Source organism: Dermacentor silvarum, chromosome 2, assembly GCF_013339745.2.
Source record: "Dermacentor silvarum isolate Dsil-2018 chromosome 2, BIME_Dsil_1.4, whole genome shotgun sequence".
Classification (NCBI taxonomy): Eukaryota; Metazoa; Arthropoda; class Arachnida; order Ixodida; family Ixodidae; genus Dermacentor; species Dermacentor silvarum.
The window spans coordinates 123,026,974-123,099,062 of NC_051155.1; the positions used below are offsets into that span (position 1 = coordinate 123,026,974).

At 47.3% G+C, this 72,089-nt stretch overlaps 2 protein-coding genes across 2 annotated transcripts; both read right to left on the reverse strand.

Moving 5' to 3' along the window:
• Nucleotides 1–3,556: 3,556 nt before the first annotated feature.
• LOC125943518 (uncharacterized) lies at nucleotides 3,557–49,540 on the reverse strand. The gene is made up of 3 exons (XM_049662873.1): nucleotides 49,139–49,540; nucleotides 45,888–46,004; nucleotides 3,557–3,619 (listed from the first exon to the last, which is right to left on the reverse strand). Exons 1-3 carry the CDS (start codon nucleotides 49,532–49,534, stop codon nucleotides 3,557–3,559), a joined length of 576 nt encoding a protein of 191 aa, XP_049518830.1. The 5' UTR covers nucleotides 49,535–49,540.
• Nucleotides 49,541–56,489: 6,949 nt separating this feature from the next.
• LOC125943519 (uncharacterized) lies at nucleotides 56,490–57,758 on the reverse strand. The gene has a single exon (XM_049662874.1). The coding sequence runs from the start codon at nucleotides 57,732–57,734 to the stop codon at nucleotides 56,490–56,492; it is 1,245 nt and encodes a 414-aa protein (XP_049518831.1). The 5' UTR covers nucleotides 57,735–57,758.
• Nucleotides 57,759–72,089: the final 14,331 nt, after the last annotated feature.

Sequence of the window (72,089 nt, forward strand, 5' to 3'; positions counted from 1 at the left end):
CGCTGGCTAACACTCGCAGGGTTAGTTCTAGCTGTAAAACATAAATACCACAGAAAGTGGATGGGGAAAACGGCTCCGCGGTAGCTCACTGATGAGAGCATCGCACGCGTAATGCGAAGACGTGGGTTCGTTCCCCACCTGCGGACAGTTGTTTTTTCATCCATTTTCATTTCCATTAAATTATCATTGCTTTAATTCAATTAGCAAGTAGAAGCAATTTCCCCTATGTTGTCTTTGGTGTCATTGTTTGTTGGCTTCTTATGATATATATATATATATATATATATATATATATATATATATATATATGCCAGCGTGCGCATACTGCGCCCCCCCCCTCCCCTTCCCCCTCCTCCCTCTGCGAAGGCGCTGACTGCACTGATCCACTGCCAGTCGGTGCGGTGACTTCGGTCTCCAATTCTTTGCCTCAATATATGAAATTATATGAAATGAAAAGACGTATACAGCTGCGCTCAAATTTCGCTTTATGGAGTATCGTAATTGTCGGACATTTTTTTATCTATGCGCAATTAACTGCGCACCCAGATTAGCAGCTTTGCTCCGATTTTAACACGATAGCGTTGAGGGCCCCGTGTCGCAGAAAATCCGGTGTCTGCGTCGGCGGTGCTGTCCGTTACAGAAAATTATATACTAGGTGTATGTATATTCCACGTCTTAATATAGACCGGTGTGTCGCGGGCGTCGCCATTTTGGCAATGACAGCGCCGTCTATCGTCTGGCACATTAGACCGCCATGCTGGTATGTGGGATCAAGCTGGAAGGTGTATAGCGGACGTGCGTTCACGACGAGTTGCAAGTTTTCGCGTTTACCTGAGAGGTCTCAACAAGTTTTTGTGATTGGGAACGTCTTTAGCGTGTCGTTACTAAGCGTTGAGCTTCGATATAGCCTCAATACCAAACGGCGCCAGGTTCTACCCGCGATCGAAATAGGAGGCGAGTCAAGTCTGAACTATGTCGACACGTAACATACGAGCAACGTGTTATCACTGTATGTCTAGCCTTGACCTTCTTTTGAGGTCAAGGCTGGACTTACAGGTGACAGGTTTATCAGGTGACAACAATCAGAGGTGTTTCCGCGTGCCGTGCCGTGAGCCGCACCAGCGTGATTCCCAATGCAGGTAACTAGCGAAGCACCGAAGAAACAAGTTTTAGTAGCTTCCCTGCATCCTAAAATTTTTGTGGTACAATGTGTTACATCTTATTTATCTGGCACCCGGCCGGGTACACGAAATAAAGAGCTGTAATATAACTCGACGGGGAGGGCCGTTAACACGGAGTACTCGATAAAACGACCAGGCGACAGTAGCCGCGAATATGCCCAGATCAACCAGGCGCACGCGACGCGTTGAAAGAATATACGCACTGGTAAGGAAGAGCGGTGCCCGGGCAAGGGCACCTCGCCTACTCCGGAGAGCTGAAAAACGAACAAACTACTCTCTGCAACAGCAATTTTATTCTCTGAAGTAATACGGCGCACGATGTGCGATGTCGTCAGAAAGCTTTCCGGCGAGATTCGGAAGCACGGGAGAGCGATGTGAACTTGTGACGGCCGGCACACGGTATACGAAGGGATTTGGTTACTAAACGAAAAAGAACACACCTTCATTTTCTTCGTCAGCACGTAGTGTTTTCGTAATACGTACCCGGCCAACTTCCACCACAACTTTGGTTGCCAAGCATGATAATCTTAGAACACAATTGAACAGATAAATTTTAACGTGCATGCACGAAGAAATAGTTGGCTTCGTACATTCGACTAGTTGACCGACTCGAATACGCACCTTCCGTTCATATGCGAGTTTTATCATGGGTTTCGACTTCGTCGCCGTGCGCTCACTGGAAACAAAATATCCAGTACATACACGCGATGACGCTGATGGCGTGAAGTCCTTTCTGTTTATGCTGGTAATCCAAAGCGGACGCTTGTCTGCAACCGCAGCGGCGGAGTCCACGAAATCGCCACGGCCGAAGATGCACTTCACGTTCCGAAAGTTATGTTTGCAGCCGAATACAGCACAGTAGTAGCCCGTTAACCCTGAATCATCAGACATCGCAACAATCACAGACGGAGCACGTTAAAATCGCACTAATTCTTAATGACACCATTCCAAGCTACCGCTGGGAAAACCGGCGATCTGCACATACCGTGTGCGAGGAGGAGATCGGGGCGGCGCGCTGGTTCCAGGTTACGTTTCTCCTCGCCGAGAAAATAGTCTATATGAGATGCGCTATATGCAGGTCATATTGCCACAACATTCTGTCACTAAAGTTGCCCATTCCATGTCTTACATTCTTGACAAAGTTATTTCCCGGAATTTTGAGAATGACAGCCCAGAAACATATGTCATGAAACAAAACCCAGACAGCGCATGCCTTTTATGTAAAATCTTCTCTGACAGAAATATTAAAAGTGCGAAAGAATAACAGAAAACTGAAAATGATGTAATTGTTTGGGGCGCGGTTGGGCACTAACTCCGCGATCGGCCCATGCAAGAGGCCGCGTTTCTACCAGAAAGCTCGCCTTCGTGCATAGCGTTCGCCGCCAGCGTTTCCCAGTTAACATTAGGGTTACATAAGCTGCAGTTGCCGGGAAACGTGAGAAGCAGTCAGTGACCTTTGAATGCTATCGCGTTCCACTCTTAAAGGCGATGCTTGAGTGTCCTCCAAGTTTTTTTTTTCGCCATTGGACATGTTATACCTTTCAAACACATGTTCTATTTGGATTTTGTTTTTCTCTTTCGTGACATCACCCTTTAGTGGGGAAGCGGTTTCATTATTTTCAATAGAGGTTCCTTGCGGGATGACCATGTTTCTTATGATGGGAAAGGGCGGCTATTGGCATTTGACTGTGTACTATCTTCATTTAGGTTACGCATTTTGTGCATCTATGGGCCAACGCAAGTACACACTGGACGTTTATTCCCTAGACGGTCGTCACGTGGTGCTTGGGGGGAATTTTAAGTGTTTTAGACACGCGGAAACGCGACATCATGTGCAAGACCCGGACTTGGGTCGACCTGAATGGAACACACGGGAGTTGAGTTGTATTAGTCCGAACACTTTTCGTATCGACTCTTACATGGATCTTCGTTTGTCTGGACGCGGTTAGATCGCGCCTATGTGCCAAGCAGTTTAGCTGCGTATGTCTCCTAATCTGATGTGATAACTTTACCTTCATCTCCTGCTTATATTTCCAATAATAGACCAGTTATGCTTGAAGTTTGCTTCCCTCCTTCCCCTACAGTAAAACCTTGGCGCCTCGACATCCATGTTCTGCATGACTCGCGCTCGCGCTCTTGTTTGTCAAGAGTCTTGCGCACCTCTCTTTCTGGAACTGACCCCGAGTCGTGGAACGCGCTCAAGGTGCAGTGGTGCCTATATTGTTCAGTTGAAGGACGTGCCCTGAGACGACGTATGTCAGAAGAACTAGGGGATACTGCCTCGAAGCTCCGTATTGCCCTTTGAGCCAATCGACTGAATCCGCTGATGTGGTCATGGCAGCGTAAGCTATATATACGGAGACATTTCCAACGCCTCATCGCAGCGTCGTCTTTATCAGCTGCTGCTTGGTGACGCAGACGTAATCCGTGTGCACGCCCTGGAGTCGGGCGTTTTACACGAAACCTGATTTTTAGACAGCCGAATCCATTATATTCTGAAGCCACAAAAGCACTTCCTGTTATGTCGCCTCCCGCAGCGTGATTCTTCACTATTTGTGACGCACTTTGGAAACATGAGGCGTACGACTATATATATATATATATATATATATATATATATATGCAAATGGGTCATGGTACTCAAGGATCTCATACAATGCTTAGCTGGCTGCCTCAGGTTCCACCTGAGGTGGCTGACTGTCTTTGTGCATGGCCGTCAGCTGATAGGTGAAGGCTGTATTGTCTTCCATGAAGCGTGGCTCGGCCCCAGGGCTGGACAGGTTGCCCGTTGAGGTTTATTTAACCTTCTGGGAAGATGTTGGTACCACTTTCGCTACTGTTATTTGACGCTGCTTTGAGAACTTTAAATTCTCGGTTCTCGCGACGGTAGCCTTGTGCTGATACCTAAGCACGATACATCATCAGTTCGTCCAGACGAATGGAGACAAGTAACGCTTCTCAACGTTGACTACAAAACATTCACAGCTGTCGTTACTCGACGCTTGAGAATCCTCATGCCTTCCTTAATAGGATATCATCAGGTAAGCTTGGTCCCTGGCAGAGAGATACATACGTCTCTCGTTCGTTACGGGTGAAATAATGACGTACACGCTGACCAGATCAGCACGTGGCATCTTGGTTTCAGTAGATCAAGAAAAAGCATTCAATCACCTTGAATATAGCGAACATAGTGTACTGTCCTCATTTCGCTTTTTCTTCAAATTTTTTTTCAACTTATTAGGAATGCCTATTTAGATATCCGAAGTACAACGTTTCTTGATGGACGTGAAAGTGCACCATTTCTGGTCACTCGTGGTGCTCGTCAAGGGTGCCCTCTATCCCCAGTACTCTTTGGGCTAAGCCTTGAGCCATTTCCGCGCTTGGTACTGAGAGACCCTTACGTGCGTGGTCTCCCACTGTCTGGCAGCGGTGTTGTGAAGGTGACAGACTTCGCCGATGACATCACATTGTATCTCGGGAATGAAGACAGCTTATCCCGTAGCCTTCGAATTTCGACTGAGTACGAAATACCTCAGGTGTTGTTTTTCAATTTTTCAAAATCTCGCTATTTGTACATTGGTTCCCCACAGGCAGCGCCTAATTCCCTTTTAAGCATGAAATGCTTTTAGCTCCCGTTGTCAGCGTCCTTCAAGAGATCTTGAGCCAAAATTCAGATCCGTTATCCGGGCACGCAAGACGATAATGGGTCGAGAATGAAACGAAAACATCCGGGCATCGTTGCGATAGCAAAACGAGATCATCCGGACAATCAGTCAAAATTAAGAAAATGCGGTCTCTGGCCCCCAAAATCTTGTACAGGACCGCATTACATACGCTAGTTACTGCCCAAAAAAGCTACAAGAGAAATATCCCTTCCGATTTCTTCCCAATGTTTGTTCACAATATCACTCAAGCTGTAACTTCTAGTACGCTGAAGTTGCATTTGTCATTTCCAATAGTGACGTTCAAAAGGCAGATACAATGCACCATACGCTTGATTGTCATCTTTTGGCGCTCAGACAGGGTTGCCTGTGCTCTTTTCAACGCCAGCGGTCCGTGAGTTTCGCGGCGCGGGTTTTGCGGGTGAGCCAGCATTCCTTCCGTCTTCAAAATATGTAAGGCTTTCATTTCTTGAAGATGTAAGGCGAAATATTCCGAATGCTCAAGGGTATCATTTACCCTTTTCGAAAGAAGGTACAGTCTGTATTTTGCAGCAATATGTGTTCAAGAAGGTCAATCAGAAAATTGTAGAGCAACATACACACACGCACTCCCCCCCCCCCCCCCCCCCCCACACACACACACACACATGTATTGGGGACGTGCGGGCAGTTGGTAGATAGATGATGCGCTGGTTTGCGGAACGAAGTGCCTTCAAGTCACCGGACGCGGAAAGAAAAACTGAAAAAAAAAAACGAACTGCAGAGAGAGAACCACGCTGATTTCTATTTTTAGCACCAGTGAATACACACACGCACGTCGGCACGCGAGCACGCGGTTCCGTTTCGGCTGTTTCATGACCCCCCGAAGTTAAAGGAGGCAAACTGAACAAGCGTGTCGCTCGCGTGCAAACGACGCGTAGAAGACAACTGCACAGAGAAAAACAAATATAAGAAACACCAGAGGTGGGAAGGAAACAAGGCCATCGTTGAAGGCGGGCTTGTCCGTCATTCTCTGATTCCACTGGCAGCTGCAAGCGCGTTGTTTAGTTTTTCGCTCAGGTAAAGTACAAGAGAATATAGGAAAGCGTTTTGAATTTTTTGCTTTCTCCATAAAGCTATCAATCACTCACTTTGTTTAGTACTCTACACGGGCTAGCATGAAGCTGCAACTGTTTGAAACATTTTCTCGCTCAAACTAGATTGACTTTTATTCGTTTGCAAATGTAAATATCTAAAGAAGTTTTGAAACAAACACATCTCCTAATTAGACATCAGAAGAGGCTACAGCGACAAGATAAATCAATACTCACGATGTGACAGCGAGTATTCACGAAAGACGGCTTCTTCAGAGTTGTCCATGACTCACCCCGTGCAGCTGGCAATACGTTGGCACGTTTTGTGGAATAACTGGCAACAAGATTTCCCACAAAGCCAGCTCGCTCCGCCTACCAAGTCCAGCATGTGTCCGAACCAGTCAAGGCCTTATGCATTGCGCCAACTTGATTAGGTTAGAATCTGGGGTTTTAGTTGCCAAAACCACGATCTGATTATGAGGCGCACCGTAGTGGGGGACTCTGTATTAACATTTACAACCTGGGGTTCTCTTACCTGTACCCAATGCACGGTACACGTGTAATTTTGCATTTCGCCTACATCAAAATGAGGCTGCCGCGACTTCGTGCTTAGCAGTGTAACGACGCCAAAGCCACTAAGCAGCCACGGCGGATTGAGGCAACTTTGACTAATTGCTCATAGTAATACATTAGAACAGTGGAATACAGCGGAATTTGTCCATTATTGTCTGCGCTATCGCCCCATTGAGGAACACTATCGCACGCTCACTATGCAACAGTGGGACGAACTTTGTAATTCGGTCGATGGGCAAATGCGCACGGGAGGCAAGTGGAACCTCCTGAAGCAGCTCCTATAGACGAATCGGCCTCCAAGGCCAACCAGAGACTAACTAATGGGCAGGATTTTGCACGAAGCCAAGCGGGAAAGCTCCACCGTGCAGGACATTATCCAGTCGTTGGCCGACAGATACCTACCCACAGGCCCCTCGGGTGACGCGGACTATCCCCGCTACCGGGGTCTCCAGCGGGAGGACCTGGACGCTCATTTCTCTAAAAACGAGGTCAGGGAAGCGCTTTTTACCCTGAATGGCTGATCGTCCCCGGGGCCGGACGGAATTTCGAACAGGATTCTTCGCAATCTGGACGAAAAGGCCATCTCCACGTTAACAGACGAGATCAATCGCGTGTGGGACTCGGGTGACGTCAAGGAGGATTAGAAGGTCGCGTCGGTAGTTCTCATTCCAAAACCAGGTGGGACTCCCGGACTAAACAACCTGCGACCAATCTCGCTCACTTCGTGCGTGGGAAAGATCACACAACACGCCCTTCACAACTGGATATCTAGGTAAATTAAGAAACGCGAACTCTTCCCCTACAACATAGTGGGCTTTCGTCCGTCCCTGTCATCTCAGGACGTCATGAAACTCATTAAACACCAAATCATCGATAGGGGCACCAGAGACGTCAGGGGTATCCTAGTGCTGGATCTTGAAAAGGCCTTCGATAAAATTTCCCATAGGCACATCCTCGATTCCGTTACGGACATGGACCTTGGATCCAAGTTTCACGGTTCGTCAGTTCGTTCCTTCGGGGCAGGCGCGCCACTCTCAAGGTGGGCGAGGTAAAGTCTGATCCCTTCGAGCTGGGGGCAAGGGGAACCCCTCAGGGATCGGTTATCTCGCCACTTCCCTTCAACATCGCCATGCGAGGTCACTCCACTAGTCTATCCGAGGTGGACGGCATTAATCACGCTCTTTACGCCGACAACATCACTGTGTGGTGCGATGGCGGCAGTGAAGGCAGAGTCGAGAAATCCCTAAAGGCGGCCCTGAGCTCCACGGAGGATTTCTTGGCGGGCATGGGGCGCCGGCTCTCCCCGCCTAAAGGCCGTTTCACATGGTGCGATTTTGCACTGCGATTATCGCACCGGAAGTGCGATTTCCGTCGCATGCGACGAAAATCGCAGTCGCAGGGCCGATTCTGCGATTTTCGGCTGCGACCAACCGGTTGGTCGCAGCGTCGCAACGTCGCAGCAATCGCTGCGATTTTTCCGTCGAAATTGCGCCGAGAGGTATTTCGCGGTCTGTTTTGAAAAATGGCGGCGGTCGCTCAACGCAACGTTTATAGATACTTTTTTGTCTATAAATATTAGATCAACGAGCCTCGAACAGTGCAACTAATTGAGTGGAGCCTTGGATTGCGCAATCGGTACGTAACATCAGCACCGACACGCGAACAGTGCAGATAAAAACTCGGTCAGATTTGGTTCTGTGATTTCTACGAGTTTGTTGACACGCTACGTTGCTAATCTGGCGACGCTGTTTTTTAGGTTGGCTTCGGGTGCTGATAGTACGTACTTTTGCGTGATTTTCCGTTATTCACACGCGCTGCGAGTTGGTAAATACTACGAGGTGTCTCTCACGGGAAGGCATGGCCTTCGGATGTCGTCCCAATTTTCTGGTTCTGGAGACAACTCGCGATATACGAAAACGCCACAGTTTTATCGCCGTATGCTTTTACGGACGGAACAATTTAAAGAATATGCAACTACGGACAAATGCTGTGGTCGCGCGTATAGCGTGACCAAATGCTTGGTCACGCTATACGCGCGACCATTTAGTTGCAGTTGGTTGGTTAGGGCTTTCATGCGCATTTTCCCCAATGAATTATCTCATTTCAAGGTTCTGTTACTTCCGCTGCGAGACGCAAAGCGAACGTTCAAACTGGATATCGTAATGAATGTTCTACAATAGCATATTTCATGCTTTGACTGCGAATAAGCAGTATTGCCAATTTATTTTCGAAGCAATATTTAAACAGTTTTTTTTCTAATTTTTCTGATGCATCATTTTTCTCCTGAATAAAAAAACCAATAAACCTTCAGTGTGTTGCAGACTTTGTATCCTTACTGCATCTGTATTAACCGTCACATTAAAAGGTAATTGCACATTTCGCTTACTTCAGTGCATCGAATTACTTTTGTTTATGCTGGTTGTAACATATCGCAGTACTCTAAGAAACTACTTAGCCATAAACATCCTTGCCTTCTCTTGCTTCTCTGTCTCTACTTCCTGTAAAACACATGCAATAATGCGAAAAGCAGGCGAACACCTTGTTTTTATAAGCAGTAGATAACTCATTAAACAAAAGCAGATCAAAATTGTGCAGTGAAGTCAGCCGGTTGCATTCCTTCATATGAATGATAGTATCTTTTCAAGTGTGGGTGCGTCTTGCATGTCCACAGCTCATAAAGTGTGCAGACTCATCACGAGGCGTAGGTATAGCCCATCAAGATGGAGGCAATGTTGCTAATGAGTCTGCACTTACATGTATTACAGCATAAACTCGTATAACCATAAGCCATCATTACTCAATCGAGCTTGCTCAGTCATATTCACCAAAATTCTACTTATCCGAGCTTGCTCCGACTCATATTCACCAAAATTGTACTTGGCCGAGCTTGATCTGACTAATATTCACAAAGATTCTACTCAGGCAAGCTTGCACCGAGTCATATTCACCAAATATCTACTTAGCCAAGCTTGCTCCGACTTATATTCATCAAAATTCTACTCAGGTGAGCTTGCACTGAGTCATATTCACCAAAAATCTACTTGCCGAGCTTGCTTTGACTCATATTCACTAAAATTATACTTGGATCAGCTTTCCCCGACTACCACATGACAATATTCACTGAAAGTTTACTCAACTGAGCTTGCTCTTACTCGTATTCACCAAAATTCGACTCAGTCAGGCTGAAACGAACTCAGACTCACGGTTAGTTCGAAGTCTTAGTGAGCCGACGTTTGAGTGAGTTCACCGTGCTATGTATACATTACATTATGTGACCTGTGCGGTGAATAAGCAAACAATGTCTATGAGTACGTGTTGCATCGGGTGAAATAAGGACAACTGTAAACACTGCAGTTAGTTTTCTAGAGTTCAACTGACCGTTGCGTGAAAGCTTCGCCTCATGTCGATTCAAGCAAGTGCATTGGATCTGCATCATATTTTTTGCCAATCCTGCTGTCTGTCCTAACCATTACTGGGTGACCACATTTTGTACATTTCAACACACAGTTTAAGAAATGACTGTAGTGCAATATATTAAAAAAAGATTCTTGCATCACTGCACGTATAACAATCAGAACATGACACAAACACATGCACATCTTCTTCTTCTTCTTTCTGGGGTTTTACGTGCCAAAACCAGTTCTGATTATGAGGCACGCCGTAGTGGAGGGCTCCGGATTAATTTTGACCACCTGGGGTTCTTTAACGTGCACTACAACGCAAGCACACGGGCGTTTTTGCATTTCGCCTCCATCGAAATGCGGCCGCCGCGGCCGGGATTCGATCCCGCGATCTCGAGCTCAGCAGCGCAACGCCTTAGCTGACTGAGCTACCCCGGCGGGTACACATGCACATAAGATGCACACAAATGATAAATACATAAACAGATGGAATCAGCTAGCCACCACCTATTGAAAAAAAAAGAAAAAGCACAGGACTACGCATAACCATTCCCCTTGCCAGGTACATGGGCTATAGGAGAAACACACGTGCAACCTAGCAGTTACCTCGTGGTAGCAGCTATGGATGCTTTTGCATTCGCAGCTGGCCACTCAACCACTCAAGTGTGCACTTGTACTTAGGCACACTTTTTATTGTCTGTATCTCAAAAATTTAATGTGGCTCCTTAAAATTTTGAGAATGTTTGGATTCTGAGGCTTGCAAAGGTAAATATTTTTATTCCATTTTCGTTCAAGGTGAAGGCTCATACAAAGATTAGAGATATTGTCAGTGCCCCTCACTTTCTCTCAGAACATAAGTGGTCTGTTATTGAGATACTAGCAGCTTTTCAACAGCACGAAAGGGAATCAGCTTCCCCTGTTTTCAGCACTTTCCTTGCACTTTCTTATTTTGGTCAAATAACCCAGTTTGAAATGGCTCCAGTTAGCATGCTCTAACATTGGTCTAATATAGGTTAAGTACATGACTAGCTTAACAGACTGGGATGCTGGCTTTCATTTCCAGGAAAGGAATCATAGCACCTGCTCCAGTTGCATGTTTTTGGTTATCAGGAATATTCAGCTTCACTTTTAAGATAACGTGCTGAAGCAGGTAGAAGCACACGCATGCCATTAGCGGATAGTTTCGATAGCTTCTTACCTTACACTTGCCACCATGAATACAAAATTTTAGCGTTCTATTTTGTTATTAAACAAACAAACGTACTCCTAACAAGGTATTTTAATGTTAGCCGTGTGGCTACGCCGCTGCGCTACGTACTGCAGCATATTAACTTAAGCTTCTTGATACAGATTCACAGCACACTAACAGCGCAAGAAACAGGACGAGAAAATAGACGATGCCCATGTCTGCCAGCATGATACGATACTACGTACACAAGTGACTGCAGCTCCTAAAAAAAAAAAATGTGGTGTCGGCTTTTACTCCTTTCGAAATATTCAGAGAGCACTTGTATGAATAATTACAGCACAGGCGCCGAGACGGACGAGCCAGGCTAGCGCTAAGATAAACGTTCACAACACAAATTCCATTGCACGTTCAGTAATTACACACAGATCATTTGCGGCTTTGTTCAGAGGCAGACGTGAGCTTTTGGGTTGGTGCTTGCTGCTAAGTTTTGTGCAAGAATATTGCTAGGAGCAGGAACCACTAATGCGCAATCACGAGCAATACACACACACATCCGTTTTTCAGAAGCTGACGTTAATCACAGGTAGCGCGCGGGTCTCTGCGTTGACATGACGACTCCGCCGAATCCCGAATACTGCGTATGCGATGACAACAGCTATAGGGGCTTGTTGATAGGTCCTCTTGTAATTATTTAACCGCAGGTAGAACGACGCAGGCATAAAACACACACGAGACAGCACACAACGCTGAACGACGACCTGCGAACAGCTGTTTACGTCCGCCATTTCTCCTCGTATTGAACTTCACAAACCGCTGTTGCGCACTCCAAAACAAACTAAACTTTGAAGCGTTTTTAAACTACAAAACGCACGTATTATTTGATCCTAATAAAGAGAGGTCAATTATATTATAACGCGCACGTCTTTTTCAGTACATTAAACAAATTTATTCGGCGTGTGCGACAAAATCTGGCAGCAAGCAACCCTGGGCGTCGCATAATCGCATTGTTGACATCGCACCATGTGAAATGGCCGTTGCGAATTTGGCATCTGCGAAAATCGCAGTACAAAATCGCACCATGTGAAACAGCCTTAAGTCCGAACTCCTTTTGTATCGACCGACCAGGAGGGGGTACATCCCCAAGAGTCAGGTGCCTCTCGAAAAGACCGACATTTCTATTCTCACGGCTATCGGGCAGGTCATTCCCAAGGTGGAGGTCATCCGCGTACTCGGTATGCTCATCGAGGCAAATGGTTGTAATGGACAGACGATCACCCGTATCGCCACCAAAACGGACAACATGGTCAGGCTCATCACTAGGGTCTCCAGCAGTCGCGAAGGGCTAGGGGAGGACAACCTCCTCAGGTTGTACCACGCCTTCCTAATGAGCCACATCACGTACGTGGTCACCGCGCATCACTGGCACGGATACGAGAGGGCAAAGCTCGAAGCGCTGATGCGCAAGAGCATCAAAAAGGTGCTCGGCATCCCCATGGCCGCCAGCACGGAGAAGCTCATGCAGCTGGGAGTCCACAACACTCTCGACGAGGCTGTCGAGGCACAGCAAACGGCCCAGGTCGTCTGGCTCTCTTCCTCGCCTGCGGGGAGGCGGATCTTGGAGCCGCTGGGCTGCAATCTTACTGCCGTCAGGGAGAGGTGGTGCGCGCTCGATGCGGAGACGCGGGAGGCCGTCACGGTCTCGCCGTTCCCGCGCAACGTGCACCCGCAACACAATGTAGGCAGACGCAGGGCCCGGGTGGCCGCACTTCTCAGATCCGTCGCTGGCGATCCGCGATCGGTAGCGTTCGTCGACGCCACCCAATACGGTTCATCCGACCGATTCGTGGCGGCCGTGGTAGATCACAGGGGCAACCTCCTCAACGCCGCGTCGGTGCAGGGCTCGTCTCCGGCACTGGCGGAGCAGGTCGCGTTGGCCCTCGCCCTCCGGGATGCGAGCAGGCCACAGATTTACACGGATTCCCGGGAGGCGGTCAGGGCCTTCACCACGGGTTTGGTCTCGAGGAAAGCGGCCTCCCTGCTTTGCGACAGGAACGTCTCTACCCACGTCATCACTTGTTTCCCGGCGCACATGGGGCCTCAGGTCTCCCCCGTCGTTCCCAACGCCAACGAGCTGGCCCATGCCCGCGAGCGCGAAATCACCCACCGCACCGGGGAAACGCCGCTCGAGGGCGCGGACGCGGGGCTCCACAAGGACTTGCTCTACATGTTTAACGAGATTTCAAAGCACTATCAGCTCAGCAGGAGGGTCTATCCCCCGCCACACGCCAAGCTCTCCAGGCCTCAGTCTTCCACCCTTCGCATGCTGCAGACCGGGTCCTATCCCAGCCTAGCCAGGGTCAGCAGGTACGCGGACTTGTTCGAGCCCGATTGTCCGGATTGCGCCGATCCCTTCTGCACTTCAGAAAACATGCTCTGGTGGTGTCCCTCGTTACGGGACCACGATAATCTCACCACGGAAGAAGAGTGGGCGAAGGCGCTCAAGAGCTCCGACCTCGCCGCTCCGCTACGGGCTGTCCAGAGCACCCGCGACGCGGCGGTCAGGCACGGCCTGCCCGTCCCGACGGGGGAGCGGCCCGCGGTGGCTCCTCCCCCGTAAGGCATTCACGGAGTCGCTCCTCAGGACCTAAAATAAAGTTCATTGCCTGCCTGCCGGCCTGTCTGCGCTACCTCCACCCAATTAGGATCACAAACTGAGCAAGTTGGCAACGATTCATTGCGAGCGGTACTGCTTAGGACAAGGACAGAAAGAGGTGAATCACAGGCCCACATACGCGAGGTTGCTTTGAATAAGGATTCCAGCAGCTAGTCGGTCGTGTCGCCTCACCTCCTTTCTGTCCTGTTCGTATAGTCTTATAGTATAGTTGGTGCGCTATTGTAATTATGTATCAGCTAGGTCGGATGAAATTGCTGTTGACCTTGTACTTCTCGTGTTTCGGGCTCTTGGTGAAGCAAACTTCGTGAAATGTTGCGTGTGTACTGTAAAATAAGAAGCAGTAGGGCTGTGGCTATGAGAGAGAGAACGATGACGAGAGAGATAAACCTTGTTTGGGTACTCGATCGGCTTTGCTACCTCTCGCTGCTCTATCGTTCTGGTCGCGAACGCTTACTTCCCAAAGTGCTTGGCGACATTTGGTGGAGGTGCTGGTCCTTTTCCAAACCCGGAACTCCGAAGCCGGACGATCCCGGTCGCATCTACCATGCCTGAGGAGATTAGTTCTACCGATCCACCCCAGGCCCCGCCTCCGGTCGTCTGTCCTGGTGCGCCACGCCAACGGGATCCTCCCATATTCATTGGCACTGACGGTCATGACGTAGAGGAGTGGCTGTCATCGTACAACCGAGTGAGTGCCCACAACAAATCGACTGAAGCTGACAAGCTTGGTTACGTACAATTCTACCTTTCTGGAGTCGCCCATCTTTGGTTCAGAAACCATGAGGCTGCCTTTTCACCTGGACAGCATTCCGAACGACACTTCAAGAAGTCTTCGGTCGCCTTGCTGTGCGCAAACTTCGGGCTGAACAACAGCTTCGCTGTCGTGCCCAACAAAAGGGCGAAACCTTTAGCAGCTACATTGAAGATGTAGTTGACATTTGCCGGCGTATCAACTTAGATATGACCGAAGATGACAAGATCAAGAGCATCTTGAAAGGCACAGAAGATGACGCCTTCCAAATGCTCTTGGCAAAGAATCCTCAGACGGTCAACGACCTCATAACGCTTTGCCAGAGCTATGAAGAGCTACGCAAACAACGGCTTTCTACGCACCAAGCTCTCACTCCGGACGTCGCGCTTTCAGCTCTGAGTGACGGTGCCGGTGCTACTCCTTGCAGTTCAGCAATCTTCAACCAAATCAAGCAATTTGTACACGAAGAAGTGGCACGCCAACTCTCTTCTGCCAGCCAGTCAAGCGTCAGAGTCGCCCTTGTCTCCAGATCTCCGTCAGGTGGTACAAGAACAAGTCGCTAACGCCGTACTACTTGCTCATCAAACGCCTCCTACGCCTGTTCCACTTACGTACGCTGCGGTTGTCGCGAATCCAAGGCCTCCATCTGCAGCTATTCAATCCAGACTTGCCAGAACCTTTCCCTCACCTCCGCAAGCAGCTGCAACATATGCATCTACAAGCAGCTCCTGGCCGCCGCAGCAGCCCGTGCGCCCAGCCTCGCCAATATTTTCATCAGTCTCCGCCCGCTGTTCTCAATTCATGGCGCATCCCGTGACAACCGGCCTATCTGTTAATCGTGCGGCCTACCTGGGCATGTAGCACGGCTTTGCCGCCGGCGCGGATGGTATCCTTCGTATTCTCCGAGGGCACAAAGTAACAGTTTCGACTCTCCGTTCCGTTCCTCTACTGCCGCTCAGCCCTTCGAAGCCTCGCCTCCTGCTTCCCGAACCTTCAATACCCGTCGGTCTCCGTCTCCCCGTCGGCGTTCTTTGTTACCGCTTATCCGTCGCCCTGAAGTTATCCGAGAAGAAAACTAAGGACCTCAGTTCCGGAGGCAAGAACAGCGATCTCAACGAACTCCTCAAGACCGCATTTATTTCCTGCGAACGTCCTTGAAGTTTATGCAGAAGACATTGCCGTTCATGCGCTTGTAGACACGGGAGCAGCAATATCAGTGATTTCGGACCAGCTTCGTCTTAAACTTAGAAAAGTCGTGACGCCACATTCTACCACGCTTACTTCCCAAAGTGCTTCGCGACACATGACATTCCTAATTTAGTTTTAATAACAAACAACGCTTATAGTAAATTGATTCCACCCGCCAACAGTCCAAGAACGATTTTGGTTTCAGAGACTACCAATGTAACTAGTTTCTCGAACAAAAGACTTTGGTACGTTTTCTTGTGACGCGCCTCGAATACCGTACGATTGCGCCAGTTGCGGCCTTTGTATTCAATGTATGCTTGCGTGCGGTTCACATCTGAGCACGTTTCACTTTAATCACATTCATCCACAGACGGCTAGACCATTCATTCCTGTTCAGCGCTAACATGAAAATTGCACTTTTAAGATACTTAAATGGCGAGAGGCATGAACGCACGCTGTGTCGGCTGAACAAAGTTGTGAACGCAGCTTAGGAATGCGCGCAGTCGCCGGATAATGAAACGTGATCGTCAAAACAAGAACGTGAACAAACAAATGGGAGGGTGTATCTGACATTGGATACGCGTTATGTCAACTTCACTGACACAGAGCAGTCATCACACTTCGTACATTCAAGCGTGCTCTGTAGTCCGTGGCTTACACGAGCAAAATGTTTTACTTCTGGTTCGTGTTGACGGGCCTTGCTGCCTCATTTGCCTGCGTGAAGATCCGGCTGCCTGGTTGACGCGAGAACAGAGGGAGAAAGCAGCAGGGAAAGGGTTTCGGGGTGTAGCGCTGGTAGTTCCCTCTGGTAGCCCAGCAGGCATAAGTTCAATAACGGTTTTCTACAAAGCCGCATCAGTGGACTGCAGTACAATGTCTGCGATGACACAAGTGTGGTAAATTTCACCGCAGCACGGCAGCCAACGACAGTGTCGTTTACCGCGTGTGCGGATGAAAAAGACGAATAGAAATAAGCAGACTTAAGCCATTCCTTCGACGTTAATCTCATTTGCTGCGACAGCAGAAGTCTCTCGCCGCTGTACAAGAGTGCGACGGTTGGTCTAGTTGGTGGAGCATAATTCCAAGAAAAACAGCGGAGCAACAGGACCGAAAGAAAGACAAAACAACACAAGCAGCCTGTTTTGCCTTTCGTCGGTTCGGGTTCTTTTTTTTTTTTTTTTTTTGGAACGACTCTCACAGCGGACACCGAGATCTTCTGAAGAGAACCTTTGGGATTAACACAACATCGCCATCCTCTACAGCAATATTGTATGTGGCGGCCTTTAAAATACAAGCCTAGGCACCCCTTCTTTGAGTCTGTGTGCAAGATCCTATTGCCCAGGGCCAAGTCGGCGCGTACCGCGATGGTTAACGCGTCGCGCTTGTCAGTGCACCGTACCGCAGGGTCCCGAGTTCGAACCCCACTGGAGGTGGTGCACAAAATTTCTTTAATGAGTGCAAGTATTTATTTGGCTACCCTCCACACGTTGTTTGAACGACTCGGCGAAATACTGCGGATAACCACAGTATGACACCATCAAACACTTCATTAAAAATTTCTTTTTGCAAAGGCAGTGTTTGATCTACGCGCATTTAACTGGGCAAAGAAGAAAGAAAGGAAGAGCGGAGCACTTTCATACGTAATTAATTGCGAAAGCTGCAATAAAACCACGGATTTTTATTCAACACTTTGCCCATAGCATGTCCCTTACTTTCACCAAACATACAAGGCGTCTAGTTATATTCGCCAAGGACATCAATGAAACTAACCACGAACCCCTTATGACGCATAAGAATGGGAAAAGGCGAGGGTTCAGTAATTATTTGCAGCGACTCTAATTAGGGCCCTAACGTGAAAGTTTCGCTACACATTAAACTTAACATTTCCCTTATTGTCACTGAATTTGAAATTGGTGTCTTTCACAGCTGTTTCAGGACTCTGGGAAACATGGCGGTTACCGGCTGGTATGACACTATTGGACACATGAATAAGTAACTCTATACAAAGGCTGTAATTAATCTACTCAGCTTAAACATTTAACATTCATCACTCACAACATGCTTCCTTCTTTAACGAAATGTAAACTCCCTGCTTCTCATATTTTACGGAAGAACCCGAGAAAAAGCAACTACATATATCGTATGGAGCATAACAATCGCATAAAGTGCTGTATTCAGTAACTATAATTATAGTACATTTTTAAGTTACGCACTTCAAACTTTCAATATAAGTCGAATATAGAGTAGCACCTAATTACTACAAATGTGAAATTTTGCCGTTTATAGTCCTCCCAGGAATATGAGGTAACTTTTTAAAAAGCGTTTCTTATGACGCCTGTAAACGAGCTAAAAACGATAGTCTAGTAATTTTCATTTAACCCATAATTAACATACACTCTTGAAAATTTGCCTGCATATTGTCCATAATATTCGCCATATTTTCTTGAAATATAAACTTCGTGATTAATATAGTTTTTTTACATAACCATGAAAACTGGTATATACCGTTTGCGGACGATTCAACTCACATAAACAGATTCGCTGTAAAGAAGAGAGAGAGAGAGAGCAAGAAGAGGAAAGACAGGCAGGTCAACCAGACGAGTGTCCGGTTTGCTGCCCTACACTGGCGGTAAGGGAAAGGGGGAGTAGAAAGAGGAAAAGAGGGAGAGAGTGAGTACTGAGTACACGTGGGACGATGTGCAGGGACACTATAAGCAGTCTCTTAAACCGGTGCACTCGAAGTAGTGTACTAGTTCACGAATCGCTTTTTGTGCCAGTGACGGGTGTAGCTATGGTCCGAGTATATTTGACTCAGAGAATGGTCTCGATTCCACTCGGTTTAAAGTTGTCCTGAGATAGAGGCATTGTACAGGGTCGACCACATCTAAGGTGAATGGTTGACCCTTGCTTATGCTCAATCTTGTCCCCTGTGCCTGCGCAGTTGTGTATGAATTTCCTTTTTCTTGTGGGTGTGTATACATCGGCCAGACGGCTAGATGTATTAACGTTCGGCTGAAAGAACATAAAACAAACAGCACCTCAGATGGTTATTCCCACGTGGCTAAGCATTGTAATGACTGTAAAAAACTAAACAAGGAAACTTGCCTCCCACTTCTTAAACAAACTAGAATTTTGTACCGTCATAGGGACCGTAGTACTAGGGAAATGTTTGAGGCATTTAAGATAAAAACTACACGTGGGTGTGTTAGCGAACCTTCGGTGTCACTAGCTGATTGCGAGATGGCGTTTTTAGATGCTACTGTGTGACGTCAACGTATCCATGGTTGGATTGCCAATCAGATGTGTTCATTTTTCTCTGTATATATGTCATTTTCACCCATTAAACATTCAGTTGCGAGTCTGCGCACGTCTTGTCTGCCTCGTCCTTGTCAGTGTGCAAGACATCATAGAAGCTATGTTCAATATATGATTGGAAAAATCATTATTGTGTTTATCGACACCATGATTACACATCGTATAACGAACATTTCACTCGTGAAGTAGAATAAACGCTGTAGTTTTACAGGCTTGAATACTAATGAGGTGTTCACCTTAGAGGTGGTCGACCCTGTACGTCGTAGCGAGGACAGGTACACAATAGGTGCTCGACGGTTTCCTCGCACCTACAGGAGTCGCACATCGGGCTCTCGGCCATTCCCATACGATAGGAGTAAGCGTTCGCGAACGCCACTCCCAGCCACAAGCGGCACAGCAAGGTTGTTTCACCTGCGGGAAAGGTTGTATAAATGGCAGTTGTAGCCGTAGCAAGGGGACAAGCTTATGCAATCGGCAATTGAAGGCACTTGAACTCCAGAAAGTTTGTCACTTTTTGCGTGCAAGCAGACGAAGTTCCCTGGCAGTGTCCGTCCTCGCCAAAGGTATTGGAGGCGTCTGGGTGTCTTCGTGAGCAAACCGGGCAGCACTGTCAGCAAATTCGTTGCCGACGATGCCACAGTGAGCAGGAATCCACCGAAAGATTATGTTGATAGTGCAACCACAACCGAAGTTGATTGTCAGAGTAAGTGAATAGCTGCCTAGTAAGTGCATACACGTCGATAAAGGTGTTCATGTGAGGCCGCTGCGAATTATCGGCGACATCTTTTGGTAGACGGCACGACAACGTGACGACAGGGGAATCTCTATAACGTGATGACGACGGCCAGACGATGGCGACATGTGGTCAAAGGAATGACGACAACGTGACAAGGGAAGCGCACCTGAGCTTCCTTCTACGCTCGTTTACTCTGACTAAGGCCGGCGGTTTCCCGTCAGTCTCATCTCGCGCACCATCCAAGTGCGACTCCGGTGGGACTCATCAAGCCAGCATTATGAGAAGGCTGGTAGTTGCCAGGGCACTGTTTCTGCTACCCTGAAGGAGTTGCCTTGAGTACTGCGTCCCACCAGCAAGTCGAAGCCGCGCATAATCAGAACCCCGTCCGATGAGTAGAACTTGTCCGATGAGTCTAAGCGCAGCGCTAAACTTTCGCGGTCAATGCTTCGCCCTTAGGGCGAAACTGTTCGATTCTTTTATGACGTCCCATGCTAATGTCTAAAGGGTGTATACTCCAAACACGACAGTGTCCCGTGGCCTTATCAAGGTCATGCACAGAGTCCGGTAACTGCTTCCACGGGCTAATCTTTTTGTACAGGCACCGTACATATATTTTGGTCAACCCTCATAGATATTTAATCTCTTCTTCCTAGTTAGTTTTCGTGGAGTAGTAGAGTTGAGTTTTTATGTCAGCCCAACCTCTTCACTTTTTCTTAAACAAGCTTTCTCTCTTGGCTGGCATTGGTGAGGCCCCATCAAGGGGATAATGCTAGTGCAGAGCTAAAGAACGAATAAATGGGGGCGGTAGGGTTGAGGCGAAACAACTTAACCGTGGTGAGTAGACCTAACGCGCGCTGAAGCAATTTAATTGTCGCCCTTTTGTCCGGGAACCTTGATTTGTCCCCGAATGTACGTGACAGAACAGTGCCGCACACACATGTCTCTTCTGCCCTCCGGAAATGTAGAATTTGCAGCGCTATGAGTTTTCGAGTCACCGTTCGTCAGGTTATCGCCGGCAGGCACTTCGACCCTCAATGCTGTACCGTGTTTGCGGCCACTCCGCAACGCCTGCTTGGCGCGGCGTGTCGTTGGCGTCACCATCGCGACCAGCTCCTATCGCGACCAGAGAATCAGGGTCAAGTGCGCGGCCGGCGCCTAGGCGCGGCAATCCGACGGCTCGGCCGCTGCCCGCACGTCCCGTCGCGGAACCTCCGCGGATGCTCGCCTCTCGCGCTTCTCAGGGGGAGGGGGGGACGGCTCCCCTCTGAGGGGCCTGCGCGGACGTGGACTTCTCTTTCTCCATGTCCTTGCTTCTTCTCTCCTCCCTGGCGAGTCGGCAGCGCGATTTGCATTGCGGGGTCAGGGCGCGTCTTTCACGGGCAAGTGCAACGTCGGCGGTGACGCAGCCATGCTGTGAGGCGCTCGCTTCGTCAATTAGCGGCGGGAGCAGAGCTGAGACGCACTTTTGAAGCATGTCGCGCACCGCGGATGCGGCGGCGCCGCGCTTGGCCTCTGATGTACACTGAAGTGCCCTGAAAGTGCGTACGTGCACAATTCATGTATAGTTCAGCGTACGGCATTCTGTACAGATTGGACCCGCCCTTACGTTTGCCGATTAGTATCAGTGACCGTGACACGAAGCGTTTGTGTAACGTTTTATGGTTCACAAACATGCAGCTTTCTTTATCGTATAGCGCGGCCTGAGAAATAACATCTTGTCGGAGGATGCAATCTTCGAACGCTGGCCCAGATCGTCTTCAACGCCTTGCTCCGCTTCTTGAGTGTAAAAGTTGTCACGCTCTACGTCACGTTTGCGTGCACAGTTTTCCCCCTCTCTTTTTATGTCGTGATAATCTCGTCTCCTTTTCTGTCATCTTTAATTACATTACCCCCTTACACCAGCGTATAGGGTAGCTAGCCGGTGTTCAGCCTGGCTAACCATCCTGTGTTTCACTTTCTTATGCGAAGCATTTCTTGGCGAACATTTGCCACTTTGAGAGTATCTATCTATCTATCTATCTATCTATCTATCTATCTATCTATCTATCTATCTATCTATCTATCTATCTATCTATCTATCTATCTATCTATCTATCTATCTATCTATCTATCTATCTATCTATCTATCTATCTATCTATCTATCTATCTATCTATCTATCTATCTATCTATCTATCTATCTATCTATCTATCTATCTATCCTATCTATCTATCTATCTATCTATCTATCTATCTATCTAGCCGCCTACGTCTTGGTGCTCTCAGGGTGTTTTTTAACTTGGTAGGTACCAATTGGCATAGTATGGCAAGAGTGTATGACGAACATAAATGCTAGGTCATGAAATGAATGTTAGAACATGTATGTGATGTAGGTCATGAAATAACCCGCCCAGGTCTTGGTGCTCTCATGGTCGTTTCGTTAACTTGGTGGGTACCAAAATTTCCATAGTATGACAAGAGTGTATGACGAACATAAATTATAGTCATGACATGAATATCATGACATACGTGTCATGTAGGTCATGAAACAGCCGCCTACGTCTTGGTGCTCTCATGGTCGTGTGGTCGTTTCGTTAACTTCGTTAACTTCGTTAACTTCGCACACTGCTTCGCATAGCATCGATTCTCACAAGGCGTGGGATCTGCCGGATTTTTTGCTTATGCTCTTCCCTACACCTTGACTGCCGCTTTAACATAGAATTTCTTAGAGAGAAATAACGTATCGGCACAACAAATTCTTGAGGGAAGAAAGGAAAGAAGGAGGAATAGACGGAAAGGTGAGCCGTGTATCTTTTTTCTCGTTTTTGTGTGTTACTTTCTTGAATATGCTTTGCATTTCCGTATGATTTATTTTTGCAGATTGCGGAGCACCATTTTTTTGCCTGATTACAAATACGATTTTATGTTCGTTTGTGGGTTTGACTTCGGTGATGTTTGTTTTCAATGCGGGATCAAAAAAATAAGAATAAATAAATACGCAGTACATAAACGGATAGCTTCACGGAGTAAAGGGGTTCGCGTAGGCCAGTCGTCCGCAAAAAGCACAGAGCTCACTTCACTCCCCTGAGGACTAGATAATAGCGGAGACGTTGTTCTAACGGCGTTTCCACGGACAGTGAACGACCTTGCAGTCGTCCCATGGCGTTGGAACGGTTGATGCTAGTTACGCGATAGAGCAAACATGAATGCTAAAAATTACGTAAGTATCAGTCTACTAGTTGTTAGAAGTGTACTTCCCTATCCGTTTAAAGCAGCTTTCCCCTGAAATCGTGTTTGACTGCTGCAATCATATATATCACTGAAGAAACTTGGGGCACAACACTGAAAACTGCGGCGCAAAACACTATACTTCAATTTATTTAAGACGCAGCTTCCACTGCTTGCGTTTATTGTTACGCTTCCTGACTGCTCGGAACTTTGGAAAAGACGCAGTTGCTTTTAGAAGTCCGAGTTCCACCACTGCTGCGTGCCTCATAATGAAATCGTGATTTCGACACCTAAAATCCCAGAATTTAATTACACTTTTTACCATATGAATCTCCATGGAGTCATGTTTAGAAACGATATAGAGCTACCAGAGCGTGAAGTGCTCTTGAGGAAAGATTTCCTCGCTTCCGTTGAACTTTCGAATCGGAATTCACCGCGACCCGTGAAATCTCAAAGGAAGTTGATCGTTAGAAACCGGAAGGACTGCGCGCGAGCGCGCTCGGTCACCGTGACGGTTTAGTGGAGTGGCGACATTCTCGCAAGCGCGGCAATCTCGGCAGGTCGAACGGAACGAGCAGGAAGTTGCGGAGCGGCCAACGGCAAAAGTGAACTCATCGGCATAATGAGGCAGCCGGTGCGCGGACGACTTCGGGGACATATTTTCTCGGGGCGTTCCCGTAGCTTCTGTGCGCGTTTATGCGGTATATAGCGTAACGCAGGTGCACGCCTCCGCTTCTGGTCTCACGATTCACTGAAATGAGACTGCGGCGAGAGATGCGAAATGCTTATTTACCATTAAAATGGCCTTGACTTGATTGCGCCGAGATGGTCCGGCAGCGCACTAAAATTTCTTCGCAGATCACTCTTAACGTGGTCCCAATTTGCACGGAATGGGAGCTTGGTGTCGTGTACGGTACTCCTATGAGAGAGAAAAAAAATTGTCTTCCACCCGATGGTGGCGCGAAGCTACAAGGAAGACGGGTTTTTCAGAAAGGAAGGATGAAACTTTTTCCTGTTATGAAGCCTCCACCACGTTGAGAGCTTCTGCAGAACTGATTTGCCAGTAATCCTGCGGCACTGAGAAACATGGCTGATAACGGCCGTATTATGCTTTCGAGCACTTGCTTACGGAATTTTTTGGGAAGCCCGTACTGTACTGGCACTCTAGAACTTTGCTTGCATTGCCCGTCAGAATCCCGGGAACTCCTTCGAGTGGATATGCCTTGCTAATTCACCGGCTACAATTCGTCAATCGTTATATGTGGCGTTAAGTGATTCGTTAAAAACAAGTTAGTAAAAATTGATTAGTTGTTCGATTGCGCATTTTCATTTATCGGGAAAATGATGCCCGCTCTCTTGGAAAAATTCAGCTGAAGGAGTTATTGTGCTATTTGCCACAGGTGTTTTTAAATATTTCCTTAATGTTAAAAAAAAGACCTTGTACATCATACAATTTCTTTCCATGAGTAAAACTTTGTTGCGAGTTGCAGCGATTGTTCGGTGTGCTCCTTTTGTTTTATTGAGATGAAAATGAAAGTGTTGCGTTTCTTTTGTGTTATGTTTGGTGCACTTCGCCCTTAATTGGTAGCGGCCCTGTCCAACACCACCTCTACCACGTCGGATAGTGACGGCGTCCCCGATGAAGTCAAACCCCGCTGATGGTGGTCTCGGCCTTGATAACGACGCTCAATGTCGCGGCACATGGCGTTGCTGCTGCGACGTGGCTGTTGGCATTCTCATCATTGATGCTTTCAACGTTATTTTCTACTAAGCAGCTTATTCTCTGTGCCTTTTTTTATAGTGCATATGTGCCATGTTTGAGGCTTATCATCATCATGATTGTCATGTATGCCTCCATTGTGCCTGCCGCTGACGCACTTACCACGAGCCTGAAAAGGGATAGCTGCCCACAAACACACCGCCATATTGTCAAGAAAAATTCCTAGGTGATGCACCTAATGTAGCATTCGTCCACTACAGTTTTTCTCGTTCTAATCACCGATATACATGCCTGGATGCCATTTTTCTAAGAGTCTGTGTGGAGTGGGGCGCCTTGAACTAATTGCCCAGCGCTGTTGTCTCGCGAAAGCTCAGGGCTTCTCGGAGTTCTTGGCTAAAATGAAAGTGCAGGGGTTAGAACGCTTGATTCGCAAATGTAGACTGCTTCCCTCATGTGGGTTCAAATCCCAGAGAGGGCGGCTGCAGAGAAGTTACCTTTCTTTTAATGATGTGGCAATGGCGAAGCTGGGGATGACGAGGTGGCCTGACGACGACAAAAATTCTCGTTGTGTGTCGTCGATAACGACAACGGTCGTCGTCAGCGTAACGTAATAGACGGACGGATGGACGGACAATGCAAACCCAAAATCGAGCACTTTACTGCTGTCGCAGTAAAAGATGCGCTCTAACATACATTTGATGTCCATCCCCGCAACAAACACGATACCCCACATGGGTGCCAGATAACACGTCGGTGCCAGCTTCGACAGAGCTGAGAACACGGGTGAAATCGCGGTCTTAGGACCTAATTAACAGCTGGTGCATAAATACCACCACGCCCCAGGAGCAACAGCACCACAACGACCCAAGCCACATCCACCTGATTTTTCATAACCAATGACGCCATATACAGATTCACAAAAAACAAGTTCCCGGCACACATTAAAATAAGGAGGAAGAAGAGGATGGTAATAGTTACGGGCGGAACTAGCCTTGCAGAAGCATGCCGGCAATTGCTTCACCCGGACGTCTCCTTTGAACTTGCGGAGACAAACATTCATGGGGATAAACAGTTCATCGCAGCATACAGGGATAGAACGCTAGCATTCAACCAAGTTCACCTAGTATCTAATGATACTAACGACCGCATTAAACCACCCTTAAAGACCACATGAAGTTAACAAGGGCTACTCCCTAATGGGTTCTTGGTCATCAGAGAATTCAGAGAAACGCAAAGGCAAATGCGCTATCCTGACAATACAATTACGCGGGTATCCCAATTTCTTGGCCTACCACCGACGAACCATACTCACAGAAAAGAAGCACACCTAGAAGGAACTAGGAGACAACCCTACTACCGTCTTAGATCCTAAGCAGTACTCATAAGAAAACTCCAAACCGATTTACTCCTTAGCGAAAACTGCCTGCAATATTTCTGCAGATTATATAAGCAAGATATTCCTTTGAGAACGATTGCTACTACAAGGTACACCCAAGTGCTCAAACTGTGGAGCACGCTCCAATAGCACACACAGTTTCGGGAATACATCCAGCCACGCAGCTGATAAAAGACAATATATCAACAAGAAGCCCGCTCTTCTCCAGCTAAACCGCTCGGAAAAGTGGATCGCTCCTCGACGGGTTGCCGAGCCAGAAATCTGGAATCATGGTCGATGTCACGCGGCAAATCCTTGTAGAAGACTAAGGAGTAAAAGGACCGGTCGTTTGGTACAAGTAAAACATTTATTCTCTCTGCCCTACCTGCCCTGCCCTGCCCTGCCCTGCCCTGCCCTGCCTGCTTGCCTGCCGGCCTGCCCTGTCCTCAACAATAAGCAACTAGATGACAAGGTGACGACATTTGTTAGTAAAAAGCGAATTAGGGTGACGAATAATGAGAAGAACTGAACAAAATTGAGGGAGTTCTTTATTTTGGAGGGTACGCAACCTATCTTCCGTGGTGGAGGTGACTCATCCCGAGGTCGATCTTAAGATATGGGGTCGTATTCTGGGACGATCGCTTTCGGCGATACTATCGGCTGATTGACTGGTTTAGCAAAACCAGATGAACTGATTGGCTGGTTGAGCACTACGTCACGCGAAGGCGATAGTATCGCCGAAAGTTATCGTCCGAGAATACATCCCATGGATTGCACTGATGCTAGCCGCCGTGTTGGAGAAACAACACGGTGCGAAGTTACGTCTGTTGGCGTCTCGCGCCATGTTTCCTCCGCTTCTGACGTGGTTATGGCACAGACGGCAGAAGCGTTCCGACCGGGTCTCTATGTTCCGACCGGGTATCACGCGTCAGTTATTTATAAACATGTGTCAAATGTTCCACATAGCCTTGATCTACTTGTGAGACAAATTGTTCTCGAAAGCGAGAGGCTTCTATTATGTCGCATACGGTTCTCCCCACTGGTGCTGCCATACCGTGGGATCACAAAACTGCCTTTGTGCAGTTAAGGACAGATTCAGCACACGTAGAAGCGTATATGCTAGGGTAGATCGTAGCCATTACTCAACTTCCTGCCGTTATGTCCGATGTCAAACCGGTCATGAAACCTGTGATGATTGGCGTGCCATTATGACAACATTGTTTTACCTCTTTCAGTGGCAGCTAGCAGCATCTGTAAGAAAAGTATGGAAGTCGTATCGACGTACGCACAATAGCTGTGTAAGTGTTTTCCTAAACAACGACGAAGCATCCTTTGTCAAAGACTGATTGCAACATTTGACAAACCCGTACTTTGCGCTGTTGAATCAACGCTGAGCGTAGTGTTATCAAGCTGAAACCCAAGCTTACCGACTTCTTATCACACAAATCTTTCTTAAAGCATAACATCTTAAGCCTACACCGTAAGCAATTAATGTTAAAAAATAAAGAAATATGGACAACTTTTTATTTTTGGCACAGAAAAACAGTTTTCAGCGAAGAAAACAGAAAACTTAAATTAATTTTTTTTCTGTTTATGCTGAAAGAACACGTTTTGCTTTATTTTAGCAAGATTTGTTCCAATACGTCAAAGGGAACATTTTGTTATCCATACACTCTAAACAATAAACATGAAAAAAAATAAAAAAACGAGAAATTGTTATTTTTACTACGTATATTTACAAAATTTTCCCGTTTTTTTAAACAGATTTTCTTTTTAACAGAATTGGTCCTTATACTCTAAACTGAAAAATTTGTCATCAATACTATGAACGAAATGAAATTTGCAGCTTCACCAGCCACGCGCTTATATGAAGATATATCTAGTATGCACGAGCCAATTAATTGGACGTACTTTCTGAACAAGATACAGCTGCAATCAAAGCGAGTGATGTCACCCAGATCATGACTATATAAACTCTTAGAGCTGTCACTTGGAGGCATCGCGTAGTGCCAGATGTCTTGCAAGGGGTGGTCACGTCTCAAATCTTCTACTTCGCGCGCTTACCTGTACGCGTATGACTTGATGCAACCACATCCCAGCATTTGACTATTACGTACTACCCGAAAGCTGACGCCATAAGGGGAGTAAAGGTTACTACACCCTTAGGAATAAAATATTTAACAATGGTGTTCTGTAAAGTTACAGAAAAACAATAAACATACTATTATGGTGGAATAACAGGAATCAGAAGAGAACAGAAAAGGTGTTACAAAAATTGCCATTCCTTTCCTGTTTTTTTTTTCGAAAAAAATATACACAGTTTCCATGTACTGCACGTGAAATGAAATTTGTTGGTCTCTTTGCTATTCTCAATGAACATTTGTGTGCCGCTTCACTACCCACATAATTATAAACAGATAGATCTCATATGTGCGAGCCAATTGGTCTTAATTTTTGAAAAAGATGCAGCTGCTCTGAGAACGAGTCATGCCACTCAAAACGCGGTTATAAATACTCACAGAGTGGCTATGGATCTACCGCTAAGTAGTGGGTGTCGTGTCACATCTCATATGAACTATACGTAGCGGGCTTTATCGGTACCTGTGTGACCCGTTACAACTGCAAGCCAGCATTTGACTCTTCCGCACTCCACGAAAACTGCTGTAGTGAGTAGAGTCATGAACAGAATAAGTTGTTGGAACTACAGAAAAAGTCAGAAATAGAAAACAGAAGAAAATAGAGAAGGTATGTTAACACACTTTCAATACTTTCCCTGTATTTGTTTTTTCTTTTCAGATAACTTTATACAGTGCGACTTTATCCATGAAAGCCCGTTTGGGTTGCGCGAAACCTCGAACGTAGTTGATTTGTGCTCGCTAAGAAACCATGCGCTAGACGTCTCAGTTTACAACAACTTTTTGTTCGCCATGTTGCGCCTCCTGGCACTGTTCAACTGACCACGAGAACTGAAGACTCGGTCAGCTTTCCATCCGCCTGGCGACGAGGATTTTGGAGACGATGGCATTCGGGAAGGCCCGTTCCGTGGGCACTCTCGAGGCTCGTCACTGAGCGCGCACCCGAATCACGACGGTTTGTGAATGACTGCCGCCGCCGCCGCTTCTGTTCCACGCCCGTCAGTTCTGAGGCCCACCTTGGCTGCCTACGCTGGAGCCGTCAGCAGGCGCGCCGGCGCTCACGTCCTAGTAATAACGGAGACAACTTCCCGACTTACCACCTCCCTCTCACCTGCTACCCTCTCCTTTAAGGTCACTTCCACCGGGACGTGCGCACACCCTGCACTCGGAATACCTGCGAGGTCCTTGGCCCCGCGCTCGGCAGCCATCGTCCAGCCAGCAACGCCGCGCTCGTAGTACGACGTTTACGCGCGCGTGAGTGTGCGCGCGGAGTGCGCGCGCAGAGAGGCATTTAAGGACGTTTTTTTTTTTCTTTTTTTCCCCCGGTGGTGGAAACTTCTTTGGCTGGTCGCACTTTCTGACTCGGCCGAGAAGACGACGATGTTCCCGGCGTTTTTGTTCCTGGCTTCCTCGGTTTCGTTTTCGCGCCGCCGGCGCGTGCTGACCATTTCTCTAAAACCCTCGTCTTTCGCCTTCGCTTCAAGCTTCTCTCCCTGCCTCACCCTTTCCCCCTTTCTTGGTTTCTTTTTGTCCCGTGTATGGTGTCCCGCTGTGGGAAGCGAGGCGTGATGAGCAAGCAGCTCGAGGAGGCGTGCGTCGGCGACCACGAGCGCGTGCCCGCTTCCTCGACAAGTCAGCGAGCTCCGTCGACACACTGCGCTGCTCCTGCTGCCAGCCGCCGCTGGCCGAACATCGCGTTTCTCCCACTTCTTTCTCTGCCGTGTTTATTTTGTGTTTTTTTCGTTCTCCGGCCCCCCCTTCCCTACCCCCGTCTCTTTCTTCCTTGACGCGGCTTCAGTGCAGGCACATCTGTCCGTCTTCCTGCATGCCTCGCGCGGTTGGTCGGACCCAGACCAGTGGCGTTGCGGTAAACCGAGCCAGGACACGTGCGGTATGACCGAGGAAAAGCTAGCGTAATTATAATTTCTTTCTCGTGACGTGGAGAAAGCGAGGCAAAAAGAAAACGACGCTGTAGACGTATCTGGCCTACTCGCACTAAATTTAGTCGACCTGCGTTATGGATGCTTCGCTCGGATTTTGTAGAAATGTTTCAACGGAGCTGTGGGTGTCTGGAAAGCATTCGAGGTGCTCAGTGATAAGTTGAACGAAGCGAGAGCCGCGTGTGTAGCACGGCTTCAGATGGTGCTTTGCCTAGCATGCCGTTAGCGTGGAAGCATCGATTGTGATGTGTTCGAACAGCTAGGCCCTCCGAGTTAAGTTACTCTTGGTTAAGTTGGCTCTTCCGCATCAAAAGTTTCTGTTATCCACGGCTTACCCGCACTTTTCTTTATTTAGTGAGCAAGCACTTGTTGGAGAAGTCTCTATTCTTCAGGAAACTCGTTCGACCTACGTGGAATGCAAGTTCATTGATATCATTTGAAGCTCCGAATCAGTCGCTGGTGATGTAAGAAGACACCCCAAATGGCTCAAAGCTATGCTTAGACTGCGACAACTGTAATAGAATGGAAATACTACCAGTTGACAAGGTTTCTAGTGATGGTAGTCGGATAACTAAAAAAAAAAAGGCTGTTCTATTCGTACCCTTCTATTGCCGTGTAATGGACAGTGAAGGAAAACGAGATGCATGCAATGAGTGCAGTGCAATGTGTGTGTTCTTTTCTATGTTGAATAGATTGTCGTACACTCTCGAAAGACAAAGTATGACAATGATAAATGAGGCAATACGACAGAGAGCATGAAAACGGCAGTCGCACTTTGTAAGGCGGTAGGGACGAAAACTGATAACCGTGTGATTCGCTCCGCTTACGACGTTCAAGACTACTACTGGCATTTTATCAGCGGGATAGCTGTAGCCTGCGTGCTTGGATCTTGGAAGTAAAGCAAATGCGTCTGATTTATTACGTTCGTGCTTCAATGCATCAAGAAAAAAGAGACTCTAGTGTGTCTTTCATCCCCTTGAAATAATTATTGTGAGCGGGAACTTGTCTGAAACTCGCAATAAGTACGCGGAGAAATGCGGAGAAATGCACTGGCGTTCCAGTTAGTTTCTTAACAAAACGTCGCTGTATGCATTGAAGCACACAATTAACTGGAACGCTAATACATTTCTCCGCAAAGTTCGCGAATTAATATCTCGAAACGGGTGTCATCCTGAGAACTAGTTCCAAGTGGATCCATCTTGCGAATTCCGTGGCTACAATTTGTGAATTGCAATATGGGCCATCAGGTAATTAGTTAAAACTTGATTAGTGATTTTTGTTAATTAGTCGATTATTTATTTCAATTTTTTCTGCAAGTAATGTCCGCGTCTTCGAGTAGGCCAGCTCATTAACTAGAATTGGGCTATCTGCCACAGGCAACTTTAAATAAATTTTGAAAGTGTTCGCGGAAACACCCTGTATATAGAGGGTGCTCATTTTTAAGTTTTACGGAATTTTTAGAAATCGCCTGTGGCAGGTAGCATAATTCTTATGATTGAGCTGGGTTATTCGATGAGGCGGACATCAGTAGCACGAGAAATCGAGACACATCTTCAACTTATTAACAAAAATTCACTAATAACGTCGTAGGTAATTACTTTCCGACACATATTGCACTTTACAATTTGTATCGGGTGAGCCTGTCAGGCGTATCCACTTGGAATTAATTTCCAGAATGACACCAGTTTGAAGACATGCGCCATAAAACTCGCCGTAAAAATGCACTGTTGTTCCACTTACTTTTTGCCAAAATGCTGGTTTATACATTGAAGCACAAAAGTAACTGGAACATCCATGTATTTCATCCCACACTTTGGGAAATAATATTTCCAAACTGATGTCATACTGGAAATTCATTTCAAGTTGATGCGTCTTGCAAACTTACCGGCTACAATTCGGAAATTGCAATATGTGTCGTAAAGTAATTAACTAAGAAGTTCATTAGTCAATTTCTGTTAATAAGTTGAATATGTATTTCGGTTTCTCGTTCTACTAATGTCCGCCTCTTCGAATAGCCTAGCTCAACAATAAGAATTATGCTACCTGCCACAGGTGACTTTAAAAAATTCCGTAAAGCTTAATTCTGAGTCCCCGGCATACTGCAAACACTTGAAATGTAGCAGAATAAAGTTTATTCTTTGGCGCTAGTCTCGTCGATGGCAATACATCATTTTGTTCGGCACATCCCTTGCAGAAGTCTGGGTCTCTAAGATGAATATCTGCAGCCGAGACTTTCAGAACTACTAAACGCTCCCTGGTAAAAATAGAAACATTTTGTGAAGTATACGCTATCGAATAATAATAATAATAATAATAATAATAATAATAATAATAATAATAATAATAATAATAATAATATAATATATATATATGTAAGGAAGAAGAAGTGCCGGTTAGTCAGGTGCATCTCCGGTGTATGAACTACGACGAAGAAGTGCCGGTCGGTCAGGCGCATCACCAGCGCTTTTACGCACGGGGCTTGTCCTGACTGCTCGCAGGGTTCTGACTGCCGCACCGAGTTCGACCTCTCAATCCTGTCAATAAACACCTTGACATTTGGTGGAGGTGCGGGGTACGACTCCATCAACGCTGGAACTTCGCAGCCGAACCCTTCAATCATCTCGGCCCATGCCGGACGATCCAGCCCAGTCTTCTCGAACCATGCCTGACGATCCAGCCCAAGAAGCAGCAGTCACGGCACCAACTGTCATCTGTCCTGGCGTGCAGCGTCAGCGGGATCCTGCGATTTTTGCGGGTACCGGTGATCAGGACGTCGAGGACTGGCTCGCCTCGTACGACAGAGTCAGCAGGCACAACCACTGGGACGATAGGGATAAGCTCAACAACGTAATTTTCTACTTGAGCCACGTTGCGCACTTGTGGTATCGGAACCACGAATCCGACATCTCGACATGGTCGGCGTTCAAGACCAACGTCACGGAAATCTTTGGTCGCCCTGCCGTACGTAAACTTCAGGCCGAACAACGCCTGCGCGGACGCGCCCAGCAACCAGGTGAGAATTTCACCAGCTATATCGAAGACGTCGTTAATCTGTGCAACAGAGTTGACGCAACGATGCCAGACGCCGATAAGATCCGGCATATCCTCAAGGGAATTGAGGCTGGGATTCCTAGGCTGGGATTTCCTATCGTCTAACAATGCCATCATTGACTGCGCCCGCGCCGAGGTGGAGTTGTTCCCTTCCGCTGCAGCCATGGACCACGATCCTGTGACGCCTCCAAAAATGATTGTGGCCGAAGTTACCGATATCCCTCCTCAGTCCGCCGCCGTCGTCTCTGTGTCTTGCGTATCTGCACGTGACGCAACCGTCTTATTCACGCCATGTGACTTGTTCGCCCGTCGCCGTTCCCTTCCGCTGCCCTTTGCCGTCATCGCCATCAGTGCTGGCCGTGGTGTGATGTGTGTGTGCAATGTGTCTTTCCTGCCGGTTACTTTGCATCACGGAGAGTGCCTCGGTTATGCTGAAATTGTGGATTCTTCGATGCTCTTCGATGCTCCCGACACCGCGCATTTGACATCCCTCGCCGCGCTCGACAATGCGACTCGACCGCCGTTGGAGTGCTTCGAACCGTCAATCTCCGGTGATTTGACAACCACAGAACGCGCGCAACTTGTCAGCCTGCTACGCGAATTTGCCGCCTCCTTCGACTGCCATCAACCTTCTCTCGGCCGCACCACCACAGTGTCGCACAGCATCGACACCGGTTCGCACGCCCCACTCCGGCAGCGTCCTTACCGTGTCTCAGCTTCTGAACGCCGCGTCATCGACGAACAAGTGAGCGATATGCTTCGGCGTGGCGTGATTCAGCCGTCCCATAGCCCGTGGGCATCACCTATTGTCCTCGTAAAAAAGAAAGATGGTTCTATTCGATTCTGCGTTGATTACAGACGTCTTAACAAAATTACGCGCAAAGACGTATATCCCCTACCGCGCATAGACGATGCTCTTGACTGTTTGCAAGGTGCCGAGTTCTTTTCCTCTTTGGACTTGCGGTCTGGCTATTGGCAAGTCCCCATGGCAGAGTCTGACCGCTCCAAAACCGCCTTCGTTACACCGGACGGATTATACGAATTTAATGTCATGCCATTCGGCCTATGTAATGCGCCCGCTACGTTCGAGCGTATGATGGACAGTATCTTGCGCGGTCTCAAGTGGCACACGTGTTTGTGCTACCTAGATGATGTCGTTGTCTTCTCACCTGATTTCTCGACTCACCTCCAACGACTCAGAGAGGTATTAAGCTGTCTGACTAAGGCTCGCCTGCAACTTAACATGAAAAAATGCTTCTTTGCTGCTCGTAAGCTTACCATCTTAGGCCACGTGGTATCCAAAGAAGGCGTGCTTCCGGATCCTGCAAAACTCCGTGCAGTTGCCGAGTTCCCCAAGCCCACTAATCTGAAGACACTACGCAGTTTCGTCGGCCTCTGCTCCTATTTTCGCCGCTTTGTGAAGAACTTCGCCATGATCATCGCCCCTTTGACTCAACTGCTGGCTGGAGACAACGCCCTATCCGGCTGGTCGAAAGCATGCGATGACGCGTTCACGACCCTTCGCCATCTGCTCACCTCTCCTCCTATTCTGCGGCATTTTGACCCCTGATGCCCCAACTGAAGTCCATACCGATGCTAGTGGAGTCGGCCTTGGGGCAGGTTCTTGCCCAACGCAAAAGTGGTCTTGTGGAATACGTCGTTGCTTATGCTAGCCGCACGCTGACAAAGTCGGAGCTAAACTACTCTGTTACAGAAAAGGAGTGTTTAGCCATACTGTGGGCCCTTACGAAATTTCGACCTTATTTATACGGCCGCCAATTTGATGTAGTAACGGACCACCATGCGCTGTGCTGGCTCTCCTCATTGAAAGACCCCTCTGGCCGCCTCGCACGCTGGGCACTCCGTTTGCAAGAGTACGACATCCGGGTTGTGTACCGCTCTGGACGCAAGCACACCGATGCCGACGCTCTCTCCCGCTCGCCACTATCACCTGACCCTGATCCTGACAGTCTTTGCCCACTCAACTTTGTCCTCTCAGCACTTGCCATCGATGACATGCGCTCTGAGCAGAGCAAGGACCCGTGGATTTCTTCGCTTTTGGAGTTTCTCTGATCCTGCCACTGTTACGGCGTCTAGAACCCTACGGCGGCAGGCGCATCACTTTGTTATTCGCGACCAACTCCTATACCGTCGCAATTATCTCCCCGAGGGTCGGCAATGGCTCCTAGTAATACCGCGTCATCTTCGGGCTGATTTATGCGCATCGTTTCACACTGATCCTCAATGTGCACACGGTGGCGTGTTAAAGACCTACACCCGCCTTAGGCTCCGGTATTACTGGCCTGGCATGTACAAGTTCGTTCGGAAGTACGTCCGCTGCTGCCTCGACTGCCAGCGCCGAAAGTCGGCCCCTACTTCCAGCTGCCGCACCCTTGCAGCCGCTTCCTTGCCAGTCCCGTCCTTTTGATCGGGTCGGAATCGACCTTTATGGCCCGCTTCCTTGTACTGGTGCTGGCAACCGCTGGCTTATCGTTGCAGTGGATCACCTCACACGCTATGTAGAAACCGCTGCACTTCCATCTGCAACTGCCCAAGATGTTGCATCCTTCATACTGCGGCATTTTGTTCTTCGTCACGGAGCCCCTCGGGAACTTCTCAGTGATCGAGGCCGCGCATTTCTATCTGAAGTCGTGACGTCGCTTCTGAAGGAGTGTCACATCATCCGCAGGACCACTAGCGCATACCATCCACAGACGAACGGGCTGACGGAGCGTTTCAACCGTACTCTTGGCGACATGCTCGCCATGTACGTCGCGTCCGACCATTCCAACTGGGACGCTGTGCTTCCGTTCGTCACGTTCGCCTATAATACTGCCACTCAAGCTACCACTGGTTTTTCTCCGTTTTTCTTACTGTACGGCCGTGAACCTTCCCGCACCATCGATACCATGCTACCCTACCAGCCTGATTCATCGGAATGCGTTTCCTGTGTCTCAAGCTGCGCAGCATGCTGAAGAATGCAGACAACTCGCCCGTTGTCTTACCACCGAAGATCAGACACAGCAGAAGCTCCGTCGTGGTGGCTCTGTTCCCCCAAGCTTCCCTTCCGATTCGTTGGTTTGGCTGTGGGTTCCACCTGTAGCTCCCGGCCTTTCTACTAAGCTGCTCCCAAGATATCATGGACCTTACTGTGTAATTGCACAAACTTCCTCCGTGAATTATGTCGTCGAGCCTGTGTCACCGTCCTCTGATCAGCGCCGTCGCGGTCGCGAAACGGTTCACGTAGATCGGCTCAAGCCCTTCTACGATCCCTCTATGTTACCGTATGCTTAGATCGCCAGGATGGCGTCTTTTTCTCCGGGGGACAATGTAAGGAAGAAGAAGTGCCGGTTAGTCAGGTGCATCTCCGGTGTATGAAATACGACGAAGAAGTGCCGGTCAGTCAGGCGCATCACCAGCGCTTTTACGCACGGGGCTTGTCCTGACTGCTCGCAGGGTTCTGACTGCCGCACCGAGTTCGACCTCTCAATCCTGTCAATAAACACCTTGACAATATATATATACGGGGGGGGGGGGAATTCACGGTGACTCGAATGATCATCCCCCGGTGCTTAGCCCACTCATCATCATTTTACCTCGGTGGCGCTGCCTGCTGTCTCCCCACCTTTCACTTCTTCGCTCCGACTCGGACGCATATTCGAACTTGCGATGACCGTTCGAATTGCGTGCCGTCTCACATCGTACTCGCTTTCAGTGGTGGTGTTCCGTATTTGATGCAAAGGCACGACAAGGTGCTCGAGCGGTGCACTGTTCCAACTAATACCAGCAGGTCTGGAGGGTTCTGTTCCCCATTAACCAAATCTCGGTTTTCTCCATATTCACGACCGTTCCATACGCGTGACAAAACTGCTTAGTGAATATAAGGTCTTCTTGAACGCTACTTTTGTCAGCATAAAAATACGCTAGTCGTCATTTTAGCATTAAATCATTTGAGCTCAAAGAATATTAGTCGATTATCATTCGACTGAGGGTGCCTCATTCGAATGAGGGTGCCTCATTATCGTCTAAAACTGAAAGTTCGGAACCTACAGCTTGACTCTAACACGACGCGATGGATTGAGGAATTCCGAACCAATCGATTTCAAGTAATCTATTTTAACAACTATTTTTCTAACCACACTCACGTGACTTCGGGAGTTCCTCAAGGATCTGTTCTTGGTCCGCTACTATTTTTAATTTACATAAATGACATCGCAACTAATGATACTTCACAAATACGTCTCTTTGCAGATGACTGCGTCTTGTATAATGAAATAAACTGCCCGGCCGACATCACTGTGCTGCAGTCTGATTTAACAAAACTTACCGAATGGTGTGACATATGGCAGATTGAAATCAACATAACCAAAACTAAACACGTAAAATTTGCTCCTTTTACTCGAGTTACCTCTGTCCAGTATAAAATACGTGGTATAACTATTGACACAGCATCTTCAATCAAATACTTGGGTGTCTTGCTTACTTCCAATCTAAGCTGGAATACCCACATTGAACACATTACCACAAAAGCATGTAAAAAACTTGGTTACCTAAAACGGCACTTACACCTTGCGAACAGATACCAGGCTTCGCGCATACAGTTCTCTTATCAGGCCCTCTTTAGAATATGCGTCCATAATTTGGCACCCCCATCATTCAAATCTCACGAACTTACTTGAAGCAGTTCAAAGTAAAGCTGCGCGGTTCATCTCGTCTTCATACTCTCGCTGTCAAAGTGTGTCAGCCTTAAAGAAATCACCGAATCTCGCTTTTCTTGACATGCGCAGGAAATTAACACGGTTGTCGTTCTTCCATAGCCTTTTCCACAGCAACATCCCATTTGCCCGAGCCCATATTCTTCCCGCTGCTCACATATCGACGCGCTCAGACCATGTTCATAAAGTAAAACCTATATTTGCCAGGACTAATCTTTATCAAAATTCGCCTCTAGTTTTATCTATTGCCGAATGGAACTCACTCCCTTCAAACATTGTCTCGCTTACGGAATCATCATCATTTCACGCAGCACTACTAACCTTCTTAGAGGGTGTCAACCTGTCATAACCCACGTATTACGCTTGAATATGTACTTGAACATGTTTTTATGTGCTTATAGTATTGTATAATTTTTTTCGTTTCATCTGATATGTACTTGCGAAACATCTTGTCTGTATCTGTAGTCCTCTTCGCGTTTTCAGTTCTCTTGCGTTTTTTTACGCTACCAGATATTGTATAAACATCGCTTTCGTTGTTGTTTTCGTTTCTTTGTATCTGTTCCACGTTTTGATAATTTTACTGTACCTCATAGCTTGCCATGTTATTTATATTCTACACAGTGCACGTCCATATGACCTTTTCCATCCCCCCCTATGTAATGCCCTAACGGGCCTTTAGGGTACTTAAATAAATAAATAAAATAAATAACAAAACATGACAGGCCGTTAAAACATGCTGACCATGCAAATACTATAGGTAGCGGGAGAACTGCCCCTATGGGAATTAGTATGGTGGTTGTGTACTGCACGAGATATGCGACCAAGCTACTATCCCTCGACCTTGGGAACGTGTTTTGCGTATTTTTGCAGTTATAACGCGTCTGATGACATCAGCTTTATGGTGCGTCCATCGGTAACTCGATAAAACTCTCAAGATGCCTTTCCTACGTTGAGGAATTACAGGAATGGAACTGAACTGCCCGGCCATTCCCGGAGTGAGAATGGCCTAAGTTTTTCATTCCGAGGAATTCAAAGGAATGGAATTGCGGCAAGCTCTAATTCCCCGGAATGGAATTGGAATGTAATGGGGGCGCCCATTCCGCAACACTGCTCTGATGTCGTGTTGTAGGCGGTCAGACTGGCGCAGCCGCATGAGAATCGCACTAGACAAGAAGCGATGGCGATGCCGAAAAAAGCAGCGCTGAATGAAACCACTGCGTCGCCATCGATATTTTCTCTTGATCTAATGGTAAGAATGCGGGCTTGGCCGGGTGGAAGGACAAAATCTACCGCTGTGACGTGGTGGGGCGGTGAGGAATCGGCAGCGTCAGAGAGCTCGGTGTCCGTAATACGTATAAGTAGTTGCCCGCACGAAATGACAGAAGATGCATCCGACAAGAAATCCCAGCCTAAGATGATCGGATGAGCGCACGACGAAAGCGCAGTAAGCTGTATATGATGGCGAATTCCGTCGATGAGGACCCGAGCAGTACACTGTCCGGTAGTATAAATCGGACTGTCATTGGCGCCACATAAGACCGGGCCAACATCTGGAGTTTGCACTTTTCGTAGACGGAAGCATAGTTCGCGATGAATAACAGAGATGGCGGCGCCAGTGTCTATAAGAGCGTCGACGGAAACACCTTCCAGACAAACAGCGAGTAAATTAGTCGGGCGAGCAGGAGGAATTGGAACGGTTCGCGAACAAGTAGTTTCTCCTCCAAAAACTGTCTAGTTTTCCGAATGCTTGTCGAAAGAATTGGAGGCAGGACGCAAGGCCGATGAAGTACGGCGGAACGGTGACCGCGAACGACGACGGGGTGAGCGAGAAGACATGCCTTGGGACAACGGCGGTGAGGGCGAGCGACATGGCGAGGATATTCAGATCTGGGCACATAGTCTCTCTCATAGGCGGAAGAGCCACGTCGTTCATCTTGCGGCACAAACGAGACATGCCACAATACTGGGCAGGAAGGGCAGAGTCGAATGGTTTCACAGGGCAGTGGCGCACCGACGGGGGGGGGGGGGGGGGGGGGGGGGAGTTTCGGGTGTTGTAATCCCCCCCCTGACGCCAAGTTACCCCCCCCCCCCCTCACGCGTCCAGCTCCAACAGTCCGTTTACCTACCTTCAGTGCTCTGTTCACATTGTCATAACAATTTAGGAGGTGGCTTGCGGTCGAATTCTCCTAATTAACAAGAACACTCTATCACTGTCTTGTATATATTCATTCTCTCTTAAATTAATCGAAGTAAAACGCTGATGCAATCAACATCGTCATCATCCTTGGTGTCACTATATTATTATAATTATTAGGCATTTTATTTGCTGTTGGATTCCTCTGGCTAAAACAAGGAAATTGCATATTATTCAAAGTGCTTGCTTCCCCCCCCCCCCCCCCACTAGGATTCAACCCCTCTCCCCTGGCAGAGATCCTGGGTGCGCTACTGGCACGGGGGCCTTCGCTGCCATCGAGGCCAGGTGGTCGCATACAGCAAGTGCAGATGGTGCCGCAGGCCGCGAAGCAATCTCGGCGTAAGAGGTGCACAACCAGGCATGTGTGACACTTGTCATGGACGCCAGTTCTTCCTTAATGATCTCGCGCAAATTGGGAAGGGGAGCGCGCAGAGACGCCATGGCGGTGTTGGACGGAGCATGGCCGTGAAGCTGCTCTCGCGCAATGATCAGGTGAGCGTCACATGATGCGGTAAGGTGAGCGTCACAGGAGGCGCGTGGAAGACGAAAGTAGCAGATCGTGGCAAGGCGTTGGCATGTCGTGATGATGTCACTAACTCAAGTGGGGCTCTGAATTACAAGAGCGTTGAAGGCAACGATGCCTTTCAGGATACGTTCCACTTCGGACATGTCACTCTGAGCGCGACGGCAGAGGAGAGCCAGACCGTCTTCAATGTAAAAGATTCCTCGGCTCCCTGGATGCGGGTAGCGAGCTTCTGTTTCGCTGCTTCGAAGCGCCCTGCAGATGTGCCGAATATCTGATGCAGCTGCGCAGTAAATGCTTACCAATCAGGGAAGTCGCGTTCATGGTTGAAAAGCCATGTTTGGGCGCTCAGGTAGAAAGCAACATTGCGGAGCTTGTGGTCCCAATGGTTGCAAGTGCTCATCACCCTGTCGTAATGGTCACGCCAGTCTTCGCCGCGAAGGCCAGAAACTAGCCGAGGGTCGCGTTGCGGACCAAATAGGCCCAGCTGGCTGAGCCGTGGTGGTGGCAGCAGTGGATGCGTTGGTGTTGGCGAGCACAACCGACGATCAGAGGTAGAGCAAGAGGACGGGCAAATCAACGCACGCTCCACCACTTGTATACGACGACGCCCGGGACGAAGGCAGAGCTCTTGCATTGCAACACAGCGCGAGACAGCCAACGAGCACCAACCCTACAAATGATGATAGGGTACATATACAGATGAAGACGATGATGAACTGCACAGTTAGCGCTCACTATATATATATAAGGTGTTTTTGCTTGTTATGAATATTATTTCTGCGAATGCGAGTTTTACGACAGTATTCAATAATAAGTGTGTTTGTTACTGCAAACACGTGCGCTTACTCAGGTCGGGAGTTCTCACCTTTTACCCCGTGTCGCAGAAAATCCGGCGTCGGCATTGGCGCCCGCGGCCGAGAAAATCATCCCCAACCACGTTCAGGTATGCCACACCATTCTATCATTAATGTTGCTCATGACTTGTCTTGCATTCTTGGCAAAGCTATTGCTCGAAATTTTGAGCATGACAATCCACAAACAAATGTCATGAAACAAAACACTCACAGCGCATGCCTTTTATGTTAAATCTTCTCAGAGTGAAATATTAAAAGTACGAAACAAAAACGGAAAACTTAAAATTATGCAATTTTTTTTTTTTTGGCGCGGCTGAGCAATATCTACGGGATCGCCTAATGCAAGAGGGCACGTTTCTACCAGAAAGCTCACCTTCGTGCATAGCGTTCACCGCCAGTGTTTCCCGGTAACCATTACGGTTGCTTAAGCCAACATTTATAGATACTTACTTGTATAAACGTTGGCTTAAGCTGCAGTTGTCGGGAAGCGTAAGCAGTCATGGATCTTTCAATGCTATCGCGTTCCACTCTTAAAAGCGAAGCTTAAGCGTCCTCCCAATTTTTAACATTGGAGCTGTTTAAGCCGATCGTTAGTCCGTGGGTCGTGTACAGAAAATGTGGGCCGATCCTGGCGGTAGCGCAGAAAGTGTCCAAGCGCAATGGCACTTGCATACCCCTGTGAACTAGCGAAGGTGTTTATGCCTAGCCCAAATGCGTGGCCAATACCTTGTGATAGCCAATCGATAGTCAATCAATAGCTAATCGATCAATTACCACTAAATTCCGGAAATGGGCTGGGGATGACTTAGTAGTGCTTAGCCTAGCCTAAATACGTGGCCAATACCTTGCGATATCCAATCAATAGCTAATCGATCAATCATCAATAAATTCCGGAAAATGCTGGGAATGACTTGGTAGTGCTAGGGGCCGATCAGCTCCGCTGTTTCTTTAGCCTTGCGCCGCTAGTGCAACCTACGCAAATTTTTCAATTACTGCATTTGGAATATTTGACTTTTTTTTTCTCTTAAATATATATCGTGAATATATATGTGTGTATGTACCCTTTGGTTCAATTACCTAGAAATGCGCTGGTCATTCCTTGCGCCACACAGTTAATAAACCTGGTTTATTGCACTCTAATATTCCTTTCTTCGATAAGTGTCCCTGATCAATATTCCACCAACAAGAAACGCGCGTAAAATGACACGTTATCAATATTTTCTTACGTAACTTCATGTTGCAGATATGAGGCTTATTGCCAGATACTTTAAAGAGCCCCTAAACCCCCTCAGATATTTTTTTTAACATTTCAAGTAAACACGCGCATCGAGTTCAGAATTAGAGCACTGCACGGGCCTGATATTTCGGCCCGAGCCCGGCCCGGGCCCGTAATACAAAGCCCGAGCCCGGCCCGGGCCCGGGCGCACATGACCGAGACCAGCCCGGGCCCGGCCCGGGCCCGTGGTTCCAAGCCCGGGCGCGGCCCGGGCCCGGGCGTTCATTACTAAGCTTAGCTAGGGCCCGTGTCTGCATGACCAGGCCCGGCCTGAAAGAAAAAAAAAACTTATTTTTTACTTACAGATTGTACCGTATCTTTCAGCCTCACCTCGAGGTTTAATCAGCTGCAGTACATAAGCAATAAAAGGCCGAAATCTTTGTTTCCCCCACGGGAACATCAGTAATCCGGCTCATTGCCTGTGCTGCTATTTTTCCGCTGGTGCGCATGCACTTACCTTGATTTGTACGATATGGTTCTATGATGTCATTTAGCATGCAAATGTGGTTCATTTTAGCTGAACCAATTTTTTTTAAATTGCCTGTGGCAGATAGCATAATTATAATCATTGATCTAAACTACTCGATGAGGCGGCCATTACTTCCACGAGAAATCAAAACGCCTAATTGAAGAAATAACATAATTACGCTAATTAATCTTTTAAATAATTATTTTAAGGCACATCTGTCAATCTACGAACTATCGCCACCGAGTTGTCAAGGCGTATCCACTTGGAACAAATTCTCAGGACTAAACCAGTTTCGAGATAATTCTTAAAGTGTCCGACGAAATCAATCAAATCAATTTATTCTCCCTTTTACATGCTGGACGGTCATTTTGGACTAAAAGCTACATACGTAGCTTGACGTGACCCAAAAGACCAGGCAAGGCAATAGTACAGCAAAGAGTGTGCGCACATGTATTCACATATATTTCCGGATATATCGCTGGAATTCCTCATGGACGAAATAGCTATGAACGGAAAGACAGAATATTTTCGTCACGGCGACTTAACAGAATTGGAAAAAGTTTTAACAAAATGCGTTTTAAACAACACTACAATAGCAATCATCATCATCATCAGCAGCAGCAGCCTATATACAATATACAACAGCAATACTAGCTATACAAAACAATGGAACACCAGCTATACAACATAGCATGAGACTGAATTTTACAAGATTAACATTTGCAAAGAAAACGAACCAGGATGTACATTATATACTCGATCAGAACCATACACGAAGGCAGAATAATAATCACATCAGATACATTACAAGCGACCAAAGTATGAGCTGCGTTCTTGCTGAAATTATCGGCATTTTCGTATTTACTTAAAGTGAATGGTAGGTCATGTATTAACGACTGATGCTTATAGAGTGTTGTGAAGTACGGAATTGACCATATCTCAGGATTCCTTGCGTTCGCATTATAGCGACGACACTCTAAGGAGGTTAATTGTTTTATGTAGTTCCAAGCTAGTTCTGACATGGATGGCCTAATGGATGGGCAAAACGCTTAATTGGATATTTAACACAATTACCCTAATTAACATTTTAAATAATTATTTTACGGCACATCTTTCAATCTATAAATTATAGCCGCTGAGTTCGCAAGGCGGATCCACTTGGAGCGAATTCTCAGGACTGAATCAGTTTCGAGATATTAATTTTCATAGTGTCCGACGAGCTGCATGGGCGTTTCACTTGACTTTTTGAGGAAAACGCTGTTTTATGCATTGAAGCACAAAAGTAACTGGCCTTACCGCTAAAACAATGAAATAGTATCGACACTGGTATCGACAATCTTTTTTTTATTATTTATTAATACCTCAAAGGTCCCAACAGGACATTACATGAGGGGTGGACACGGAGAAGGCGGTAATGATGATGATGACATTACAAAAATGAGTCGCAACACTCGATGGCAGATCTAAAGCGCGCTGTATCGCGGATGAGTGCAGTTTGTCTAGGAAGGCCATTCCAGTCTCGGGCAGTTCGCACGAAGAACGATTGCAGGAACGTAGTGGTGCGGGCTCGTGGCGGGATTACCGAGTTCGGATGGCCTGTTCGACGAACACGATGAGCCAGCTGGATCAGCTCGCTGTCACGAGGTATGGAATAAAAAAACCTGTGATAGAGGCATAGGCGAGAGATGCGACGAGGAGAGACAAGAGGCGACAAGTCTAGTTTTGATTTTAGCGATGAAACGCTAGTGTGATATGAGTAATCTGAAAGAATAAATCTAGCAGCACGGTTCTGAACAAATTCGAGAGCTTTAGTCGGATTAGTTTGGTAAGAGTCAAAGATAGCACATGCATATTCCAGTTTTGGTCGCACGAGCGTTTTATAGGCAACTGATTTTACTGGTGTCGGTGCCATCAAGAGATTAGGGCGAAGATAACCAAGAGTTTTGTTAGCTGAATTGATTATGTGGGTTACATGATTTGTCCAGGTCAAATCTTTGGAGAGGTGAATGTCTAAGTACTTGAAGGAGTCAGTGGTAGATATAGTACGGTTATTAATTTTGTAGGCAGGTGGGATGTAGTTAGGTCGGCGGTGGAATGAAATGTGTACAGTCTTACTTGTGTTCAGGGACATGAGCCAAGTAGCACACCAGTCTTGAATGTTAAAGAGATCCTCTTGAAGGGAAGTTACGTCAGTGAGGTTATTGATAGGGCGGTACACTACACAATCATCAGCAAAAAGACGAATTACAGAAGATACAGTAAATGGCAAGTCATTAATGTAGATTAAAAATAAGAGCGGCCCAAGAACAGTGCCCTGAGGTACTCTAGACAGAACGGAGGAAACAGCAGATGTAAGGTTGTTAGCATATACGAACTGTTTTCGGTTAGTTAAGAAACACTGGATCCAGTTAAAAACAAATGGATGAAGGTTTAGGCGCGATAACTTTAGCAAGAGACGAGAATGTGGAACCTTATCGAAAGTCTTTTCGAAATCTAGGAACAGGCCATCAGTTGGAATGTTACGGTCAAGGTTTAAATGAATATCATGAATAAATAAGGCTAACTGTGTTTCTCATGAGTGATCTCTCCGGAAGCCATGTTGATTAGGGTGAAAGAATTTCGACAAAGTTAGGAAGTTAGCAACATGAGAGTAGATGACGTGTTCCATGATTTTGGAGCATACGCTGGTGAGGGAGATGGAACGGTAGTTACCTAGGGAAGACCGATCACCTTTCTTGAAGACTGGAATGACCTTCCCTATTTTCCAGTCTCTTGGAACTGTACCTGTGTCAAGTGATTGCTGAAAAATGATACACAGGATCGAACTGCACACATACTTCGTATTTTTTAACACTTTGGCATTGATTCCATCTATACCACAGGATGATGAGCACTTCAGGGAATCTATAACCTTAACGATGCCTTCTGGCCTAAAATCAATACCGAAATCAAAATCGAAAAATAGAAAACTTGGCATTTCATTGGTAGATTCTTTCGTGAACATGGAACAAAATGCAAGGTTCAAGGCATCAGGAACATCCGAGTCAGAAATGGGTGAGCCAGAGTTATCACATAGGGAAATAGAACTATTATTATCAGGTTTTATCGTTTTCCAAAAACGCCGCGGGTTAGAGTGCAGCATGTTTGGAACGGTAGTAGAAAAGAAATCACGTTTTGTACGTGCTTTTAATGAGTTGTATTGTTTAGTGGTTTCGTTGTATTTTTCCCAGGCCGAAAGAGAACCTGAAGATTTGGCTACGCGAAATAATTGTGTTTTCTTATTGTTAAAGCGTTGTAAAGTAGTGTTGAACCAGGGGGAACGCACTCTTTCTTTAATCGTGATAGTCGGAATGTAAAGACCCATTAAACGCAGCATTTCTGTTTTGAAGAGCGCCCAGTTACTCTCGGTCGACCGCTGTTGATACGTAAGGCCAAGTTCCTCGTGAAAGACGGAAAGTTCACGATTAATACTGCAATAATCGGCTTTATCATATAGCGTTAGTACTTTCCTTGATATTTTACTTTTGAGTATGTTGCAAGGAAACGTGGCATGGATGACGGTGTGGTCGCTAAGACCGCTGACGTATGTAAGGGGAGGCATCTGATCCGAGTGTGACGTCAAGACGAGGTCTAGGATATTTGACGAGTGTTGAGTTATTCGCGTAGGTTTATTAACCAGCTGCGAGAGACCGAATAGCAAGCACGTGTTTATAAATTCGCTAGCCATGTTTTTGTGTGTTAAACATGACGCAACATTACTCCAATCTATAGTTGGGAAGTTGAAGTCCCCGAGTAACAATATGGGGGTGTTAGGATAAGCCGTTGTTAGTTCTAACAACGCGTCGTGAAAAAAATGTCACAGTTTCGCCTTAAGGGCGAAGCAATGAATGCGATAGCAACACAGCAATGTCATACGAAGTAAGGTGAGCGGCTTTGGTAGCAATATGAATTGTAGTAAACATGAGCTTTAAGTAAGCAGGTGTGCTGCGGCGTAAGTAGACCGACATGAAGAGAGACTGGATGACCACGAGAAGGCGCGTGTGAAACAGTGGTGTTGATGAGAAGCGCTTCCCGTGGGCAGCGCGTGCGAAGGGACACACCGGTAGCGCTGCACTGCCGATCCGGGCAGCATTGCATGTGTAGCGTGCGTTGGAAAATGTGGCCCGACTATTACTAACTGAATGAACAAGCGTGGTGTGAGCGCGCACAAACAAACACGAATAGATCACACTGAATGACTGCAGACAACGACTGTCAAAACGGTGGCAGCAAGCATACGCCGCTGCGGGCGAATGTACGGCGCATTGGCAGCAAGCATACGCCGCTGCGGGCGAATGTACGGCGCATAAAGGTCAGAGCCGTGTGGAGATAAGAGACGGTGCGCGCGAGCGACGAGTGACGAGCGCGGTTGTTGGCAGAGAAGTGCGCCCCCCCCCCCCCCCCTTCCGCTGCCTCTGGCGCTCGCTTCCCGCTTCCTTGCTTGCGCGTGGGAGATTGAGTGCGTTCGCTCTCTGTGATAGCGCGCGTCCCCGCACGCTTCCGCTCGGGCATACGGCGCGCGGCGAAGATTTTATCTATAGGGAACCTCACGGCGACGGCGACGACGACGGCGACGGCAGAAATCCGGTTGAAGTGTCCATATAATTGCTATCGCAATAAAAACAAAAGAAAGGAACTATCAGTGCTGGGTGGTCGATAACAACAGCCGATTAGCGTGCGCGGTGAAGTGGCGTGGCAGCACGTCCAAACCATTTCTAAAGGCGTTCTTATATTTACTGAAGAGCACTTAAGTTGGCGATGGGTAGCAATAGCCACACCACCGCCACGAGTGCCATCGTGTCGGTCTTTGCGAAAGATGTCAAACTCAGGTAAATCAGGAAGAATTTCGGAATCATGCACTGTGGAATTTAACCACGTTTCCGTTAGTAGTACGATGTTACTGGACGACGAGGAAATGAGGCTGCATAACGAATCTCGTTTAGGCATTAGGCTACGGATGTTAGTGTAGAGCAATGATAGGTTGTGCTTAACACGCTGAGCCGGCCTCAGTGGTTTTTGCACTTGTTGCTAGGATTGGCGTTCGACAACAGACTGTTTAGCGTGATCGAAAACGTAGGTTTTTCGGCCAGAAATGAGTTTGTCGTAACGGAGCTTAAAGGAAGATAGTTGCGCTTTTCCAAATTCAATTAGACGTCTTCGGGCCAGGCGTGTTTCCGGGGAGAAATCTTCACTAATGCCGTATTCGGTGCCCTTCAGTTTACCGCTTGAGAAAAGGATGCCTTCCTTATCCTTAAAGTGGGAAAATTTCACTATTATTGGTCTCCGTTTCCCCTCCTGAAAAGTTCCGAGTCTATGGGCACGTTCTACATCACGATTTTGAATAGTTATTCCAAGGCTTTTGTGGCAGTGCTCAATTATCAATTCCTCGGAATCACGCCATGACTCATGTCGCGCATCGCTGAGCCCGTAAAAAACCAGGTTACATCTTCTAGATCTCTTTTCCATCTCGTTAATGCGGTCCCTCAGCCCAGTTACTTGAGCAGAGCTGTTATTGGCAACACTTTCTATGTTATCAATTTGTGACTTAACATTTGAAAAGGACAATAAGTCGGACTCAATCTTGGTCAACCGTGCGTTGAAGTTGCTGAACGTCCTTTCGTGGTCAGCAAGGGTCGATCTAATTGAATTTAACTGCTCAAGCATGGCCGACTGTCCGATTTGCAACGCCTTTAGAACATCAATCATATCAGTAGGAAGTAGAGTTGGATCATTTCCGGGCCCAGGATTAGTCTCAATATCTCCTGCTAACAAAAGTAATTTCAATAGCATGCGAGCACAGTCAAATACTATACAAAGAGAGCGCCGTGGGCTCGGCAGCACGAGCAATGTTCGGTAACCAGTGCGTTTAGCGTAAAGGCAATAGTAATTTGTTACCTGCGTGGCGAAGAAGCGAAGTTGGTTAGGACGACCCATCACTGACGTGCCGCCAAGCCCACTAAGCGTGGCGATCGTTTGTCTAGGCTTTATATCGGCGATCCGAGGGAAGGTGGCGCTGTCAGTCAAAGATAGCGTGCCCGGAAGGCAGGGAGTCAGCGGATGACACCGCAGTGACCGATGTGATGGCGCAGCCCATGATGTGCTCTCCGATGCTCTGTACGGACAGGTCCGGCGCAGCTCGTCATGGTAGGGCGGTGTGTTCGCTAACATGTGATTAGCGTCGGCTTGTTGCGTAATCCAGACAGGCTGTTCAAAGCTCGGTGTCAGCATCAGGATCCATGACAGCACCAAAAACTGCGTGGCGAAGAAGCGAAGTTGGTTAGGACGACCCATCACTGACGTGCCGCCAAGCCCACTCGTCGTCGCAAAAGCGGTAACATGGACAGAGTACCGCCAACAGAGTACCGCCAAGCCCAGAGTAACAGAGTACCGCCAAGCCCACTCGTTACCGCAAAAGCGGTAACATGGAAATGGTTTGAGGAGCGGTTCTTCGTATAATTTATTTTTCCTTACGCGGAAACGATGTTCGTTTTTATGGAAAAGAAAAAAACTTAGCGTAGCTTGCACTGGCGGCGCAATGCTAAAGAGACAGTGGAGCTGATGGGCACCTAGCTAGTCCTAGCTTTTGGGCTAGGCTAAGCACTACCAAGTCATCGCCAGCATTTCCCGGAATTTATTGACAATTGATGAATTATCGATTAGCTATTGATTGGCTATCGATTGTGAATCGCAAGATATTGGCCACGTATTTGGGCTAGGCTAAGCACTACCAAGTCATCCCCAGCATTTTCCGGAATTTATTGATTATTGATCAATTATCGACTAACTATTGATTGGCTATCAATTGCCTATCGATGGCTGACTAAGTTTAAGTAGTTCCCACCATTCTTAGCTAGACTTATCGAGGCTCAGCTTCGCTAGTTCACAGGTGTATGTGCCATTGCGCTTGGACCTTTTCTGCACTGCTGCCAGGATCGGCCCACATTTTTTTATTCAGCAGACACATTACGCCCGGCTGAAACAGCTCCGCTGTGCGCTTGGACCCTTTCTGCACTGCTGCCAGGATCGGCCCACATGTTTTTATTCAGCAGACACATTACGCCCGGCTGAAACAGCTCCGCTGTGCGCTTCGACCCTTTCTGCACTGCTGCCAGGATCGGCCCACATTTTTTCATTCAGCAGACACATTACGCCCGGCTGAAACAGCTCCGCTGTGCGCTTGGACCCTTTCTGCACTGTTGCCAGGATCGGCCCACATTTTTTTATTCAGCAGACACATTACGCCCGGCTGAAACAGCTCCGCTGTGCCCTTCGACCCTTTCTGCACTGCTGCCAGGATCGGCCCACATTTTTTTATTCAGCAGACACATTACGCCCTGCTGAAACAGCTCCGCTGTGCGCTTGGACCCTTTATGCACTGTTGCCAGGATCGGCCCACATTTTTGGATTCAGCAGACACATTACGCCCGGCTGAAACAGCTCCGCTGTGCGCTTGGACCTTTTCTGCACTGCTGCCAGGATCGGCCCACATTTTTTTATTCAGCAGACACATTACGCCCGGCTGAAACAGCTCCGCTGTGCGCTTGGACCCTTTCTGCACTCCTGCCAGGATCGGCCCACATTTTTTTATTCAGCAGACACACTACGCCCGGCTGAAACAGCTCCGCTGTGCGCTTCGACCCTTTCTGCACTGCTGCCAGGATCGGCCCACATTTTTTTATTAAGCAGACACATTACGCCCGGCTGAAACAGCTCCGCTGTGCGCTTGGACCCTTTCTGCACTGTTGCCAGGATCGGCCCACATTTTTTTATTCAGCAGACACATTACGCCCGGCTGAAACAGCTCCGCTGTGCGCTTGGACCCTTTCTGCACTGCTGCCAGGATCGGCCCACATTTTTGGATTCAGCAGACACATTACGCCCGGCTGAAACAGCTCCGCTGTGCGCTTGGACCCTTTCTGCACTGCTGCAAGGATCGGCCCACATTTTTGGATTCAGCAGACACATTACGCCCGGCTGAAACAGCTCCGCTGTGCGCTTGGACCCTTTCTGCACTGCTGCCAGGATCGGCCCACATTTTTTTATTCAGCAGACACATTACGCCCGGCTGAAACAGCTCCGCTGTGCGCTTGGACCCTTTCTGCACTGCTGCCAGGATCGGCCCACATTTTTTTATTCAGCAGACACGTTACGCCCGGCTGAAACAGCTCCGCTGTGCGCTTGGACCCTTTCCGCACTGCTGCCAGGATCGGCCCACATTTTTAGGGGCGAAGCTCCTTAAAGCGGCACCCGTTCGTCCCTCGTTGTAGTAGTAGTGTGTAACCAGTCTGAGAAAAATGAGAAAAAAAATTCCGATGTTGTGTCCGTAGCGCGGAATCGAACCAGGGACCCCTCGCTTCCGAGCGCGCGGCGTTAGCCCACTACGCCACGAAGCACACATAGACACAAGCACCACGATGGCAATACCCAACATTAACGAAAGGCCGCGTTTCTAGCGCGTTTGTGCTAGCGCGTTACGGCCCGTGTAAGAAGCTGGTGTAAGACGCTGTGGCCTCTCCGCCTTACCTTCAACGCGTTTCGAACGCGCTGCCCAAGGCGGTGGCAAGTCAAGTTCAAGTCGAGGAGCGTTTATGAATACGGGGGGTATACTCTCTCAGCAGTCATGTGATGGCGTCGGCAAACGCGGTGCACGTTCCGGCATGTGTAAATGGCTGCGTAAGACGCTGTGGCCGCTCCCCCTTACTAGAGAGTACTGCACGTCTCTAACGCGTTTGTGCTAGCGTCCCCTTAAGCGGGAGATCCGATGATTCCCTCCGGAGCTTCGCCCACTCATCATCATTCACCCCGTGGATATGCTGTGATTTTTTTATTCAGCAGACACACTACGCCCGGCTGAAACAGCTCCGCTGTGCGCTTGGACCCTTTCTGCACTGCTGCCAGGATCGGCCCACATTTTTTTATTCAGCAGACACACTACGCCCGGCTGAAACAGCTCCGCTGTGCGCTTGGACCCTTTCTGCACTGCTGCCAGCATCGGTCCACATTTTTTTATTCAGCAGACACATTACGCCCGGCTGAAACAGCTCCGCTGTGCGCTTCGACCCTTTCTGCACTGCTGCCAGGATCGGCCCACATTTTTGGATTCAGCAGACACATTACGCCCGGCTGAAACAGCTCCGCTGTGCGCTTGGACCCTTTCTGCACTGCTGCCAGGATTGGCCCACATTTTTTTATTCAGCAGACACATTACGCCCGGCTGAAACAGCTCCGCTGTGCGCTTGGACCCTTTCTGCACTGCTGCCAGGATCGGCCCACATTTTTTTATTCAGCAGACACATTACGCCCGGCTGAAACAGCTCCGCTGTGCGCTTGGACCCTTTCTGCACTGTTGCCAGGATCGGGCCACATTTTTTTATTCAGCAGACACATTACGCCCGGCTGAAACCGCTCCGCTGTGCGCTTGAACCCTTTCTGCACTGCTGCCAGGATCGGCCCACATTTTTTAGGGGCGATCGAAGCTCCTTAGGGTGTGGGTCTGTCCCTCCTCTGTAGTATGTAGTAGTAGTCGTCGTCGTAGTAGTAGTAGGTAGCCACGTCTACTTTTATGAAAAAAAATTCCGAAAGTTGTGTCCGTACCGCGGAGTCGAACCAGGGACCCCTCGCTTCCGAACGCGTGGCGCTAACCACTACGCCACGAAGCTTATTATTATTTTTTTTATTGCCTCGTATGTCACAGATCTGACGAGCGCAGAACAACATACTAACAGGATCTTATATCGGTGAACCGTCAGCTGTTTGCTGACTACATGTAATCAGTATTTCGGCATATGCAACAAAAGTTCCAATCTAGGAACCCAATCCGGTAAAACGTCTGCACCTTCTGCACTTCGACAAAATGGGACACAAATTCGCAAAAATGTTCGCGAACGGGTCGCACATCAATATCTGCATTGTGTGCAGCCGTCCGCGTTCGCCATATGCTGTGCAGGCCCAGGAGCATGACAAGATCAAAAGGCACGCCATCATCGTTTTCAACCGAGAGATAACGGATTCCATGCGAATTTAATGGCAACTCTTTTTTCAGAGTTCTCTGTAAGATGTCCCAGAAGAACACCCCGCTCCAGCAATCTAAAAACACGTGTTCAATGGTCTCTGGTTTTTTGCATAATAAACAGTTAGTACCCCATGGAACAAATAAACCCCTGTCTTCTAACCATGTTTTAACGGGTAAGGTTCCCGTGTGCAGCTTAAAAAAAAAGGTTTTAACCCCTGGCGCAACAAGCATTCTTTTAACGCGTTTCAAGACATCTTTTCCTGGGCCTACACAGTGTAATTCACGGTACAATGGCACTGGAAATAACACATCAACGAGGTCTTTATACAGTTTCTTACGTGACACCTCGGTCAAGTATTGCAAAGAAAAGCGCACCGATAAGAAACGGAAAGATGTAACTACTTCTTTTAGATATCCCCGTACTGGTCCTTGCTCACACACCGAAGACACAACAAATTCCGGTAGCACTTTCCCCAGCCTTAGTTGAATCATAGTTCTGAGAAACGTGTCATCTACATCTCGGAGAAAAACATATCGACTGACAAGTTGTCTTACATACAGAGGTACTAAACCAAGCCCACCATCCCGCACTCTTTTAAATAGATTTGTACGGCTCGTTTTTCCCCATACAGAGCTCCAAATAAAGACCGCGAACACTCTGTGCATTTTTTGTACATTTAACCTGCTGCAATGTAAGACCTGCATTACATACCATAGCTTGCTTACGAGAAATATGTTCCAAGTCGTGGCCCGTGCGAAAATGGACTTATCCCAGCCTTTCCATTTCTGTGCTTTTTCACGCAACACTTCTGTTTGTTTTTTCCAATAAGGCTCGCTGTCACAGTAGTACTGCAGGGGCACACCTAAGTATTTTGTCGGTGTTTCTTGCCATTTAATGTTCATAAACACCCTGGGAGCAACGTCCCATTCCCCATGCCAAAACCCAAGGCATTTGTCCCAGTTTACAGCACTACCACTTGCCTGACAACAACTTTTTACAGCATTGACAGTGTGCATTACACTTTTATGATCAACACAGAAAACTGCAATGTCATCAGCGTAAGGAAGATGGCTGACCTCGGCTTTATATAAGTTGATTCCTCGTATCGCTTCGTTCCTAATTACGCTTAGAAAAAAAGGTTCAATATATATACAAAAGAGAAGCGGTGATAACGGGCACCCTTGTCTTACTGAGCGCTGTACTGGTATGCGCTCTCCTACTGATTTGTTTATTACCCGCCTCGTTGTACATCCTGCGTAAGCCATCCGCACACCTTCGCTGATCACATTGCCTACATTCACATAATCAAGTATAGATAGAAGCAAGTCATGCGGCACGCGGTCGAATGCCTTCTCAAGGTCAACCTGCAGCATGGCGACACTGCGTTGCATTGCGTCACAGCATTCAAGGATTGATCGTGCTATGTGTATGTTTGTCATAATTGCCCTTCCTTTTATTCCGCACGTTTGGTGCGGACCGACTAAATCTTTCATTAGTGTCTGCAACCTGTTAGCCAATACTTTCATTAATATTTTATAATCTATGTTTGTCAGACTAATGGGTCTATACGATGTAACATCACGCAATTTGATTTGGTCTTCAGTTTTTGGTATTAAGACCGTGTGTGCTGACAGAAAGGACGGCGGAAGATGTTTTTTCTCATAAGCCTCATTGTATACTTCAGTCAAAACTAGTGCGATAACCCCCTTAAACGCCTTGTACAATGCAGCGCCTAAGCCATCCGGCCCCGGTGACTTGCCATTATTTAAACGATCAACCGCCTCCTTAACCTCCTCTACTGTTATGGGTACTTCTAATATTTCCTTGGTTTCGTCGTCTAATGTTGGCATCAGTGAAACGAAGTCATTTTTGAATCGATCAGCGTCAACTTGACCACGAGAAAACAGTAATTTGTAATATTCGAAAAAAGAACTTGCTATTTTATCCGTGTTGGTAAGCAATGACCCATTATGTTCTATTTCTGTTATTTCATTTTGTGAAGCATATTTCTTTTCGACTCCCAAGGCACGTTTTGTTGGCATTTCACCTGTGCACAAGTACTCAGCTCTGGCACGAATCAATGCTCCCTTGTATCGCTCTTGGTCTATCAACTCAAGTTTTTGCTTTATGCTTTTTATGTCTTCTGAGAAGTAACCGGGTTGTGTACTTTCCGCTTCCAATAATTGCTGCAGATTCCATCTAAGACGGGACTCAATTTCTTTTTCCGCGTGTCTCAACACACTGGCCCTTTCAAGTGCTTTTAATTGTTTGCTTACAAACTTCCCATTTATGTTCCCAACTATCTAAGTTTTGAGTTGTTATTTTATCTATAGCCTCGAGAAACTGCTTACAGAACTCGTCAACTTTGAGCAAGTTTGCATTAAATTTCCAGAGATCTCAAGAAAATACTTTGTTATTCCTTCTTTGTTTTCCAACACAGAAAGAAACCAAACAATTATCACTAAACGCAACAGGTGTGACACTGTAATCCCGACACAAAGGAATAAACTCAGCTGACACGTACACTCTGTCAAGTCTAGCATGGCTCGTACCCTGAAAGTGAGTAAAAATGACTGATTTTCCGCTGCAAAGACATTCACCCACATCTTCTAGATGAAATTCGGCGGTCATATCTCTCAAAACGGCAGTACTCGCATCATTGTGTTTCTTCCCACTGGTTTTGTCACGGCCCGCACAGACACAATTGAAATCTCCCGCTAAAATTAGTCTGCGCTCACACTTCAAGTATGACTCAATTTCTTCAAAAAATTCACTTCGCTCTTGAGCCTTGGTTGGTGCGTACAGACAAATTACACGCCAATTTTCTGATGACAGGGAAAAGTCACATACAATGAAACGGCCTGACTCACAGGTATTCACCGACTGCACTACAGCACCAAGGCTCTGCCGAATTAACAAAATGCAGCCCGAAGACAAGCCTACCGCATGGGCAACACAAACTTCATAGCGTCTCGCAAAGGACGCACCATACGCTCCGTCTGGTCCTCTCCCTCCACTTTGGTCTCCTGAATGGCTACAATATCGAGGTCGTGCTCCGTTACTAGGCGGTAAAGTTGATTTTGCCGCCTCTTGGCACTAAGCCCACGGACGTTAAGTGTAGCAATTATTATCGCCCTCTCCAAGGACTCCATATTGGTGAGTGATACCAGACCGAGCCTACGGCGTTCCCTCCATATACCTTGCCGTATAGTATCCCACAGTCCAGTCGACGCCTAGAGCGTCGACTTGCCGCCGCCGCCGCGTGTAAGCGACGCCGACCGCTGTTGGCTGGCCACACGAGGCTTCTTGGTTCCGGGCACGTTCTCACGCCTCTCCATTGCTCGCAGCCGCGTGTCTTGTGATGTCTTGCCTGCTTCGTTGAGTCGACGCTTCGCAGGTGTTGCCTCGGCGTTCATTGCAGCTTCGTCCGTGGAGTCATTGTCTCCCAGCGGCGCGACGGCTTCGCTTGCTGCAGTTCTGAGTGCATCTGTTTTACCATCAGTCCCAGACACGCTTGTTGGCGGCTGCTGCTTTGAAAAGTCTGTTTCCGAAGTGCGTTCTGGCGAAACTTCCTCTTCTTCGTGCTGCACTGTTGATGCGCCTGCCTGAGTGGCGTCTCCTGCCCGAGCGTCTGCGGCCGTGTTGTCTTGCGAGACGGCGTCTCTGGTGGACGCCGCCACTGCAGCCATGCTCTCCGCTTCTTCATCGTCCATGAGCATCTCGCTCCGGTCCACGTCTCCGCCTGCGCTGGCAACTCTGGCGTACGAGCGAGTACAATTAGCCTGCTCATGCCCGAACGCTCGGCAAGCTGCGCACCTGGGCACTCGGCATTCACGTCGGATGTGTCCAGTATTGTGGCAACGAAGGCATAACGGCGCACGTCCAGGTGCAACCACAAGCGCAGTGCCACTACCAAGGCGCATCTGATGCGGGACGCGGTCTGGTGTGACACCCTCACGCAGAAAAAGACGCACGAGACGAGTGGTTGACTCGGCACCTTCAAAGTCCTCCGCCTTCCACCGATCGCTGATGACTTCCTTTACCTCACCATACTCTCGAAAGGCTCGTCGTATGGTCTCAGAAGTGACATCGAAAGCGACCCAGTGTAGCTTGATCCTGAGCTCTTGCCGTGCCGGGTCAATAATGAGGCACGGCCGATTCTTCGCCAGTAGCGGTCCGGCGTCTAGCAGCGCTTGCTTTGCCTCATCTGTCTTCAAGTTCAGCAGCCACACGTGAGACATTTGGTATGCACCAATGCCGTCTACCTGCTGAATTATTCCAGCATCCTTCAAGGGCTTCCGGAAGTCGTCGATTCTATACGGGCGTCCAGTAACGTCGCAGTGTAATACAACTGCGCGCCTTTGTCCTTCACCTGTTGGTAACGGGGGCAAGATGACACGGTAATCCTTGGGCAACGCAGAGCACGGTGCACCACGGCCAACATCGGCCGCTGTCGCAGCTCTCGAGGAGCCCTCCATTCTGCGTCTGTACCGCACGGCGTCCAGGAGCAGAATCCACTACGCCACGAAGCGCACATGGACACACGCACCACGATGACAATAAACACCCAACATTAACGAAAGACTGCGCGTTTCTAACGCGTTTGTGCTAGCGCGTTACGGCCCGTGTAAGAAGCTGGTGTAAGACGCTGTGGCCTCTCCGCCTTACCCCCGTATTCATAAAGGCTCCTCGACTTGAACTTGACTTAATTGCCACCGCCTTGGGCAGCGCGTTCGAAACGCGTTGAAGGCGGTGGCAAGTCAAGTTCAAGTCGAGCAGCGTTTATGAATACGGGGGTTATACTCTCTCAGCAGTCATGTGATAGCGTCGGCAAACGCGGTGCACGTTCCGGCATGTGTAAACGGCTGCGTAAGACGCTGTGGCCTCTCCCCCTTAGTACCGCACGTTTCTAACGCGTTTGTGCTAGCGTCCCCTTAAGCGGGAGATGGTGCAATTATAATGAAGGGCGCTGTTATAAAATAGGAATGACGTCACATATGGCGCGTGTCATTGGTGGAAGTCAATCGTTCGATTTAGTGCGGCGAGACTGGGCGAATTACACGGAAGATTCACGGTTTACCGATGATTCCCTCCGGAGCATCGCCCACTCATCATCATTCACCCCGTGGATATGCGGTGCTTTTTTTTATTCAGCAGACACATTACGCCCGGCTGAAACAGCTCCGCTGTGCGCTTGGACCCTTTCTGCACTGCTGCCAGGATCGGCCCACATTTTTGGATTCAGCAGACACATTACGCCCGGCTGAAACAGCTCCCCTGTTAAAAACGAGAACTTCATCTGTTTTACTATTTTTTTGATAAGATATACAGTCATCTGATAAGATATACAGTCAAGAGAGCTGTGTGGATCAGAGAACAAACAGCGATAACCGATATTCTAGTTGATATTGACACGTATACATGTTTATCTTTCACCGGCGGCCGCTTTCCACCGGCTAACAAATGTTAAACGTTATCGCTCCGCGCAGGACGCGCCTGTATCGGAAGTTTCTAGAACGTTATCGGTGCTTCTTTCCGTTGCCTGTTTTCACCGACGCTTATGTTATCTGATTGTATGACGAACGCGAATTGTCTAGAACTTTCTGGAAGACCCGCGGGCATCAGGGATTAATCTGGAACCTTCGATGACTCAGGTATATAAGCCGACGCGTTTCGCCGCTGGTGAGATTTTCGGCGACCGCCGACTGCGTTCGCCGCTTTCGTTGTGCTTTGAGTGTAGCTTGCTTTTGTGGGCACAGGTTCGCCCAATAAAGAATCAGTTTCGTCATACACAGTTTTACGACTGTTTACTTCAGCGTCACTACTACGTGACAATATTAAGCTGAAAAAATGCAGGCCATGTAAAGCGTGGGATGGATAACCGATGGACCATTAGAGCTACAGAATGGATACCAAGAGAAAGGAATCGCAGTCGAGGACGGCAGAAAACTATAGGTGGGGTGATGAAGTTAGGAAATTGGCAGGCACAAAGTGGAACCCGCTAGCGCAAGTATATTGGAGATCGCCGGTCTTCGTCCTGCAGTGGACATAAATATAGGCTGATGATGATGATGATAGTCATCCTACACGTGTCACTTCAACTTGGCACAGAATGCATTGAACCATTCAATGCATAACGGTCGCGTGTGCCCGAAGGCCTACTTATGGGCTTTAATGAGCGGGCCCGAGTCTGGTCCGCGGCTTCAAACCCTAGTCCGACCCGGGCCCGCGGCCTCAAGCCCGAGCCCGGCCCGGGTCCGCGGCTTTATGCCTGGGCCCGGCCCGAGCCTGCCTAAAAAACGCTTCAGACGGCCCGGGCCCGTGCAGAGCTCTATTCAGAATGCCGTCACGATCAACGATGCCAAACGCTGCAGCGCTACGCGCCGCGGGAGCGCCACAAAATAAAGAACACAATGCCGTCCTCCTCCCCTCGCCTTTCCGGTATCCCCAGCGGTCGTCACGATGTCAGCAGGGGGAATGTGGTGATGTCAACGGCGGAAACGATGCCCATTGGTTGAACAAGAACCTACGACTTCCGGTTAGTCTGCTAGCATGGGATCCGCAAAGGGATGTGTACCAATATTTATTCACTGCTTCGTGCTACACGTTCAACTCACGTGAGCAATTTACTGCTGCTTGTTTCTTGAGAAACAGACATCACGAATCTGTCAGGCAAAATGACACAGGCTGCTCGGCCCAAATTTTTTTAGTGAGATATGCCTTTTGGACCGTATGGCTGCAGCTAGAAAGAAGCCGAAGCCTCATTCATTAGCAGTATGAGGCTTATTGAAGATATCATTATTGCCCTGTGGAGGTCAAAAATCAAGTGAATTCATTTGAGGCTTGTGGTGTTCAGTTTCATTTTATTGTCCTTAAAGACCCCCGGAGGGGGTATTACATAAGGGGTGGGTTTAACATAAGTTCCACAGCTTGTACACATCATTAGTTATATGCAAAGTGATCAATCACACGCTGTTGGAACAAAGACGGGCAAGTGATGTTAACAATGTCAGCAGGAAGGCCGTTCCAGTCTTTAGCTGTTCGAGGAATGAACGGGGCGGGAAAATGAGTGGTTCGGGCCCGCGGGCGTGCGACTTGCTGCGGATGACTGGTGCGTGCCGCAGCAACGATGTATGGCGCATGATGAAGGACACTGAAAAAGAGACTAGCGATGCGTCGGCAATTAGATAGTAGTGTTAATCCGGATTGTGTTTTAAGTGCAGAAATACTGACATCATATGGATACTGTGAGTGAATGAACCTAGTAGCGCGGTTCTGAACAGATTCAAGTGAGTTGATAAGATATGTTTGGTGCGGGCTCCAGATGGCAGATGCATATTCCAGTTCTGCTCGAACAAGGGATTTGTAGGGAAGCAGTTTTACGTTCTGAGGGGCCTGACGGAGAGTACGCTTTAAAAAACCGAGTGTTTTATTAGCAGATGATATGATGTTATAAATATATATTTCTAGCAAAACTGGAATATGCATCTGCCATCTGGAGCCCGCACCAAACACATCTGTCCGGGCATAAACATATGTTTATGCCCGGACAGATCATTGCATACGGTGACACCTAGGTAGTTATAGGACTCTACTAGTTCGAGAGGCATGCTTCCGATTTGGTAAGGAAATACCAGGGGATTACTGCTACGAGTGGAAGCCATAACTTTACATTTTTTTACATTAAGTGACATTGACCAATCGTCACACCAGGTTAGTATATTGGAGAGGTCTTTCTGCAGGGCTGTTTGATTGAAGGTGTTACGTACAGTGCGATAAATGACACAATTCGGATATTAGAGGACAGATGCGAAGGTAAGTCATTAATATATATTAGAAATAATAGAGGGCCAAGAACCGATCCTTAAGGGACGCCTGATGTTACTGGCACAGGGTTAGATAGGTGATTATTTATAATGACAGATTGGGAGCGGTTACTAAGAAATTCAATAATCCAATTCAAAACATCAGGATGCTAATTAAGTCTCGTAAGTTTCAATATTAGACGTTGATGAGGGACCGAAGGCCTTAGAGAAATCTTGTTTGCGCAACCGAGAGGATGTACTAGCATTTTTCGTAGCCATACACGCGCACCCAGTTGCGAAGCCATCACGTTAAGCCATGTCAATTTTACAGGTTCCCTTGCCCTCTATCTACAAATTATTGTTACTTCTCTGCCAGTGCTCTTCTTTGCGTCATGGCTGCTGTAAATTATACTATGATCGGGTCATGCCATGCGACATCAGCAACAGTTCGAACGCCAAAAATTTCTTTTCCGCGGTGCATTTTAATATTCGTTCAATGAAAAATAAGCACGATCAGATTGAAAGTTTGTTAGGTAAACTTAGGGTGACCTTTGATTGCTTGTTATTCACCGAAACGTGGTGTCAGCATGAAGCAGAACTACTCAAATTACCATCGTATGCCACCTTTTTTCTAAATAGGCCTTCCCGCGGAGGAGGAGTAGCTATTTATGTTAGGTCTTCTTTGAACTGTACTATCATTACAGAATTCACATTTATAACAAATAACTACGAAGCTCTCGTGCTACAACACAATACTTACATTCTTGCTGTAATTTACAGGCCCCCTGGTGGAAACCATAAGACATTTTTCAAATTTTTGAATGCTTTTCTTAATTACTGTTCACAAAGTAATTATACCCTATTGCTCGGAGGTGACTTTAATATTAATGTAAACGAAGTGAACGCTGATTCAGCAGAACTTATTGCGATCATCGAATCCAATGGGTTCACCAACACCATTACATCTCCAACGAGAATCACGGTCTCTTCATCGAGCATTATTGACTTGTTTATTGTTAACATAGATATCGTGGTAAAATCTTCGGGTACACTGTCTTGTGATCTAAGCGATCATTGTCCTATTTTTATTACAATAGAAAAGCGTCAACCTGTACCAGTTCGAAGCAGACCGGTAACCTTTCGGGCAATTACTGATACCAAACTACAATCATTCAGGCGACTGATTAGTGAGACACCATGGACACAATGCCTCAACTATCGTTCAGTGGATGAGGCTTATAATGCGTTCATAGATAAATTTAAAGTGCTCTATGACTTAAGTTTCCCATTAATAACGAGACAATCATCTAAGAAAAAAATTAAGAAACCATGGGTTTCACCTTGTCTTTTAAGAAGGATTAAAAAAAAAAGACCGCCTGTACCACAGTTTTTTGGTAACCAGAAATCCTAATGATTACATTGAGTTTAAGCCGTTTAGGAATAAATTAAATAACGACTTGCGCAAAGCCAAGCGTGACTATTACTCGGAAATTTTTGCTGGAAGCCAGCATAATCCAAAGCTAATTTGGCGCGCAATAAATGAGGTAATTAGAAATAAAAACGTATCGAATGACATTGGCGAATTGATTATTGACGGGTCACCAATATCAGGCGTACCACTAGCCGATTGCTTTAATAACTTCTTTACCGAGCAAGCAACAGCAAAATATAACGAAGATGCGTGTTCTGTTATTTCAAGTAAAACAACCAGCTCTGTGTTTCTTAGCCCTACAGATCCCTCAGAAGTTTTTACCGTTCTCATGTCCTTAAGAAATAATTCCAGCTCTGATGTAGAAGGCCTCACAATTAAGCCAGTAAAGTTTGTTGCTGACTTTCTTGCACTACCTCTGTGTCATATCATTAACCTTTCACTAGAATCATGTGTTTTCCCTGTGAGAATGAAACTGGCCAAGGTTACAGCCATTTTCAAGTCAGGCTCGAAAAACGTCATGAGTAATTATCGCCCCATCTCTATTCTACCCCTTTTTTAGAAAGTACTAGAAACAATTTTGCTAAAACGTTTGCAGAACTTCTTTGATGCTAATCAGTTAATATCACAATCTCAATTCGGATTCCGTAAAGGTTTTTCTACAGAATCAGCTTTATTAGTCCAAAAAGAAATTATTTTACAGAATATTGAAAACAAACTCTTAACACTAGGAATCTTTCTGGATTTTAGTAAGGCTTTCGATTGTCTAGACCATAATATTCTCTTAGATAAGTTAAGCAAGTACGGAGTCAGGGGAAGGACACTTCAAAGTTTTAGTTCATATCTTAAAGACCGTGAACAAATAGTGAACAAAGACGGTTTTTCTTCATCCAAACGTTATCTGAAATGCGGCGTCCCTCAGGGCAGTATATTAGGACCTTTTCTTTTCAATGTTTACATAAACGACGTGGTAACAATCTCGACAGACGCTTATTTTGTAATTTATGCCGACGACGCTTCCCTATTTATCTCTGGTCACTCGGATACAGAAATAATTTCAAAAGCAAACAATATCCTAAACAGCCTCTTAAATTGGTCCAAACTAAACAATCTCAAAATAAATACAACTAAGTCAAAAGCTGTTATTTTCCGCGCAATAAATCGTCACATAGGGACGAACTTAACAATTAACCTAGGCAATAATATTATTGAGGTCGTCAGCCACCATAAAACACTGGGTGTTATATTTGATGAGCACCTTCGATGGACTGAGCACACTAACTACGTAGCCCTAAGTTTGTCAAAAGCTGTTGGAGCACTTTCCCGGTGTCGTAGAATTCTTCCTGTACACATTAAAAAACACATATATGTTTCATTATTTCAATCACACATTCCCTATTGTCATCTTGTTTGGGGCACGGCATCACAGACTAACATAAATAGAATTGTGATCCTGCAAAAGAAAGCGATTCGTATCGTTGCAGACGAAGAGTACTGCGCACACTCTAAACCGCTTTTTATTCGGTTAAAAACTCTGCCCGTCAATATGATGCTACCGCACATTATTGTTTCCTTATTTACTACTAAAGCCACGCCTCGTACTAACTTCCTTATCGCAATGTCAGCGCTCAAAGAACGCGTACCGACAGCCAACACTCGACAATTAGAAAAGTGGTGTCTTCCCAAAACTCGAACGAATTACGGTCAACAAATGTTAAAGTATGTAATCCCTTACACCCTGAACGTAAATACAACCTTAATTGATGGCCCCGCAGTAAATAAACGTGCTTTAATGGAACACTTTTTAAACACAATTGCCTAATTGATAGCAGATTCATATCATGAAGATTACATTCGGCGTTGTGTGTTTCATGTCGATTTATTTGGAATGAACTGGCAGGCAATCGTCTAATTTCACTTTTCCACTTTGGCATTCTTCATAAAATATCTAACCTGAAGGTATACATGTGTGCACTTGAGTGGTGTATATGTATGCCATGTGCGTGTGTATATCTGTGTATGTAGGTGTATATATATATATATATATATATATATATATATATATATGTGTGTGTGTGTGTGTGCAGACCTTTCTTTTACACATGTGTGGATACATACATGTATGTATATATATACCATGTGTTTTTTTTTCGCAGCTTGATGCGAACGGTTTCCTTTTTTTTTTCTTTCTTTCTTTTTATTTTTATTGTGTTGCTTCTGTTGTCATATTACTGTTTGCTTTTATTGCTTTTCTCACATTGCTTTTTTTTTCTCGTACGGGTGTACGACAAACACTACTGATTTGCCACTGTTGCCGCTGCCTGTAGGGCCCCAGGCCTCGTCAAGCTGCTCAATGAGCAGCTTTTTGTCTGGGGTCCATTTTTCCTTGAGGAAAATAAAAACTGATTCTGATTCTGAAATCCAGGAAAATTATGTCAGTCTGTATGTTACTGTCAAGGTTATTGTGAACATCGTGCAGGAAGATGTGTTTCGCAGGAGAAACCTTTGCGGAATCCGTGCTGGGCGGGATGGAAAAAGTGATTCAAGTCAAGAAAATTCATGATAAGAGAGTAGATGACATGCTTCATGATTTGGCAAGGGACGCCTGTTTGGGAGATGGTTAAGAGGCGAGTTTCTGTTACCTGATTTGTGGACTGGAACGACCTTCCCGATTTTCCAGTCATCTGGAATGAAACCTGAAGAGACTGGGCAAATATCAAAGACAAATAGGCTGCAGAAATAAGCTTAGTGTTTTTTTTTTTAATTTTTGAGTTAATTTCGTCCATGCCGGAAGAAGATGAACACTTGATTTTACCGATGACTGCACAAATACCGTCTACATTGAAGGCAATGGCTGGCATTGACGAGTTTATACTAAGCGATGACGAAACGGGAGGCGCATTAGATTCGTTAGTGAACACAGAAGCAAAGGCGGTATTAAACACGTCGGCGCAATCGGAATCAATAATTTCGTTCGATTCGTTAGTTATCGTAATAGTGCGCGTTTCGCTATTTTTATGACTCTCCAAAATTGCCTCGGATAATTGATTAATAGGTTTGGTAGATCATTGTGATAAAAGGAGCGTTTAGCGCGACGCAGTGTGTCAACCTAGCTCTGTTCGGCTTCATAATATTTATCCCATGCGCATGGGCGTCCACTCTGTTTGGCGGCGCGATACAGACGCTTTTTTTTTTTTTTTTTCAGGCGTTTTAGGGCTTTTGTAAACTATGGTTCTGGCTGAGAAGAACGAAAGGTGACTTTAGGAATAAATTTCTTTGTAAGATCACTTAGTTTGTTTTTGAAGCGCGTCCAATTGCTGTTAACAGAATGATCGTGAAAAGTTGATTCAAATACAGGAAAGAAGGTATTCATAGCTTCAGTTATTGCTTCGTAATTTCCTTTGTCGTATAGACATATTGTTTTTTTAAAGGTATCCCGTGTTAACAAATTGAACAAAAAAGTGGCATGGATGACTTTGTGATCACTGATCTCAGGCAAGTAACAAATGGATGAAAGGCTGTCATGGTGGTCGGTTAGTATGAGATCGAGGACGTTAGCAGTTTGCTGCGAAATCCGGGTTGGTTCGGTTACTAGCTGAGAAAGGTTAAAGTTAAGGCAGAAATCGACAAAATTTTTGGCCTCTGTGTGTCCGGATACCGAGAATGATTGTATGGTACGCCAGTCTACTTGCGGGAAGTTAAAATCACCGAAGAGCAGGATTTGCGCGTTTGGGCGGGCGGTTACCAGTTCGCTTATGACGTTGTTGATGACAGAAATCAGAAGTAGCACTGGGTGGTCTGTAACAGATACCAAGTAGCCCTTTTTTGGAAAGGTATCACCCATCTCAAGATGTGACGTAATCAGCGAGCATGGCAACTGCTCGCGAACAGCGACACCACCACCACGGTCGTTCCGATAGAAAGCGGGCAGGTGTCCTTCGCTATCAGTAACGCGGCGCTGCTCAGTTAGTATATCACTACCGGTTGATAAGACTATGTTAGGCACCAATTCACGCTTTGGGAGGAAACTGCGCACGTTGGTGTATATATAGAAAGCGAAGCGCTATCTCTGGAGCAAGTTGGCGTTATGTTATTTTTCTGTTGGGCGTGATGTAGCTGCTATGCCACCTCTTTAACACTACTCGAGGCGGCATCAAAAGAACATCTTCTGGAACCAATGAACGAGGTCTTAAAGCGGAAAGAAAACGGAACGCCTTTACCTTTTGCGAACGCAAGGAGATGTTTTCGGGAATTTCCAACTGATCGCGAAAAGTCCTCACTAATACTGTATAGTCAGTGCCCTTAAACCTTCGGCCATTCGAAAGGATGTTTACTTTGGTTTACTGTACTTTGGTGTCGTCTCTATGAGGCGGGTATGTGAGGTTCTCTTTTATGCAATCACCAAGTTCTCAGTTGGACAACGCAGGATCGAGACAGGGTGAGGCAGTTTTCCTCATTCCGCAGTACTAAGCGTCCACCGGCATTCGTATAGCCTCGAGTTGGGCATTGCAATTGGCGCTTAAAGAACAGCTTTTCAATTCGTAGTGAACTGATGGGTTTCGCGAATAATGCGTGCCTCGCCACAGTCGGTAGATTTAGTTGCGTAAGGGCTGTGGGTCCCCATGAAACATTTTCTCGCCTTCGATCTTAACCACGAAGGTGATTGCTGTTATGGCATTCGTCAAGTATATGCATACTATACGTGACGCGCCGTCGTGTTAACATGAGCAATGTGTTTTCTGGGTGCCTGTTTCACAGAACGGTGAAAGTATTAGTAAACGTTTTCATGCAAAATGCGCGCCTAAGGATTCCTTTTACGCATTAATAAAGTAGCCATATTTGACTAGAACAACTCACCATAGTAATAAGAATCATCATAAAAGATTCGCCGTGCAGTTTCTTTCTAACACGCGTTTATAATATGGACATCAAACACCAATGCCAAGATTTTTCTTCCTTGTAAAATGCAATGTCACTCATAGCTAAGCACTAAGGGAATGTTAAGTGTGTTGCGGAGCATCATACACAACGTCGTGTGTTGAAATTGCAGACATTCTTTTTACGCAAAGTTTATGGACAGACACTCCACATATACACCCCTTCAATGCTACATAGCTTGCGATATCAACGCCGCAAATTTTCACGACTCGTGGTTTTGAAGAAACTGCCGTTCAGGCATGAAAGTAAAAAAATGTCGCAGTTTCGCCCGAAAGGCGAAGCATCAATTGCGATAGCAAATTAGTAGAGAGCTATTCGGAGTAGGGATAGTAGTTTTATCGGCTGCCTAAACTTGGACACATTCGCTTACTAACTGAATTAACAAGCGTGGTGTCAGCGCGCACAAGCAAACAAGAATAGATCACACTGAATGACCGCGGACGACTGTCAAAACGCTGGAGCAAGCGCAGCCGCCGCAGCGGGCGAAGGTTCGTGCGGTCTATCGCTTCAACGGAAACTGAGCGGCGAATGCACGCCGCATACAAAGGTCAAAGCCGCGTGGAGATAAGAGACGATGCGGGCGACCGCCACCGCCGGGCAAAGTACGAGCGCAGTTGTTGGCAGAGTAGAAGCCGCTCTCCCCCCCCCCCCCGCCCCTCTCTCCCGCGCTGCCTTCCCGCTTCTTGCTTTGGCGTGGGAGATTGAGTGGCCAGTTCCCCTTGCGCCTGGTTGCAAGATACGCCTTTGGTGCCGCAGCAGAGCGTCGCCCCGCCTCCCTCTCTCCCATACCCCCACGGCCTTTCACGCGACGGTCGCGTTTGCTTTCCGCCATGCACTCGCTCTCCGTGATAGCGTGCGTCCCCCGCGCGCTTTCGCTCGCGCATACGGCGCGCGGCGACGATTTTATCGCCCTTGGACTTTATACGGAACCTCACGGCGACGGCAGAAATCCGGTTGAAGTGTCCATATAATTGCTACCGCAAAAAAGAAGCCGATATATCCTTGAATAAGTACGGCTCGAGCCACCAATACCCCAAGCATGCACGAAGAGACCGAGCGCGCGCAGCAGCCGACCGAGCGCCGTCCTGGCCGTGACCTCACTCGTAGAGGGCGCCACTCCAACTTCTCGCCGCTGATAGCAGTACGCTTCGCATACGGGCTGGCACCGCAGCAACAGCGGGTAGCCGAGAAGCGCTGAGTCCACGTTACCGGCACGGTAACTCGTCGCACGCCGTTTGCCATTCGCGGGCCGCCGTTCGACAGCGGTTTTTGCTCGCGAACGGCGAGGTTTCCTCGCCGTACGTAGAGAGGATGAGACCGGGACTCATTTGTGCGGCATCCTCACCGCCACTGATCGCTCGACGGCGCCGATATCGTCGCGAGGCCTTTTCTGGTTCCCTTCAAAGCTAAAACGGACGGCGCTTCGAAATGAAATACCGACGCTCACAAGCCGCAATATTTTGTTATCGTTGTTATCACTCTTCGCAATAATTGTACACAATTAAAGAAGAAAAATACGCTGATATTAGCGGCGCCATCGGCTGCGATGCGAGCACAGCCGAGCCCGTCGTCTCGCGGCGGTAGCCGTGCACTGCAGCTGAGCTGCAGCCGATGTTTTCGTTGCCGGTGGCGGTACGCGCAGCTTCGCGGTCGACGATTGGCCCATTGATCGTGCAGCGGGCGGGGCGCCGGCCGAACTGCCGTCTACTTTGGACACCTCTCGCGCGGCAGACGTTCTACGGCACTGGCGGCCGGTTCGCCGTCGGTATTGACCCTTTTCGCGGAGCAGTTTGTTTTAGAGAAACGAGATGGCGCTCACGGTGGCGCGCCATACCTCTCCTCAGCGACCGCGCACGAATACGAAACCATTACCGCTTCTACCTTGCTTCTGTGCGATCAGCTGTCGGAAATGCAACTGAGTTTTCGCTAACACACTGTGCTCCAATCATGCTAGATTGAATCATGTGGATTGAATACGTGTGCAGTAGTTGGCTGCAAAAATAGTGACTGGCATGTTAGGCAACAGAATGAATCTGTGTGGCCAAGTTAGCGGACCGCTGCTGCAACTGTCCAAACGTATTACCGGCACTTCGTGATGTACGGCTTTCCTCGAGGATACAGGAATTTGCTCATCCGCCAGCCTTGTATCGCTAGCCTTCAAAGAAAGGGCTTCATCCCCAGAACATCGGCAAGAGTGAGTTCCACTCATTAAAGAATGACAAATGGAGTAGCGCTGCCTCCTGTCATAGTAAGCTTCGCGCACGTTATCTATACACATCTGTCCCAAATGGCAGGAAAACTTACGCCCACTCTATCGCCGACGTATCAATAATAAGTGAATGGGCGCACACTTGAAAATATGCGCACTGAATACGCACAACAAATGACGGACTATACAGCGATGGCGCACGAATGGTCGAAGCTGAATGTTTCGTGACGGTCCACAAGAGTAAGCGAGTTACTAGCTGTAATATATATTTGCTACAAGGTATTGCAATTTACAAAACAGCTACGCTTCAAGCCTTGTGCGCAGCAAGAACAAATCTATCGGAACTGAGCACACCCGCGAGCGATTAGGCATAAAATAATCAGATAGTGGCCCCACCGAGGAACTTCACTGAGTCAAAGACTCAAACTTACAAGCCACTGCTTCAAAATATTTGCCGAATAAAGAACAAAGAGCAAAACACACTAATCCTGACTGAATTCATGAGCGGAATGTTTGAATAGTTTGGAATACATATTTAGCCCCGCTTTTAGAACAAGCCCTATATACGCTGCTTGCGCCGTTTGGACATAGCTTAATCAGCTCCGAAAGCGCTTTTGCATGTTCTCTGAAGCTGTGATCAAAGCTTCGTGTCGTCCACCTAGTCACCGTCTATGATATATCAGAAAACGGAGGTTTTCTAAGCCGCGCCAGCGTCATACACTTCCATTGTAAACAAGGAGGCAACGGAGGCAGCTGAGGCAAGCAATGGACGCGTCACCACGTGATCAAACATGGCAGCGCCCACGGGATCGCCGCGAAAAGGGTCACAGCTAGCGTGGACGTGACCGGAAGTAGGCTGCGTTTTGCGAAGCGCGTTGGCGATGACGTATATCACGTGACCTTTCGAGAAGCACTCGGAGAGGAGGGGAGACCAGCCGATGAGGCGAGTAGCGAAGGAAAGAGCGAAACGAGCGCGGGCCGTTTTTCGATCATCAAACGCGTGTAACTCCGCTATGTATACGGCACCATTTCGAAAAATTCTCGCGACTACGTGTTCGTTATAGACTCGTGCACAACTGCAACAACCAGAAAGCCTTGAGGCATTCTGGTTGGGGACTGCAGCAATGTTTCTCCTCCTCCATGAGATGGCTGTAAAGCTTTTGTTGCAGTTTTATACCACATATGCATGCGAGCATGCTTTTTCCAGGCTTGCATACTTGAAAAGCAAATACAGAAAGAGGTTGAATGTGGCTGCAGATATGTGACCCTGCTTAAGCGTGACTGCATCATGTATTGACAAGCTGCTGTCCAGATTGAGTTGACGTGGCACTTTTGCTTGACGTTTGCCAAGTAGCAATAAAATACACCTGCGCCCCATATTGTGTTAGTTTATAGCTCTCCCCCCCCCCCCCCCCCCCGCCACTGCAAGTGGTCCCCCATCACTTACACCAGTACACAAGGGGTCCCCGACACATCCATGGCTGGGAACCACGGACCTAAGGCAATTATAGGGTGTTCAGACAATAGGAAGCCGCAAGATATTTGTTGTGCCCTGTTAATATAGCAACAATATAGGACAACAACAAAATAGTTGAGCCTAGCGAAGAATTCATTCAAGGTCCTTGTGGATTTGGCAGGCTTATTATTACTAGCGGATATGAAGGCCAAGCATCTTGAAATTCATGCCCAAACCTCATCAGCGTGGCATCACTGATTTCAAATAACTTTTATTTTGTCGTTCTGCCAGAGTAAATGTTCTTGAAACGTGCTAGGCTGAGTGTTTGGTTCCTTTAAAATTCAGCATAGTCCATCTTTAGCGAACTAGGCCCATCTTTACTGATATGCAGTTACGTAGATCAAAGTGCACGTGACAGTGTTTGCAGTGGGAACTTCTGGGTGATCAGAAGGCAGTTGTGAGCTTAATGCACATAGCAGCTGTAGCGTATGAACAGCACTTTTTACATACCGCAGACCTTTAGCAGCACTTGCTGCTAAAGCACATGCTCCATGGCCGTAATCTACTATAAACCATATGGCCATTGTCATCACATTATACAGTCATCCAATATATTCCCACTGTGTACAATTGAAATCTCTGCCAGGACAACCAAAACAGTATGACTGCAAACTGCAGAATTCCGCATCTGGCTAATTGCCGTATGAGGTGCTTTGTGAGCTGGCACTGATGTCTGGAAATCTCAACTGCTCTGCAAGCATCCAAAGCGGGCTTTGGGATGCACACTCTTGCCACAAGAAGACTATACAATGACTGTTGCCTGTGAAATATGGCACACACCCATGACGAGGGATTGGCCATGAATGCAACATCAAATATTCCAACTAAACTGATATGTAACATCAAATATTCCAACATAATACTGCCACCTGTAGGTAGTGGGTCGAGGGCAAGAGTGGGTCGAGCCCAAGAGAAGAAAGAAGACCGCGCGCCCCC

Bases quoted from the DNA above. Each gene is read 5' to 3' on its own strand.
- LOC125943518 (XM_049662873.1), bottom strand. From the start codon at position 49,534: ATGGGTCGTCCTAACCAACTTCGCTTCTTCGCCACGCAGTTTTTGGTG. The intron at 46,005-49,138 runs GTAACAAATTAC...ATCATTTTTCAG, and splicing joins TTCGCTTCTTCGCCACGCAG to CAATCACTTGACACAGGTAC. The intron at 3,620-45,887 runs GTATGCTCCAAA...GCCCGACTCCAG, and splicing joins GTTCCATCTCCCTCACCAGC to GGCGTGCACACGGATTACGT.
- LOC125943519 (XM_049662874.1), bottom strand. From the start codon at position 57,734: ATGGAGGGCTCCTCGAGAGCTGCGACAGCGGCCGATGTTGGCCGTGGT.